The sequence below is a fragment of the Diadema setosum genome, chromosome 6 (assembly GCF_964275005.1).
Source record: "Diadema setosum chromosome 6, eeDiaSeto1, whole genome shotgun sequence".
Classification (NCBI taxonomy): domain Eukaryota; kingdom Metazoa; phylum Echinodermata; class Echinoidea; order Diadematoida; family Diadematidae; genus Diadema; species Diadema setosum.
The window spans coordinates 41,093,982-41,166,070 of record NC_092690.1 but is presented as its reverse complement, the minus strand read 5'-3'; the positions used below and the strand labels follow the sequence as shown (position 1 = coordinate 41,166,070).

The window sequence follows — 72,089 nt, the reverse complement described above, 5'->3', positions numbered from 1 at the left end:
TATCTCATGAACAATCAATGAAATCTGCAGCTACATGACATTTATTTAGAACTATTAAAAATATCGACTCTGGACACAGTGTCAAGTATTACCATGGTAACAAGAATCCAGCTTCCTAGTTGACTGTTACTATACTTGCGCATCCACCAGTTGTTATTCTGTTATATAGCGGTTAATGGATTATAATAAAGGGATGGTACAGTTTTCGTTGAGATGGGACTTCTGGTCTCCATTTTTTAACGACAATTCTTTGATATAATGAAACCCTGCTATGAGATATGAAAGGGTGTGTAATTCTAAGAGGAATTCAGAGTTTATTTTGATGAAAATTGGCTTTGAAACGGCTGAGATAGGTCTATCTAAAAGAAAACGATCCTAATAACAGATGGGACCCACCTTTCATTAGGACTGCTTTGTTTTTCTTTGTTTTGGACTTCTCAGCCATTTCAAAACCGACTTTCATCAAACAGACTTTGAATTCCTCTTAGAATTATATGTTCTTTCATATTTCATAACTGCATGGTTTCTAACTGATGTCATAAAATGGCTTCTGGGTATCTCGCAAAAAGTCGAAAGTTGAATCCTTGTCTCAAACAATGCCATTATTACGTCACAATCCCTTTCTGAAATGACGACACAAATCAACCAGATTGGTTGCTAAACATCAGAGTCATTGAAACAATACTGACTGATGCGTGATTTGACAGCAATTGTGAATAGATTATAGAATACCAGTACATTTCGTATTTACCATTTGAACGCCACTTAAAAAAAAAAATAATTATGTTCAACGATCCGTTTCAGACACAATAGACATTCTGACTATTAAGCACGTAGTAGTATTAGCCTATGTGCTCAGACCACTTTGGAAATCCCGTTCGAGAAAACAAAATACAGTTGCATACTGATTAATTGCATATCAGAACAGAACTGAACACAATACGTCACATGTAAATTTGACGATGGCATTTCAAGGATTGATAAGTCCGTCCTGATCATCTCTATTCTATACTGCATGGATGGTGAAATTAATGAAAACAAATATTTAGTGAATACGGATCCACCTTGATTAAAGACTACTACTGTCACCCAAACAGTGTTCTGTATATAAGCTATAGAATCACTCTACAAGCGCTGGCGTGGCAATGTGGATACTTTGTGTGTAACTCAGTTGGTAGAGTATTAGATTTTGAATCTAGCTGTCGTGGGTTCAACTCCCACCGCATTTACTTTCCTCATGCGCGATCCAGCTTTTTGCATTTCCCTCAAGAGGGATTAGCGTCATTCTCCCTACTCTGAAGATACAACGCTAATTAATTAATTAATTAATTAATTAATTAATTAATTAATTAATTAATTAATTAATTCATTCATTCATTCATTCATTCATTCATTCATTCATTCATTCATTCTTTAGTATTGTCGCTTGCACGATAAAAAAAAAAAAAAAATCAAAAGCCCAGGCGTTAGGTTCATCTTTACAAATATCGATTAGCTTGATCAACGATGTATCAAAGTACCACCAATGTTCAGGGGCGGATCTAGCAAATTTCGTAAAGGGGTGGGGGCAAAATGAATATGTTTGGAGCTACTTCCATGTTTCATCTAATTTTTTTTCTATTTCTTTTGTTTTAATGAAAAAAAAAATCAAGAGGGGCGCGCGCCCGGTGCGCCCCTTTCTGGATCCGCCACTGAATGTGTGATACCTTCCTCAAGTAAAGCTGCTTCTCATGTGTTTAATAATCTCTCAATAGGCGCAAGGAATAATGTAGACTGTACACTGAGGGATGAACCTCCCTGGATGAACAGTATGTAGGGTCTATATATACAGTGAACTATGGTACTGTAAGTTCTTTTACACACACCCCAATGATCCAGTGCTAACTCGTCATAATGCCATTGTGAACGAATAAACCAAGCAAACGAATTTCAGTTTCAATGTCAATTTCAACTTCGATTTATTTTCATACTTCTCAATGAAAAAAAAATCAGATATAATAAAGTATAAAGTTAGACACAATATCCGACTATAGAATGCACAACAAATCATTACACACATAGAACATGGCAGTCAATCTTTGTAAGTTTGGCTCTATGTATGAATGCTAAAGATGATGGAACCTACTTGAAGGACAAGTCCATCTTAAATTGACATGTGGATTGAGTGAATGCAGCAGTAATTTCAATTTCAATTTCAATTTTATTTATTTTTTGTTCAATTCCACCAAGGATAACAAATTACAAAATTGTAATATTTGGCGAAAAGACAAAAATCAATGAGTTGGCAATCATGACAGATAGCTGATAAGATATTTATACATCAGGTGGAAAAAAATAGGAGACTTGCTGAGAAGCAATGCTTGTAAATTGCAGAAACTCCTTTTTACAAACACAAACTGTTTGATAATAGGTTCTGGCGGCTTTTGAAGCAATTCCTCTTTTATTTCTGAAAAGGAAGAAAAAAAAAAAACAGAATCAGCATCAAGAGCCACCAGGTACACAAGACTGAAAATTTCAGCCTGAAAACTATGTATAATATATACATATATGCGGAGATGAAATGATAATTGGGGGGGGGGGGGATGCCGCACACTGACGGATGTTAAATGAATATTTAAAAAATGTATTTAAACAGAATAAGGGATTGAATAATGGGGAAAAATTGAACTTGGACTTTGACACACGGTGTCTGAGTTTAGAACACATCAGCGAGAGTTTGAGGAAAATCCCACCATCCGTTAAAAAGTTAGGGCCTATGTTTTTTTTTTTAAGTTTTGTTCAGTCACTGCTGGATGAGAAGACTACTACAGCTTGTGACGTCACAATAATCGAATTATGTGTGGAACGATATAAACGCAACTAAGAAAATTCAACATGTTTTCACTTTCTTGCATAATAAAAGAAGTTTGGCTTGTCTCTTCCAGAACAGCAGGAGGGGGGGGGGGGGGGGTGATAATATACGTCAGTGACAAGTCGAGGAAAAATGCACTTAAGAAAAATGTGAAATTCTCGTCATATTTTCCCTTTATCGTTCTGCGCATGTGACATCATGCACTGCAGTAGTCTTCTCATCCAGCAGTGACCGCTTTCAGGGCGTGTCAGTTTAGTACACTACGTACAACTTGTATTCCCAATCTGTATTGCGTAGATGCGACCGTGCGGAAAGAGCGTATGATTCATTTCCCCGTACGTGCTAACTGCTGTGGTGCAATACAAGTGCATGTATACTATAGTAGTCTACATGCTCAGACCACTTTCATGTTGGGTTGCTGATAAATCAGAAATGTACAGGTAAATATATTTTAGACAAGAAAAAAGATATACATTTCTTAGCAACATTGTTGCGAATAGAATCAAAGAAACTGCTAACTGATCCTAATAGTTACCAATTCAGCAAGTTGAAACGGTTATTGAATATCCACGCCTGCCCACAAGGATAGTAACGAAATGTGTACTGTGACTTAAGACTAAAATTATCACTACTTATAAATGGGAGAACGTTCAAGTGCATAGTGCTGGCTTGGCAATGGGGATACTTTGTGTAATTCAATAGGAAGAATAATTGAGTGTCGTCCAATACGTGTGGGTTCGAGTCCCACCACAAGCCTTTCCTCATGCGCTATCCAGCTTTTTGCCTTTCTGTGAAATAGATGGACACCGTTTTCTTTGAAACTATATGCCACAGACACAATAAATTAAATCCCCCTCCTCAGTCGCTGAGCTCACTTGCTTACTCATGTTCATTCCCCCAAATTAACAAGCATTTCGGAAGAAAAGGAACCAGTATAGGACTCGAACCTGTCATCATCTACTGAGGGAGACGAAGTGAAGAAACTCGCACTTGAACCTTCACCTCTCTGAATAATAATCTTTCATTCATTGAATATGCCTTGTCCACCTTGGACCACTTAACATAACAGTGTCGGAATTTCGGAGCCTGGGCATTTGTTCCATATTCATCGTGTCACTGCCGTGGATGACAGGTTCGAGTCCCACTGGTTCTTTTTTCCCGAAATGTTTGTTAATTAATTACAGATCAGCAGTTGCGATCTTAACAAATCTAATTTGTAGAGGGAGACAAAGTGAAGAAACTCGCACCTGAACCTTCACCTCTCTAAATGATAAAATTTCTTTCAGTATAATTAAAATGTTTTACAGGGATTGTTTCAAGTTTCAATTTTATTTTCCACATCTCATAAAAAAGAAAGAGAATGAAATCAATGAGATTTCATGTAAGCATAACAAAATATACATACAGAGAAAAAAATAATCATTAACAAAATACTGCAACATAAAAATCAAAATTTGTGACTCAGGATAAGTGACCAGAGTGGAGGGGAACAGCAACAGGCCATTGACCTTTCGAGGCTGAACCCCCAAAACAAGATGAAAATACTGAGTCATTTAAAACATCATAATTACCAGTTATCAATCAAGGCGTTACAAAATAGTTAACAACAAGCACAGAGTACAACAACAATTACTAAGTGCAATTACAGGGGACAAAGTAATTACAAAGCGAAACAGTCTACAAAAACGGGACATTATGAAGCACATAGCCATCTGGGACTACAAATTGATTTTATACAATAATTTGAAATAAGCTGTAACTTATATTTTCTTCTGAATGATGCAAGTGATGGACTTTGTTTTGAATCAATGTTTGAACTGTTCCGCAATTTTGGACCCAAAAATCTTATACTACTTCTTGATATCTTATATCGATAAAATGGAACATACATATTGCACGAATTTCGAGTTTCATAAAAAATTATCGATCTATTAAAAATAAAGTAACTGCTAAAAATTTGAGGCAAACAACCTTTAGAGTGCTTATACATAAAGCTGGCTGCTTGAAACAAAATTGAACATCATATACAAACTTTGAACATATTCAGCTTCTTAAAAAGAAAATCAGCAGATATTAAAGAAGATGAATTTGTTATAACACGGATTGAACGCTTTTGCAAAATATTATACCCTATTCGATAAATACAATGCACATTTCCCCCATGCAGAAATACAATATGAATATGTGGCAATATCATAGTATTATACAAATTCACTAAAATGCGCAATGGTAAAAAGCTGTTCATCCTATTTAAAACACCGATAACTTTAGATATTTTACAAGATATATCATTGATATGATATTTCCAATTCAACAATTCCAATTCCAACAAAGTTATAATTATGTAATGTCAACATAGTCAACATAGCAGGAGTATTATATTGTTTCATTTCATTCTTAAATTCACTTGGGAGGTAATATTGTGTCGATGTCTCATAATCATCTGATGTATTTTGCATATTTTGATTTAAGTGACTGGTTATACATAACAAATGCCATCACGAAGTATTTGGTTGTTACATAATGCACAGGTAATATTTACAGACATGTATCCTTAGATATAACAGATAAACACACAAAAGAGAGCACAAATGCACAAACACAATAGCGATAACTTAACTCAGTTGTAAAATGAGATTTAGAACAGACAAAGCAAAAACCAGAAAAAACAACAACAACAAATCAAATTTCTGATTATAACAGACTTTGGGGAACACGTCATTGCCTGATTTCTGGATGTACACGTATGATTACCTTCAGGGGGAATTCAGCAGTAATGATGCTATATTATAATGTATAGAAGCACAGGAAGCTATGAATACAGCACAGCATATGTGTACAAACAATATTCATATTCCACATCTGTTGGTGAATGAAATTTACTGTATTTATTAAGTTCTTTAAGTCACTTTCACATCTGATCAGTTTCTTTCCTGTCCTTCCGTTCGTAGCTGGTTTTTCAATAGTATAGTATAGTTTTGGTTGAGACCTAACTTCTAACATTTTAGGTGAGATAATGTGAAATCTCTTATGAAATGTAATTCTAAGAGCATGTAATTCCAAGAGGGATTCAACGTTTCGATGATAACTGGTTTTGAAATGGCTGAGATATCCAAAACAGAGCGACTCTAATAAAAGGCAGAATGCACCTTAAAAGTACACTTCCATAGTAGACGGTAGATGTCTTTATTATGGTGTATGTTTATGATATTATCCCTGATTTATTCTGTGCTATACTTTGTTGGAAAAAAAAAAGAAGAATGAAAATAAATGAATTGAATTGAGTTGAATTGAGTTGAATGCATAGGTTGTTTGGTCTATTTATAACATTATGCACAATAAGATGCCATATCCTGGCCTCCTTCCGTTTTTCTTTCGCATACAGACATCCCGATATGTTATGGCACAATATTTTGCAGTTTAGATCGCCCGCCGAATCTCTGGGCGAGCTCGACGTGACCGCGGTAGACTATCATGACCGGGCTCTCTTTTATGATTGTATTTGGTTTTTTATAATAATCTCGTCTTTTCTTTTTTTTAATCGTTTTATTCACATAACATGTTGTTGTGTGCACTCCGATAGAAGTTTTTAACCTGTGGAGAGCAAGCCATTTCGACTTAGAAATTATAGCCAAGGGTAATGAAAGGAATAAAGATAATGCAGGCCTACATAACGACGAAAGTTGAAACGTCACTACAGTGTTGCTGTAAGAAGGACTTCGTGCATGTGTCCGTGTGTGTACGTATACGTTAAGTTTATTTTTATTTCGGATTCATTGAACAGTGGAAGAAAGTTCTACTTATCGACGGAGTGGGGGCCTTGAGGTTACTTCCCCGAGTAGTTCACCATCCTATAAGGCATGTGCTCTCTTCATGTTAATTCAAACTCCTGCTAAATTCCCTCCCCCCCCCCCTGATATTTATAGGATCTTACTCGTCCCAGTTCACGATGAAAGAATTATCTATCAGCCTATCTATCTATCTATCTATCTATCTATCTATCCATCTATCTATCTATCTATCTATCTATCTATCTATCTATCTATTTATCTATCTATCTATCAACCTATCTCTTCATGTATTTATCTATCTCTGTAATCATAATTATATATTATCATCATACACATTATAGATTGACAAGTAATATCTACAGACTTGAATGCTTGTGGAAACAAAATGAAATGTAAGTAAAGAGGGCTGAGAAAGCTGCCCCCCATCCATGTCATAATATTATATAAGTAAGGTATTGTGTATTGTAGTGTGCATGGAGACGATTTGAATCTATCAATCTGGGGTATACAGTGAGCATACTCTTTATTATTTTCTATGCCTTTTCAGAACTATTCAAGAACACAATCTCGAACAGACAATAGGTACACATTCCAGACAATTGTTTTGTAGGATAGTAGTACTTAGTACTAGAAAAATGGGGGAGGGTGTAATATTAGACAATGCATGCGTGACAGCTGAGTTTACATTGCACCAACCACCCGGAAATACATCGCACCGGTCGAACCGTGTTATGCGGTGTGCATGTTAAATCACAAACGATAGTGTATACAAACCTTGCAGACTAAATCAATGCAGAAACACGTCAAACCGTCGAAGTGGCGTTTATTGTGATAAGATCGGACCAAACTCCTTTCTCATTCTCTCCTCATTCATCCCCTAACATTTCTTTGGGTACTGTTCGTTATTCCGAAGGTTCGCTAATCCGAAACACACAAATTCCCAATTCCTAGATGTTCGTTAATCCGAAAATGAAAAAGGGTTCGATAATCCGAAGATTTGTGGCGTTATTCCGAAGGTTCGTTATTCCGAAGATCTTTTATTCCGAAGATTCGTTATGATGAGGTTTGTTATTTCGTAGATTCATTAATCCGAAAATGAAACAATGCTCGTTTTGCCGAAGGTTAGTTACGAACCCTTTATCATTTCGGATCAACGAACCTTCGGAATAGCGAACCCTATTTCATTTTCGAGTTAACGAACCTTCGGAATAACGAATCCTCTTTCACTTTCGGATAAACAAGCCTTCGGAATAGGGAGCCCTACTAGTATTTCAATTTCGGATTGACGAACCTTCGGATTGACGAACCTTCGGAATAACGAACCTTTGGAATAACGAACCTTCGGACTAAAGAACTTTCGGAATAACGAACCTTCGGAATAACGAGCTGCAACCCATCTCCATCTGCATGTCCTCTTCCCCCCTTTTCCCCAGGCACCACCGCCATTTTTACGAGTTTTCGCATTCGCCTCGCTCTAGTGGATTAGCAAAAGAGGTGTTTTCACGGCATACATCTTAGTTTGACTGCGCAAATTGTTAACCCTGGTGTATAAACAAGAATAAGGAGTGATGTATTGTATACAAGAACAGTTCCAGGATAAAGGCTTTCAGAAGACAAAACATTGATGCCTGACGGAGTAACTGCAGAATACCGGTATGTTCTGTTTGCACGGAAATAGAATGCATTTTCTCTCTCCCCATTCATCTGTGTGTCTATATTCTGCATGATCTGTGCCTATACTTTTAGACATGGGCCCTACTGCGATTGCATGCAGGAGGAATTGAGCTCAGCAACCTGTGCTTTAAAATATGTCTTTGAGAGATAACATTTTATTTCATATTGTATTGATGAATTGCGCTTTCAATGGCAGGAGATAACACTTGTATTGGAGATCCTTCAAATCATCTTGACGTTTTCTCATAGGTCGGTCAAGATGACAAAAAAAGGTCGTTCTGCAGCAGTGCCGCAAAGAAGCCAGGACATACATACATCTTGTTGAACATTTTAAGCTGTAAGTGCAGTCCAAGTAGGTGTTTCATAAAGCTGTTCTTAAAGTTACGAATGACTTCAGAACGACTGGTGACAAGTTCTTGCTGAATTATTGAAATTATGATACTAGTAAGTAAAGCACATCAGAACTGATCACCAGTCGTTCTCAAGCAGTTTGTAATTGAACAGCTCAATGATAAAAAAAAAAACCCTGACAGCATAAACTATTCATAAAATTAGTCAACTCTGTGCATCCCAATCAAATTAGGATTTTTTTTTTTCAAGGGAAAAAGTATTGCTGTCCCCAGATTCATCATTTGTTTGTTTTATATAAGTTATCAATTTCTCATTAAAAGTTAAACAAAGCAATAGGTAAATCATATATGTATAAATGAAAGATGAGAGAGATTGTTTCGCTGCGTAGTAAAGATGTTGTAAAACAACTGAACAGCGTGCAGAACACTACTTTTTTCTTTTGGGGGGGGGGGGTTCAATCAATCATCGATTTCATAACCAGTGAAGCTATCCCTTAGACAGATCAAATCCTGAATAGTATGTAAATCAAGAATATGAAGCTGATACAAAATCTAAGTGAAATTTGCTTGAGAATATAAGCGTGAATTTTGTTAAATAATGAAGCGCAGCTTGAAGCTTTGGTGTGGCTGACAAGATGGAAAAGAATCATGTCGCTTCATTCTTGCAGACAAGAAATTCTCACGCACAATAGGTGTCAGTCTCACCAGGGAGGCGAGTCTCATCTCCCTGGTCGTTTTTCACGCTCACACCCCTGATGGGCTTTTTCTCATACCTCACGAAAAAGATTCCACATAAAACTTCAAATGCTCCGAAAGTTACATTATGGGACACTTTTTTTTTTTCAAAAAACGGAATAAGTCAATTATTTTTTCAGTGGAATTCATTGTTATCCCTTCCCTCCCTTGGTTGCAGAGCTCCATGACACGCCACAAATTGTACGCCTTGCTGGTCACCGACCATGGTATCTGTCTTCTAGTAGAATACTGACAGAACATAATAGTATTATTTTGATCTGAATTGTCTTTTTTTTTTTCAGGTCTGCAAGTTGTACCTTGTACCTTCCGAGACCTGGATGCTTGTCATATTGTAGAGTTCGCACACAGCCCAACTGTCATGCGTATAATATATATCATGTAGGTTCCTATACCATCAGCACGTCGGAAGTGTTCCGTTTTCTGTACGATTTTATCTTAAAATTCCATGGCCTTGATGTGAAATTCACCCACCTATTATCCAGAAAACTTGCCGGGGAGCCTTCCACCATCATAGAACGGGTACGTTCACGTGAAACAAAGCATTCGCAATGCATGCCGTATAGTAGACTTAGATTTTGTCATCTAGGGCCTAAGTTAGTGTTATTTTACGTGTATAGGTTTCAATATATACCGTGTACGTTGATTTACTCTCACAATACTTCGCACCTTTCCCAAGAAATGAGAAGGGCCCTAGGGGTGGATGAGGTGACAATAAGTATAAATGATACACATTGTGTGTAACATAGTCTTCGTTTTGTTCTGTTTATGTTTAACTTACATATTCATTTTTTTTTTTTAAATTCTGCCTAGCGTTTCCAATGTGATTGATACGGAAGTCTTGTCTGTGCTGCTATCCAAAGTGTCTAGGTTGAAAATCCATGAAATCAAACTATGTGAACTGAGTCAACGCAGTCATATATAAAGCAGAAACAAGGAGGTAGCTCACACATCAGTGAGCAGTAATGAACCAACAATACTGGGTAATTTAGATGACATTTCGTGAAGTTACGGGTAGACAACGATAAAAGAAAATACAAAGAAAAATCCACAAGATTTCATTTTCAACCACACATTCTTCCCCTTGATATACTGATACATTTTGTTGAGGGTAATATAATCCTCCCTGTTTTTTCTTTGTTTGTTTGTTTGTTTGTTTGCCGAAAGAGGTAAGTTATAAGTGGCTTTTCATTATGCTAGAAACACGTATGGACAACGATGCATGGACGACGATACTGGAAAACATGAGGAGAAATCCACAAAAATTCACTTTCAAGTTTAAAGTCTCTTCTCTTGATACTGATATATTATGTTGAGGGTAATATCATTCTTCCTGCTTTTGAAAGAGGTAAGTTTTAGTGTTTTTCATTATGTTAGAGACACGAAAATATATTTAATTCTCTTCATATTTTCTTTATATCTCTCTCCTTTTTTAACGTTACGAGATATTGCCTTATCAGCCAGCAATGGCTGCCATGAGACCTTAAAAACACATAAGAATTATATATCTTTGAATGGATTGTCCGTTTTTCTCAAACTTCAACGATTTGTTCTGCTAATATTGCCGCATTTCCTGAATTATAAATAAAGAAATATGCACATTATGTATGATTTTATGTATATACAGAGTACAAGTGTATATGCATATAAAAATACACTCAACAAAAAAAGTAAGTTCCCCCTAGCATTTTTGGATATATCTCAAAAAGTATTTAACCGATTATCATAATTCAAACGGAAATGAATAAGGAATTTTATTACTCATAACATGAGTGGCAAATCATTGCCACCAGATATCATTATTGGTGTAAAAAAAATGCATTTTAGGTCAAAATGCATGGAAACAAAAGTTGCACTTTAGTGATTTACAATGACTTTTACACAAATAATCAAACAATCACGTATGATTCTGAACATTTAGGCATGGCTTATTGCATATTTTTCTATCTCTTTCTTTTCATGATCATACAGTCACGTATTTTGATAATTGATATGTCCACCATCCGCTCAATGACCAGCCGGCATCTCTTCCTCATACTGTTGACGAAAGTTTGTACTTGGCACTGCTTCAAGATGCGCTGAAATTCTTGCAGTGAAATGTCATCTTTCACCTTCCTGCTCGCTTTCCGCTTAATGATATCCCAAAGATTCTCTACTGGATTACAGTTAGGGGATCTTGCAGGCCACTCCATACGTTCGATGCCATTTCCCTCAACAAACTGATCTACAACTTGAGCGCATGATGCAAAATGGCCATAAGCACATTCATGTGATCAACCCAAATTAGAATTACAAATCACATGGCTTCTACCAACATTTTCATATTGAAAAGGCTATTGTTTACAAAAGTATGCATAGCATCTGTTTAATAGGGAAGCACATTGTACCTGAAGAAATTCCTGAGAATTACACAATTTAAAAAGGTCATTTGCTAACTTACATAGGAAATGTATACAATATGCTTTATATAGCCTGAAGTGCATCTTTTTTCCCATACATTTTGACATGAAATGCGTTTTTTTTTTTACACCAATAATGATATCTGGTGGCAATGATATGCCATTCATGTTATGAGTAATGAAATTCCCCATCCATTCCCGTTTGAATTATGAAAATCTGTAAAATACTTTTTGAGATATAATCAGAAATGTTAGGGGGGAACTTACTTTTTTTTTTTTGCTGAGTGTATATAATTGTGTTGTTGAGGATAAAACTGCCTATTGCAACCACCAAAGGAAGACGGAAAAAAAAGTGGCCGCTATAGACACGGTCGTTTACATGACTTTTGTATTGTCGGTCACTAAGGCAGGTTTCAGTGTATTTGGGTTTCATTGTCCTTTAATGTGAATTCAATGGTCGACTATCTTTCGGATAGAAACGCTGTCCTATATATACACTGGAATAGGATTTGGATTGTTAACCATCTTCGTGGTGTTCGGTTAGTACATTCTCGGGAAAAAGAATGTCATCTTGATTTGGGGATGTAGAAGTGGAAAAACCAATCAGGATCCCTTAAACTTAGGATTAAAACAATACAAAACCCTCCTTGAAAATACAAGGGTTATCATTTATGTTCATGAGAGCCCGCCATACAGGTTGAATATACTGCCATAATTTCGATCATAAATACCTAGTAAATAATAGCAGACTGCAAATTTATCTCTAGAAGGCGAAATGTCTTGATAATCATGCCTGGTCCTCTTGTACTCATGCAAATTTAGGCAGAGTCGAAAGTCAAAGTGAATTCCTACGTAATCTGCACATAACATGTTCTTTGTATTAACTCTCTAACCCCATTAATATTAGGAGAGAATACCACTTAACCAACATGCCACGAATTCACTGGACATGGGTGTTTGTTGCCCTGCTAGTAGCAGTCTCCTTATCCTCAGGTAAGCGCACTATATGTACTTGTTTTATAGTTTACAAAATTCAGTTGAGAACCAGAAGGTCTTTATTACAACTTTGGGGGATATCATATTATTTGTGTCACATTGTAGTGCTTGATCTCTTCTACATTATGCTGTCAATTTAAAATTATTTTAAATTTCCAATAAAACGTGAAAAAGGGCATTATTTTTTCCAGATGTTTGGAGCAATGCTTACGAATCTGTCCACATTTGGATACATCAACGTTTTATTTCATGTGTTTCGTTTTTATTTACGCTCAAATCTTAGAAACTGATAGCGCCCATCTGATTCTCATAATCAACATATATATATTTTTTTTCAATATCTGCGGGCTGTTCACACAAAGCTGGCAGGCCACTTTTTGCATTGTTATTCAGGATATTATGTACGTTATACAGATAAATATATATATTTTTAATATGTCTCCTCATTTTTATAATATGCGCTTTCATTTCGTCTTCTCTGACATCATCTTCTTGTCAGAGAAAATGTGACTTTACTCAACTTCCGTCACCATGTGATAATCACAGTCACCAGAAAATTGCAACAAGTTTTTTTTTTTTTTTTTTTTTTTTCGCAGGAGGATATACGACAAAAAGTTTGTAATTTTGAGAACATTATCTTATTTACCCCCATAGCCTTCTTTCAAAGCAAAAATACACACGCACACACACACACACAAACGCACACGTACACACACCACACAAACAATCACACACAAAAGCAAACAAATCAAAGCAAACAAACAAAGCAAACAAAAGCAAAAAGAGAAAGAAAGAAAATCAAAATAAAATCAAATGACCCGAAAAAAAAATTGGAGAAGTGCAACACTGCCTTTAATGGGGAATTCCAACCTGTGAAGAAAAAGAAAAAAAAATCAACGAACAAAAAGCGGAATAGGACGTGAGCATAGTCGCACTTTGCCCCGTCTGTATACACCTTTCTGCCAAGAATTCATGAGATCATTTTTGTTTCTTTTCTTTTCTCCCCTCTAGTCTCCATACAGTATACCCATGGTACTGTCACATGACTGTAGGGGAAGGGAAGGGTGGCTGCAGCTGTACCCCATATTTAGGGTTGAAGAAAAACAAAACAAAAACAAGCACGAATGATTGAAAACTCCAACATCGACCAAAATGGGGGGGGGGGGGGGGGACACACACATGAATAAAGAAAGTTGAATAACATTATGACATTATGATCAGGTTTTAAGACTATTAAGTGATTTACCATGCCTCTGGTATAAAAAAAAAAACCATGTATATTACTTGATTTGAAACAACAAGAAACTACCCTTCATGTATGAACCCTTCAATGTATATGCAAGTAAAATATAAGGATTAACATTTTTTTTTTTTTTAGCACAATGCATAACGTCATACAAATAATTTGGAAATCAATATGAAACTGGGCACTTCCGTCCTACAAATCCCAAATTATTTGATTTGATACGATTTGATTTATTTCTGCATTTTCCACAAAGTTATACAACATAACAAAAAAATTTCCAGTACTATAACGTATTATATCTTACCCGGTCATAATGTATCAATAATGAAATATTGTATATAGGTGAATCATAATCATACATAAACAATTGGAAAGTCATTGATTTTCAATCAAACTAAAGGAGACCGTCATCTTAAGCAAGTAAGCTGAAGTTTGAGTTTGGTGGCTATGGCTTAGATTTCTTTACAAATCATTTAATACATATTGTCAAATTGTGTAACCGAATAGGGCAGCTACAAAATGTATCAGTGCAATGGTGAGTTAGGATGGAAGTTCATAATACTTGTGCAGATTTGTTATTTTATCATTGTTAATGCTATTTGAAAGAGATAAAAATCTGTGTAGATAAATTTTCATATGAAAAAGAAAAATGATATACTTATTCTTCATGGGTGCGTTTTTATGTATGAACACGAATCATGTAATATAATATTGTTGTGGAACGAATAAAGAATATCGTAGCAACTATAATTATGTCCGCACACTGTGTTTTATCTAACACAAGTAATAGTAATATAAATGATTTCAGCAGGATTCGTAGGAGTTCAAAAAAGAGACCGTTCTGGTGGTTCTGAGAAAAAAAAATCTGGGAAACGAACATAATCAGTGCTTGGGATTTTACTTGCTAATTTTGGACCATTATTACTGAAGAATGAGTTATCAATAACACAAAACACACAGACATTTTGGTCCACACATTTGGAATAATTTTCATTACAGCATAGAATCTTTATACTTTAAGCTTCCTATAAAAAACTACACTTAAGTAACAATGATTAATACCCCCCTCTTTTCATCAGGGTAACCCCCCCCCCCCCCCCCAAAGAAAAAAAAAAAGAAGGATGCTTTTACATTGCGAAAATGTACGGTCTGAAAATAAGTCCAATATGTGATCTTTATGATTGGGAAAGGGCAAATATGATACGAATATCTGATAAGCATAATATGCAGCTAGCAAGTCACAATTTAGAATGCGAACAGAATTAAATCATGAATGCCATATACTGGGGCACATTATTCCAGAATGGGTATTACGAATACCTGTATCGATCACCAAAAGATCATTTCATTGCAATCCAAAATCTGTCAGTATGCACAGTATGTATGACTTCATTGTTGGCCTTTGACCCATGACCTCATTTACATGGTAATTAAATTTAGGATCGCTTTGAACGTAAACCTATACAGTTTTAAGATTTTGTCTGGGTTTGATAGATGTTTATCATCTCTGAGAAAAGATAAAGAACACCGGAAAGAAGAAAAAATGATCTTCGCTGTCTAAAGGTTCACTTAGATCTATGCTTCTAAACTTTAAATCAAGATATAAAGGTTATTCCTTACAAACCAACAGATGAAAATACTTTTGCTGATCTGGTTGAATTGTACTTTCTCCCAATAAAATGATTCACAGCTCATCAGATTCTTGTTCGGAATCATTTTTCCCCGATTCCATACGACTGTGGAACTCGCTGCCAAGTTCAACCATTTGCACCTCCACAAACGAATTTAAAGAGGAGGTGCAAAAGATCCAGCTCCGTTAGAAGGATGCATGGTTTTTACTCCCACGTAGTTAGTTTTTATGAAGTAATTGCACAGCACACTGCACATCACTCTAAAGTACAACGATACACCTCATTGGTAGACTGTACTGGAAAGGAAGAAGAAGAAGAAGTCAATAATGGAAGGATAAATAATCATGCCACTTCTTAAAAATAACATCGTGTTTCATGTAAAAATGTGTGTTACGCGGTTTCTTTGCTTGACATGCAAAAACAACATATAAAATGTTATCTTATCATCGTAAATTATACCTTGATATTTTGCTTAATTTCAAGCTTGGTTCTTTTTAGTATTGTTTTGCAATGGTTTATGTCATTTGAATTACCAAATACATCTCCTTCCTTATCGAAGTGAAATATCCTAGTGACAGACATTAAATTGATAGAGTATAGTATCCATGAAACGCTGATATCAGCTTCTATAGAATCAATACAGCTCTGACACATAGTTTTAAAAAAAAATCATGAATATGTGTTTTTGTAAATAATATCTATGTTTATAATTCTTCTACAGATACGAAATATATATCCATAAATACATAAACATTTACATATACACGTACATTATGTTGCATGCATAGAAATTAAACTTGTTTAGGCTTCTTTGGGGAAATGCAATGACAAAATATCGTATGATTTATTGGGAGAGGAGTTGCTTACAATTCACAATCGTCTCAGTTGATCTTAGCATGAAAACACACACACACTAATAGCAATCATGCGTAAATCGGCAACCCTGTCTGGGTCTACACAGGATAGGAAAACTAAAAGAAAGGAAAAAGGATCGAACAGCCACAGAGAAACTACATTGTGTATGAGTTTATTTTTAGTCACAGAGTAAAAGACAATGTTTTGCTCACTGGAGTTTGGAATTTCAGATGTGCTAAAGAAAAGACTCAGAGTTCAGCCTCAAGGCGTGTAACACGCAAAAGGAAATCTGAACAATACTTCTATCATTGGTAGTCTTCATATTGTTTGCCCATAAGGCTTCTTCTCAAGTTTAAGGTTCTGACACTTGTAGTCAAATACCTTAAAGGAAATGCCCTTACCTATTTCAATGAACTCATCAAGCACATTTGCACGGGCGTAGATTATACTGTCAAAGTCAAAGAATCCCTTCTGTTGAAATCAGTGTGAAATCCAAGGTGTTATGTGATAGGGTTTGCGGACAAAAGACAGTACCATGATAGAACAGCTTCGCCCTAACCATTAAATGATGTTCAGATTCTGACAAGTTAAGATATGTGTTCAAACCTTATCTTTTTGGTGATTGTTGCTTTTGTTTGATAGTAAATGATGAATAGTGAAAATTTTGTAGGATTTCTGTTATTATGAATGCGCATATCGCATAGAATATATTCATGGTATTATGCGTTTCAAGTTAATTTTATTGTCATTACTAATTGAGTTTTTGTCTGATAATTTTTTTCTCGCTTGGTAAAAAGTTAAATGCAGCGTTTATTAAGTGCTACCTTGTGTTTTGTGTATATCCTGTGTGCTTGATTTCATCTACTTTATACATTACGGGACAATTCCAAAATTTTCTAGTGTCATTTCAGCTGGTGAACGGAGCTGTGGTTTCCACTGAGCCAGAGGTAAGACTACGACAAGGCTTTGGCGGATTGGTGCCATGTACGGTGATCCGGAAGATATCCACAGTCAACTGGAAGAAGGAAGACGCTATCGAAACCGCCGTCGATGTTGTGACACTGGATATCTCCAACGGACACATTAGCGGTCCAGGGTTTGAAGATGGGGAGTTCACAATTGCCTCAAATTATTCCCTCATCTTTAAGAACGCCCGGTCTACGGACTCTGGGAGATATTTTTGTGAGGTGACTGATTACGGAACAGGATCCAAGTATAGGAATCATTCAGATGTGACGGTATTCGGTAATTTCTCATCAGAACCAATGACTTGTAATTACGTGTGTGTGTGTGTGTGTGTGTGTGTGTGTGTGTGTGTGTGTGGTTCAAATGGAACTCTATTTTTTCAGCTACCCAACATATCATCATGATCATGCAATATGGAGTGTTAATGATAATCAGGCATGAAGTGTTTCTATATGATGTGGTCAAGAAAAGGAAAGACTACGATAACTATAACAGTTAGAAATGTTATGATAGCGTTACAATAATAGTGTTATTACAAGCAAATGCATTACAATAAAGAGATTTTAACCCTACAAAATCTCGTTGACATACACCAAGAATTCTGAGGCGCCATTTCGTTGATGTAATGGAAATTGAATTAGTACATTGTATTGAATGAATGTACATGTCTCATTATGTCAACAGTAAACTCGTAGAGCCAATTTTAGGATTTGCTTGATGTCACCAATACTACAAACCACAGATGTCAGAGGCTTAGTGTGTTGATCAAACATGTATCCACCACCTGGCAAACTGTTTTAAACATCATAATGTTTGTGCATTGAAACATCTTTAGGGGTTATGTTCGTTATTCCAAAGGTTCTCTATTCCAAAAATGAAGTTTCGTTTATCAGAAAAAGACAGATTTCGATGAAAATAAGATGTTATGGGGGCGGGGGGAGGGGAGCTTCAGGTGTGAGCTTCTTCAATTTGTCTCCCTCTGCAAATAAAGTTTGTTAAGATCGCAACTGCTGGTCTGTAAATTAATAAACATGTCGTAAAAAAGGAACCAGAGGGACTCGAACCTTTCATCTACTGCTTTCTAGGCGGCTGGTGCATGGTAGTGTCGCTGCCCGGAAAGCAGTAGATGACAGGTTCCAGTCCTGCTGCCTTTTCGAGACATGTTTGTTAATTTCAGATCAGCATTTTCGATCTTAACAAATTTTATTTGTAGAAGGAGGCAAATTAAATAAACTCTTACCTGAAAACAGATTTTCTTTATACCTAGACGGTCGTTTGAATGGGGTTCGTTAGTTTGTGGCGTCAGTAACAAAGGTTCTTTAATACTTGAATTAAAAAATGTAGGAATAGGGTTCGTTATTATGGAGATTCTTTGATTTTGAAGTGAAAAGACGGTGCGAACTTACGAACCTTCGGAATTACCAAGCCGTGCGTATTTTCACTGTCTGATTGGAAAACTTTGGAATAAAGAACATTACTTAATTTTGAGATTGACAAAGCTTCATAATGAAGAAGATCAACCATCTTGAGAAGGTTACTCACGTAGACAAAATGTGGCAAAATCTATAGGTTTGCATGATTTATAAACACATTTACTTCTCTGCGTCATTATGGCGAGAAGACTACGATGATATATGTACATATATACCATATTTGTGTAGACGTATATAAAGCATATGAAGAGTTTGTTCGCAAAAACCAATAAGTCCATATTTGCCAAATGGAGATATTTGCGATTAAAGGTCAAGAAAAATAAAGAGAAAAATAAGCACATTTTTGCTTCTTTTGACCATAACTTCAAAAATGTATCTTTTTAAATAGTGACCAATATATCATTTAAAAGTTATTATTTTGTACTTTATGACAGAGACCGTACTTCAAAATCTTCAGAAATGGACTTATCGGTTTTTGCGAACAAACTCTATTATATTATAACACATTTTGATTTTCGTGGAGGAAAAATCAAAGGTATGCATAGATCTATATATAGTACATATAAATGTTTACATATATATATATATATATATATATAATATATATATGTGTGTGTGGTATAAATGTTTATGTATATATATGTGTATATAATAATTATGATAATAATAATAATAACAATAATAATTATATATATATATATATATATATATATATATATATATATGAAGGGTTTGTTTGCAAAAACCGATAAGTCCATTTTTTAAGATTTTGAAGTACGATCTCTGTCATAAAGTACAAAATGATACCTTTTAAATGATATATTGGTCATTACATAATTATAAAGGTATATTTTTGAAGTTATGGTCAAAAGAAGCAAACATTTTCTTATTATTCTCTTTATTTTTCTTGACCTTTAATCGAAAGTATCTCCATTTGGCAAATATGGACTTATCGGTTTTTGCAAACAAACTCTTCATATATATATATATATATATATATATATATACATATATATATATATCAGGGCTCGACACTAACGGTGGCCCGGTGGCCCGGGGCCACCAAAAACGCGCGTCGGGCCACCAAAATTTCAGAAATGAAGATTTTGGGCCACCAAAAAGTCGGATAATTGCCTCTACTTTTGTAGATAGACAGCGGTAACAATCGGCTCCGTAAGATGCTGAAATAAATGTCAGATGTTTGCTTTTTATTTTGGAAATGAATAACGGTAATATTCGACTCCGTATGATACTAAAATAAGTGTCGGATGTTTGATTTTGCGTTCGGAAATGAATAAGGATAACATTCAACTCCAGAAGATGATGAAATAAATGTGGAATGTTAGCTTTGACGTTCGGAAATGAATATTAATAACGTTCAACTCCGTACGATGAGAAAATAAATGCCGGATGTTTGCTTTTTATTTTGGAAATGAATAACGGTAATATTCGGCTCCGTATGATACTAAAATAAGTGTCGGATGTTTGGTTTTGAGTTCGGAAACGAATAAGGATAACATTCGGCTCCAGAAGATGCTGAAATAATGTGGAATATTAGCTTTGACGTTCGGAAATGAATACTAATAATATTCGGTAATATTCTGCTCCGTACGATGCTAAAATGAATAACAGATTATTGCTTTTACATTTGGAAATGATTAACGGTATCAATCGGCTGAGTTAGATGCTAAAATAAATTGGGGATGTTTGCTTTCACGTTCAGAAATGAATAGGATAACATTAGCTCCGTAAGATGCTAAAATGAGTGTCAGTTCTTTGCTTTTACATTTGAAAAAAAAAAATTAATAGTAACATTCGGCTCCGTACGGTCTTAAATCACTAGTAAATGTAGGATAATTGCTTTTACAATCAGAAATGAATAACGGTAACTTCCAGCTCTTTATAACAATGCCAAAACAGATGTCGGATGTTCACAAATGTCTGCAAATGCTCCAACTCTATCGTTTCAAACGTAAGTTTTGACCACCTAAATAGGCATCAACTTTTATAATAATCTATAAGCCTATTTGCTAAATCTTAGAACTCAGAATAACGGTAAGATGATTGAATTTTCTCTTCATTTATTTTAGACATGGGTACATGTATCACTTCAGTAACACTTAATATTTCATTTTCTATGTTCAGTAGGACCGATTTAGTATTTCTTATGTTTTTCTTGAATCTTTTTTTCGGGCCACCAGATTTTGCTTTCGGGCCACCAAAAAATAAAAATTTATGATTTTGGTGGCCCCATCGGGCCATCAGAAATAAAAGTTAGTGTCGAGCCCTGTATATATATATATATATATATATATAGTCATATATATATCTAACCCTCTACTCTCCCGCCCCAGCTCACCGCCCTGGGCTGGGGCTACCAGCGGCAGGGGATGGCTGGGCTCGCGCCCGGTCTGTAAGGCGCGAGGGGATTTGGTTAGTGCACTCGGACTTATCGACACACCTGCCACGTCATCAGCAATATTAATTAAGTTAAATTAAGGACAAAAATTAAACAAAAATTACATCAAATTCATAAATTTACTTTGGTATTTATTTAAGGGGAAAATCTCCTCTTGTTAAATCACTTTAAACCCACAGTTGCTCGGCAATTCAACATTTTGATACAATATAACCAAGCATGCGCATAATTCAATCTCGGTTATTTTTTACTTACATGGCTTCGGGTGCAAGTGCAAAAAGGGGGGGGGGGGTTAATAGGGAGAGGGAAATTGTCCGCGGAATGCTGCAGTTGTTATGGAAGCCCTTCCTTCTCTCAGTCCCAGTCGCCGACGTTACCCGGAGCTCCGTCGGTGGCTGCCGTCGTCGCTCCGGCCCGAATCGCGTTCGTCGCACCTGCGGCTGGTCTCCGGCTGCGCCTCACTTCCTTCTGGTTCTCCTCAAAACATTAGTGGGCCTCGGGGGTGGGGTTTGTGCACAAGTTACAATCTTTTTTTTTTCCGCTTGTTACATGGCAACTCTTCGGACAGTGGCACGGACGGCGTTCCCCACGTCAGAAGTAAAGTTCGGCCCACGGCTCTCTCTCCATTAACAACGTTCAACGTTCACCAACGTTCAAAAATTTGATGCCAACGGGCTACATCTTCACTAAGATTCAATCTATCTGGCAAAGTTCTCTCCACATTGTGTCCGGAAATTTCTCTCTAAGTGTGTACCAAATTCTCCTGAAATCTCTCGATGAAAAATCTCTCGATAAAATCTGTCTTCTGAAATCTGTCTTCTGAAATCTGAAATCTCAAAATCTCAAAATCTGTAATCTGTCTTCTCCCTACAATACATGCCCTTTTAAACTAACCCTTAAATCCCTCCTACAATTTCATTATCCAATCATTTTAATTAATTTCCCACACCTGAATTATTGACAACCCTCTTTCGACCAATCCGCTTACCTGTCCCCGACTTGACCCTCTCCTCTCACCTGCGTAACCTACCTGCGTCTCGAACCCAACCTGACACTCTCCCTTCCTCCTAATATTTATAAAACAAAACCCAGCTTCGCTACGAGCCCTTTAACTTACTCCTCCAGCAGGATTCCCGATTTAACTCACACTACCACAATATTCTCGTTAAACACTTCAACTCCTTGTCAAACATATACTCCTAACATCCTGCCGGTCCTATCTATTTCTTTGTCCTTTAAAAATCACCTGATGTCTATCAAATGTCCTTCTTCTTTATTCCCTTTGTCTGATTCCCTACACTGTCCTACCATGCCCTAAGCCCGCTGTCTGAACCTTATTCCTTCCCTTTTATTCCCTTTATTCTTTCACCCTGTGCTTTGCCCTATCTACTTCATGACCCTCTAATTTCTTATCAGTCCCTTTATAATGCCCATCCTATTCGGGAGCCCCCCCCCCCCCCATTTTTCAGCTCGTTACATCTTCCCCCCTGTTCACAGAATGATGTCCTCATCATTCCGCATCAGCCCGGTTTGTTTTCCCTACCCTTTAACCAGGAATACTTGGGGTGAACCAACACTGTCATATCGCCAGCCACTGTCCGCGAAAATATTTACAACATATATGCATAACATCAAACCCTAATCACATTACCACATAAATTTCGAACGACACAATGACTGCTAAATTGAATACTCATGACATTATACACTATACAACCGGAGGCACAGCGTTCTGACTACAAAACCTCCCATAAAGAGGCAACCACATGATAAACCAAGCGTTTTCCGAATTTCTTACCGCTACGACTATACACATGCACTGGTTGATGCTCGTGAATACAATCAAATAAGCACATATCATTCGTAATATCACTCAAAAAAATCAAATAACGTCGACTGAAAATGATGACCTGGTGGGCTAAATTCTGACCATCCTTCCTACATAATAACATCACATTGACTTGCCAAAGCACATTTCATAAATCGTTGCTTCGTTACAAAAAAAAATACTATCCTCCTTCACTACACCGTCAACTTGATGACCAATCGATTATGTGATGTGGGACATCAGTGACCGCCCCTAAGGCACAAAACACGACACTATACAAACATTACATTATAAAACACAAAACATAAAGCAGCAGAGCCAGCAGGCTGAATTTTGGCCATTCGCCTATCCTGGACTTACTGGATTGACTTATGAAAATCACAAATCTTCCTCCAATTGGAGCATAACAAAACGTAACCACTTTGAAATATATCGCTTTGTAACTATTCTCGCATTATCATTACAAAGTAGCACTAAAACCAATACAACAATACTTTCTGTTACGGATAAGAAAGTAAAAATACACTTTACTAATAAAACTATATACAAAACCTGAACAATAGTGGACCTACTTAAGGTCTCCACAACTGGCTGTACAATAGCTCTCTGTACTTGGGAATACGCCAACCTCTCGGGAGCGCGGGAGCACCTTTTTGATCTCCTCAAAGGAGGATCTTCCTCTAACGAGGCGGCTTCTGGCTCATCCCGAGGGGCAGGTACGTCCCCTGGGGCTTCGACTTGTTCCTCAAATTCTTCGCCACACGGGTCGGTATCTATTACCTCTTCCGATTCAATACATTCTTCCTTATCATTACTATCTCCTTCCCTAGCCTCTGTTGTTGCATTATCAATGGATGGGTCCAATTCCCTAACATTATCCTGCGACTCATCGTCAATTATTCGATTAATTTCACCGGTGACATTCGGCCCTACACGCCAAGCGACGGCCTCACCCAGCCCTACATCCTGGGGTTCATCATCCACTACTTCAATATCACTTGGGGGAGGGGAGCTGACATTTTGCTTTCGCTTGGGGCCGACGGCCCGAGTCACCTTAGGAATAAAATTACAAGGCATTAATAAATTTCTATGGAGCATTTGCATCCTCTTTCCCTCCGTTTCTGATCTTACTTGATACACCGGTATACCTACGTTGGGCTGCCCCATTACAACATAAACATCCCTACCCCACCTATCGGCTATCTTCTGTTTTCCCTTTAACCCTACATTACGCACTAATACCCTATCCCCAACTTCAAGTTTATTCTCCCTAGTGTTGGCGTCGTACCTTTTCTTATTCTTATCTTGGGCTAACTGATCGGTTTCCGCCGCGAGTTTGTAGGCGTGTTCCAGCCTTTCTCGGAGGCACGCCACGTACTCATCTGAGGAGATAAACTCCTCTCCTTCCCTAGCTCCTAACAAAGCATCTACCGGTAGTCTTGGATGGCGTCCAAACATTAAAAAAAATGGGGGGTGTCCAGTGGACCCGTGCTTAGTAGAATTATATGCATGGACGAGAGTTGACACGTGCGCTTTCCAATTCCGTTTCTGCTCTTCAGGCAGAGTGCCGAGCATTCCCAACAGCGTTCTGTTCATGCGCTCGCAGGCGCCATTGCCCTGGGGGTGGTAGGGGGTTGTCCTAGTTTTCTTTACTCCGACCAAATTACATAATTCATTTATTGTCTGGGATTCAAAATTTCGACCTTGGTCAGAATGTAACCGCTCGGGGAAACCGTAAGGGAGAAAGAAATGCTCATACAATGCCTTTGCTGTAGTGATAGCTGTTTGGTTCTTAGTCGGGACGGCTACGGCATACCTTGTGAAATGATCGGTGATTACCAAAATATTTCCGCAGCCGCCCTGACCCTCTTCTACCGTGAGAAAATCTATACAAACTAATTCCATCGGGCGTGTGGTTCTAATGTTCACCAAAGGGGCTGTGTTTTGCGCTGCCGGCGCGCCCTTCCTACGCACGCACCGCTCACATGTTCCTACAAAGTGCTTCCCATCCTGTCCCATGTGAACCCAATAAAATCTACTTCGGACTAAATCGAGTGTTTTCTCAACACCGAAATGACCATGCTTGGTATGTAATAGTTCTAAAACAAACTCCCGTCGACTTGCAGGCAACACTAGCTGATATTGGGTCCTTCCATCTACCAATCTTCTCCTATAGAGTACTCCCTCCCGTAATTCTAATTTATCCCATTCTCTCAATAAACATTGTACCTCTGGACTTTCCCGCTTTAATTCTCTCCTTGGGGGTAAGTTATCACTCGATTTCAAATTAATTACCCTACTTATATGGGGGTCGGTCTGTTGTTCCTCGCACCAATCGAGGGGGCCACCTAAGGGGTCAGCGTCATTCGTATCTGGGGAGGGGGGTGGGACGTGTACCTGTCCGTCATGTCCTACTACTTCTACTAAGGGGGTACCTGTTTCTCGGGCTTCTTCTAGCCCCTGGGCCACGGCGTTGATTACCGAGTGAACTACTGGGGGTGCTACATCACCCTCTGTTTCCTCACTCTGGGACTCTGTCTGGGGGTGGGGGTTCCTTGACAAAATGTCAGCGTCGATGTTAGTCCTACCTGTCCTGTAAGTCAAGGTCAACTGATAATTTGCCAAAGCGGCCAACCATCGGTGTCCGGTTGCGTCCAACTTCGCAGTGGTCAACACATAGGTCAAGGGGTTGTTGTCGGTGTACACGTGGGTCTCATTACCATAGAGAAAATCGTGGAACTTCTCCGTAACGGCCCACTTAAGGGCTAAAAACTCTAGCTTATGGGCGGGGTAATTGCGCTCTCCCTTATTAACTGCGCGGCTACCGTACGCAATAACGCGCTCTCTCCCTTGATCGTCCTTCTGATATAGCGCGGCACCTAGGCCTGTCCTACTCGCGTCTGTGTGCAAAATAAAAGGCTGGGAAAAATCCGGGTACTGTAACACTGGGGCAGAAGTTAAATTGGCCTTTAATGTTTGAAACGCTTCCGCTTGCCGTGCTCCCCAAATCCATGGTGGGGGTGGTTTCATGCTCTTCTTTCCCTTTCTCCCCCCTGTCCCCCCTAATAACTCGTACAATGGGCGCGCTACGCGAGCAAAATTCGGCACGAACTTCCGGTAATAACCAGCCAAACCTAAAAAAGCCCGCAGCTCGCGTTCATTTGTGGGGGTAGGCCATTGATCAATGGCGGCCGTTTTCCCAGGGTCCGTTGCTATGCCCTCCTCCGATATCACGTGGCCCAAATAGCTGACCTTTGACTGTAGTAAGTGACACTTGGAGGGCTTCAGCTTGAACCCATGGGTGGCCAATCGGTCAATGACCTTCCCCAAGCGCTCAGTGTGTTCTTCTAAGGTGCTGCCAAAAACTATAATGTCGTCCAAATATACGACGCAACAAGTGTGATTTAATTCACCTAGACACCTCTCCATAGCCCTTTGGAAGGTGGACGGGGCATTGCAGAGTCCGAAGGGCATCCGGTTACACTCCCAATGACCAAAAGGGGGTGGCAGAACGAAGGCAGTCTTGGATTTATCCTCCTCCGCTATTTCGATCTGCCAATATCCCGCCTTCAGGTCAAGGGAACTAAACCACCGGGCACCCCCCATCATCTGCAGCACCTCGTCCACTCGCGGCAGGGCATAGGAGTCCCTAACTGTGCGTTGGTTAAGTTTCCTAAAATCTATGCAAAAGCGCATGGACCCGTCTCTCTTACGTACTAAGACTACTGGGCTTGCGTATGGGGAATAGGATTCGCGAATTACGCCTGCGTCCTGCATTTCTTGTAAATGTTTACGCACCTCCTCGTACTGACCGGGAGGAATTCGCCTATATCTCTCGTTTATGGGGGTGGGGTCTTCCAAAGGGATTTTGTGTTCCACGATTTTGCTATGGCCAATGTCAGTCTCTGAGGTGCTAAACGCACCACTATATTGCCCTACTAGCTCTTTGACGCGGTCGATAGCTGCCTTCGGGGCGCCAGACTCCGAAAAGTCTAGCTGGGAGGCAACTACCTCTGATTGGGATGGGGGAATCTCAATTACCTGCTCTTGTGACTGTACAGTAACGAGTTCTTCACACAAATATACCTCCCCCAATTTGGCGTGTCGGGGAATCCACAATGTGCCGTCTGTCGGATTTTGAACTACAACTGGGATACTCTGCTCCTTTTGCACCTCTTCACTAACCGTCACTAAGCCTGATTCGACAACTAACCCCGACGGGAGGTTGTGAAATTTTGGCTCAAATACAACGTCATACTGGACTGGGGATGGACGTAACTTAATCTTAGCGGACACGACAATGGCCTTTTGGGCCGGGACGGGGACCGCTTTCCGGCTGGCATTTCGAGCTACACCTAATTTGCCCTTAGCGTTCGGGGAGTTTGGGCCGCTGACGGCCGCGTAGACTAGCTTCCAGGCGGCAGTCACGCCCTCCATAGTCCCAGACTCTTCGAGAAAACGGGGTCCTACGGTCTCCCTCCCTAACCTAACACATTCGCGTATTACATTGACACCTACACACATGGGGACGGTTTTGTTGTACGGGGTCTCGGGTACAATTAAAATCAAACTACTTACTGGGGTTCTCCCTGCCTGGGGGAGGGCCCCGTCAAATGAAATGTCTACTTCAATATAGCCAAAATAAGGGACGGCATTCCCATTTGCCGCCTCAACCCTTATCAGGTTGCCTATCTCGTGTAGTGGGAACCTCGATAGATAACGTCTGTAAAACCCCTCTGACAAAGTACTGACCTGTGAGCCCGTATCTAGTAGGCATCGACACGCCTTTCCCCCTATTCTTGCAATGCCCTCATTCGCCCCTCCTACTAATCTATCAACAACCGTGGCTTCTTTGCTGCTACTACGAGGAATCTGGCTACTTATTTCCTGACCCACGGCCTGCCCCACGGACGCGGGTCCTGTCCGTTTAACGGCTGTGCATGGGGCGGGGGCATGGGTGGCGGGGCATGCTGAGGGGGCGGTGGGCGAAAAGGGGCAGGGGGATGTGCAGCCATATAGGGTGGGCCGCGAGGTACCGGAGGGAGGGTACACTCCCTTGCAAAATGACCTACCATGCCGCAGCGGTAACATGCCCCTCCCTGCCTAGGCCTAGCTTGATTATTAATATGATTCATCCCTCCCTGTTCTAACTTTTGTAATCTATCCCTAATTTCTTCTAGCCCTGCTACTAGCTCCTTGGGGGCAGCGCTCGCTTGCGCGCTAGCCGGCTGGTGTTGCGCGCGAGGCCGCGACGGCCCACTACCTCGGAACTCGCGAGCCTCCGCCGCCTCTTGTTCCATCGCGCGCGCTATTTTTACCAACTCATCGAAGCTTGTCACGGCCTCATAGCGATGCCGGATGGCCTGTTTCACGATTTCGTCCATAAGCCCCCTCCAAAACACTATTCGCAGGGTCTCATCTTTGGAGGAGGAGGGAATCCCTCCTCTCTTTTCCGCGCGGTCTATCAACAGCTGGAGACGCGCGCTGTAGGCCGCGAGCGCCTCCCCCTGGAGTTGTCTAGTGCAATGCAATTGGTGTAGGAGCATCGCCCCACTCTCCAGGGTCCCATAGAAACCCTCCAGCTTTGAAACAATGCCGGAGACCGTCGTCTCCGGAGGCAGGTTAAGGACCATTTGCCCCGCCTCCCCCCTCAACGACCGCCTGACCAACCTATTAAGGGCGTCAGGGGGGGCACGTTTCGTCCTGCTCGAGGCATTCCACCTCGTATTTCCATAATTCGAACGAAACTTCGCCCCCCTTCGGCTTTGGATCTCCGCTAAAAAAGGACAATTTGTAGGGGTTTTGCACCACAACATGTGGTTTTTGTTCAGGGACCCTGGGTTCCGAAATATTTAAAGAAAGGCAGGTGCGGGGCATGCATACTATTTCAATTTTCCTCCCCAAAAATGTCGTTTCGTTCAATTCTCTAGCCTTAGCCGCCTCCTCAGCTGTCTTGAAGCCACAGTAAGCTGTGCCAGTGGGCTCACCGGTAAGGGAGTCCCTCCCTAGTTTTATATATGTCAAAGGGCCCACACCCTCAAAAAACTTCCTCAATTCCTCGTCTTTCGTATCTGGTTTTAAATGTTTGACTAAAATCAAACAGTCTCCTGCCAATGAAGCCATGATATTAAAATTAAGTCCTAATGTAACAACAAAGCAGCAAAAAATCAATCCACAACCTCCAAATAATCTGAATACAACTGCGACTCAAATTACACAAATATCAAAATTAACCACATGAACAAAAACATAATATGATAGGCCTACTATGATACCATTTATCCACTACTGCATAATCCCATCTGCTTATACCAAGCACCAACAACGCCTACTCACCCTAGGCGTACAACAAAACAACTTGATCCGTTGTCTTACATAATTGTGACCCGGACTCAAGCAAAATAGAGCACTGGGGCAGGTGATCGGCGGGAAGAGGTGTGCGGTGCGATGGCGCGGGTAATTTTCTTGAAAAGCTGCCAGAACGCATTTCATGACACACTGTGCGTATTCGCGAGTCGCCGGCTGGGTAAGTAAAGGAATACAAATTGGGATCCCCAGCAAGGTCAAGTAAAATGAAACAAAGTCATAATATTCCAAAGTGGCGCAATAGTGCAGCGCATCGCTAAGCGCTTCCACGCTGCGGCTTGGTCTAATGTAAAATCGCGTGACTAGATGTCGGAGGATACCCTGCGGTACCTGCAAATACCCGCAAAGATAAATGAAATCTTCAATCGGTATGTTTGTCTGGGATCGAGTCAAGGGCAGGCGCAGAGAATACCTATAGAAAATCCTAAAAGCGTCTCGGGGCCTGCGAATCTCTTCCGGTAGTATCAATAAGTGGATCAGCTTGTTACCCCACCCTCGATCTCGGATAGAGGCGAAATACCCCGAATTTGCAGCTAGCTTTCGGATATCCCCCCAGGGTATTGAAATTCCCCTGCTGCTCTCGTCCATGCAAAGAAAATATTGACAAATCAATGCAAATTTTGTGCCAAAAAAAAAACTGGAACACGCACACAAATCACAAAATATAATGGACGGTATCCGCTAAAAACAATTTATACCACAAAATTAATGAATACTAAAACCCTATTACGTCATGTGAATCCCCGCGACAACAAGCAGGACGATTAACAACACCAACAAAGCCATAGCAGCCAACATCATTAGCCACCAATGTTTAACAAAAAAATCCCTGCAAACTTCAGCATCCATCTTTAAAAGCATCAACCAATCTCACTGTATGAAAAAATGCTTGATTAGAACCCTACCTGCTGTGCCTCCTAAATATTTGCTTTAGCTTTCCTAACCACTGTACAATACTTAATGATAATCAGCTTCTGTGTATAAGCTGACATTGAATAATCACTTCAACATCGCAATTCTCAACAACAACCAAATTGCCAGCGACTATTAAACAAAGAGGAGATTTTTGTTCTAATGCATCACTTTGCATTATTTATAATTAATTAAAATTTATCCAAAAACATCGTGCTGATAACGCTGCAAAAGGGAGTGAGTTCTATCTAACCCTCTACTCTCCCGCCCCAGTTCACCGCCCTGGGCTGGGGCTACCAGCGGCAGGGGATGGCTGGGCTCGCGCCCGGTCTGTAAGGCGCGAGGGGATTTGGTTAGTGCACTCGGACTTATCGACACACCTGCCACGTCATCAGCAATATTAATTAAGTTAAATTAAGGACAAAAATTAAACAAAAATTACATCAAATTCATAAATTTACTTTGGTATTTATTTAAGGGGAAAATCTCCTCTTGTTAAATCACTTTAAACCCACAGTTGCTCGGCAATTCAACATTTTGATACAATATAACCAAGCATGCGCATAATTCAATCTCGGTTATTTTTTACTTACATGGCTTCGGGTGCAAGTGCAAAAAGGGGGGGGGGGTTAATAGGGAGAGGGAAATTGTCCGCGGAATGCTGCAGTTGTTATGGAAGCCCTTCCTTCTCTCAGTCCCAGTCGCCGACGTTACCCGGAGCTCCGTCGGTGGCTGCCGTCGTCGCTCCGGCCCGAATCGCGTTCGTCGCACCTGCGGCTGGTCTCCGGCTGCGCCTCACTTCCTTCTGGTTCTCCTCAAAACATTAGTGGGCCTCGGGGGTGGGGTTTGTGCACAAGTTACAATCTTTTTTTTCCGCTTGTTACATGGCAACTCTTCGGACAGTGGCACGGACGGCGTTCCCCACGTCAGAAGTAAAGTTCGGCCCACGGCTCTCTCTCCATTAACAACGTTCAACGTTCACCAACGTTCAAAAATTTGATGCCAACGGGCTACATCTTCACTAAGATTCAATCTATCTGGCAAAGTTCTCTCCACATTGTGTCCGGAAATTTCTCTCTAAGTGTGTACCAAATTCTCCTGAAATCTCTCGATGAAAAATCTCTCGATAAAATCTGTCTTCTGAAATCTGTCTTCTGAAATCTGAAATCTCAAAATCTCAAAATCTGTAATCTGTCTTCTCCCTACAATACATGCCCTTTTAAACTAACCCTTAAATCCCTCCTACAATTTCATTATCCAATCATTTTAATTAATTTCCCACACCTGAATTATTGACAACCCTCTTTCGACCAATCCGCTTACCTGTCCCCGACTTGACCCTCTCCTCTCACCTGCGTAACCTACCTGCGTCTCGAACCCAACCTGACACTCTCCCTTCCTCCTAATATTTATAAAACAAAACCCAGCTTCGCTACGAGCCCTTTAACTTACTCCTCCAGCAGGATTCCCGATTTAACTCACACTACCACAATATTCTCGTTAAACACTTCAACTCCTTGTCAAACATATACTCCTAACATCCTGCCGGTCCTATCTATTTCTTTGTCCTTTAAAAATCACCTGATGTCTATCAAATGTCCTTCTTCTTTATTCCCTTTGTCTGATTCCCTACACTGTCCTACCATGCCCTAAGCCCGCTGTCTGAACCTTATTCCTTCCCTTTTATTCCCTTTATTCTTTCACCCTGTGCTTTGCCCTATCTACTTCATGACCCTCTAATTTCTTATCAGTCCCTTTATAATGCCCATCCTATTCGGGAGCCCCCCCATTTTTCAGCTCGTTACATCTATATATATATATATATATATATATATATATATATAGTCGAGACAATGAAATGATGACAAAAGACGTCGCAAGAAGCCGGCTGGTGGGAAGCTTTCGACCATGTCGACCTTGGTCTTCTTCAGCTTTATCATCTGCTATTCAAGCAGAGTAACTTGGGTGTCTTGTGGCTGTCATCATTACATCGTCTCGACTATAATTCTTCCTAAGATGACAGAGGCGTACGGTATGAGTATCAGCATCATCGCACAGTATATAATATATATATAATATTCATATTTGTTCTTGTTTTTATTAGAAGTATTTATTTACTTTAAAATCAAGACGTGTTGAGCTATAGGGATATACAGATCTATAGGTGTCGCGAATAAATAAAAGCGCACAGCAAACAGTAACTTACGTCTTACCGGCACACATTAATATTTTACGTGCTCAGATCCCCCTGTCATCACCGATGCAAGACGTGTTCTTCAGTATGGTGACCAGGCGATCCTGAGGTGTCAATATGAAGAGGCGATTTATATAGTTCAGTGGAAGAAGGGGAGGACCAAAGACGATTCAGAGGTGCTGGTTCAAATTGTATTGGACCGGGACAGTAACCGGACTCAGCGAGAGTTTCCTCCGCGCTACCAGGGTTGGTACAACATGACCGATAACTTCTCTCTTGTCATCAACTCAACAAGGATACAGGATGGAGGAAGGTACTTTTGTCTTGTGTCAGATCTGGCAACCGGTATACCTGTCTCAAACTCGACGTATGTTGACGTTGTTGGTAAGTACATTCTTGCATTTTGTGATGACGATTGAGAATAATTAATATGATAATGATACATTTATAAAGATGACACAATCAATGTCCCAGAATGTATTTGTTCTACACTGTGGCTAAAGGCGATATTATAGTGAACCAACAGAGTTAAACGATGGGCGTAATTTGGACCCGACGTTTCCTCTCAAGGTAACTTTTCCACATGAGTATACATTCGTCAATGATTCAAAATGTCTCATAATAGGATCGTTTTGGTGTTAAGTGTGGGAATTAGGCATGGATATAATAGGAAAAGCCGTCCTCAGACTAATTTTACAAACATTTGACTACTAGGACTCTCTCACAACGCTTTGATCCTACGACAAGACTTTAGCACATCGTGCCAGATTTCTATCTCCATAGGTGTTTTCATATGGATTCCTACCTCTGCATGCTTTAGGCTGAATCAGTGCCGGATGAAAAATTAAGCAAAAACAAGCCCAGCAAAATTGCCACTACATTCAGCCTCTAAGTAGGTAGAGAATACAGTAAATTGCACTTCCTAGCCCCTGGATAATAGTTTGTCAATACAATTTTAGCTTAATGTGATAATTTCGTGTAGCTTTAAATCTTTCCCGTGATAAAAACATTAGAAAATCGAATAGTCATATCGCTCCCGTTCTGAATTCTGCAATTTTCAATCGACGACTTTACGGTATAGGCCCTACGTAATCATTCTTACACATATCTTTTCTTTTGAATAATCAAAAACTTGGCAAAATATTTACTTACAATGCAATATTGTTTTTGCTTGATTTGGACCTGAGCTTTAGTGAAAGAATGCGGATAAACAAAAGTGGAAAATGGAAAACCCTGACTGAACGTTTCAAGGAAAGTGACATGACCTGTATTTATTAACTATAGGTGTGCCTATATATCTCTATGTTATTGTGTGTTTGAGTGCGATGACCTCACGAGAAAAGAAAACAAGACATAACTTTCTTTTTCTTACCTTTCTTATCACATCGTTTGAATACCCTTACCCTAGCTCGCGTGTAGTGAACGAAACCGTGACACCATGTATATGATGCATTTCTATTTATTTGAATTATGTATATATTCACGGTATATGGCTCTGAAGTGATATCATTTCTTTTCGTGGAGACGAGATGTTTACATGGTATTACTACCATTACATTTTGCTATTATTTGAAATGTTATAACCGCAACATTGACGGAGGTGTTAACTTTTGTGTCCTACGTGCAGCCACACCCAAAGAAGCATTTCCGGAAATCAATACCTGCATGCCGATCAGTACAAATGGATCAGTGCAAACTTGCGAAATCTGTGAGGACAGAAACACGACAATAACTCTCACATGCACTGTGACGGGGTACTATCCCGACATCAGCTTGTCATTCAGCGATGCCTCAAACATGACAAGCATGACTAAAAGAAATACCTCTAACGATTCGGAAGGACTACTCACCCAGGTTGTTACAATAGAACTGTTTGTAGGAACCGAGGAGATGTGTGGTACCTCGTTGGTGAGAGCCAACCCGGTTACATGCACAGCTAGCGGGCTACCTTTCGGAACCACGAGAACAACGCAGGGTGTGTTTACGCCTACAGAGACTAAAGGAAACCAGACGGATAGAAATGACCCTGTAGCCATATGTGTTCAAGACAGCAGCACATGTAGACGTGAGTATAGAAATATATGTTTTTTGGTGTCGTTCATATGGATTTGAAGCATTTGTGCCATCACTTTGGCTGAGAAAATCACGTCCAGCTATATCTCTTATCTTTGACCAAAGAAGAACGACCTACGACATTGCGTTCCGTTATTTTAGTGAACTTCAAAATTTAATAATAACAACTAATAGACTCCTGCGTTTGCAGAACATCAAACGTGTCAAAAGCATAGACTATAATCCTGTCTCATGGTGCGTTTATCAACTCACTTCCGACGCAGAATATAGGTGAAGAAACAACATTCAGGGAGGTTTTGGCAATTAGGCGCCGTCTAATATATCAAAAAGGTGAATGACGTAAGCACGCATAGTTTGATACTCATAATCTCGCTCCGCCTTTCTTATACAATACCTTAATCACGACCAAGCAGCCTATAACATGATTTACTTTTAAATTTAGTTTTGTTGTTGTTGTTTCCATGAAAATCAAGATGTGATAAAATATAGGGATAGAATTACGTAAAGAAGTCAGGAATGATCAAAGAGCACAAGGACCGCACCTTCCATATTATGTCTTAAAGACAAACGGGAATATTTTACGTACTCAGATCCACCAGTCATCACCGATGATAGACGTGTTCTTCAGTATGGTAAAAGGGAGAACCTGACGTGTCAATATGAGAAGCCGGCTTGTGCAATCTACTGGATGAAAGGAGATACCTGTGCAGATGCAGAGCAGCTGATCGAACTTAACCTCCACCATGAGACAAGTCAGAGGAAAGGTCCTGGGTACGACCAGGGTTGGTACAACATATCCGAAGACTACTCCCTCGTCATCAACTCAACAAGGAAACAGGATAGAGGGAGGTACTTTTGTGTTGTTTCAGATCGAGCAACTGGTAGACGTCTCGTCAACTCGACGTATGTTGACGTTGTAGGTAAGTCCGTTCTTTTGTGTTTATTATTATGATGACCTTTGAAAACGACTGATATGAAAACGATGTATTTACAGCGAGGATACCATCATTGCCCCGGATTAACATGATACCACTTCCACGCAATGACGAATGAGACGTGGCGAGTCAACGGATTCAACAGACGCCATTTGGAGCCCATGTTTCCTATTAAAGGGATGGTACAGTATTGGTGGAGATGAGAAATGGGCTTTTAACTTTTTGCAAGATATCAAGACAACACTTATGATATAGTACAGAGCATACCATTTTAAGAGGAATTCAAAGTTTATTTGATAAAAATTGGGTTTGGAATGACTGAAACATCCAAAAACAAAGTAAAACAAAGCGATCGTAATAAAGTGTGGGTCCAACACTTTATTAGAATCACTCTTTTTTGGATATCTCAGCCATTTCAAAACAAATGTTCATCAAATAAACGTTGAATTCCTCATAGAATTACATGCTCTTTCATATTTCATAAGAGGTTTCTCACTATCTCACCAAAAAATGTTAGAAACCTGAAATTAGGTCTCAACCAAAACTGTACAATCCCTTTAAGGAAACTTATCTACACCATTATTCGTCCGTTCATGATTTTAATTTTTTTTTAATAGGACTGTTTTGGGTGCCAGGCGAAGGACTTAGGTATGAAATTGATGAACCTCAGACTAATTTTCCACAGCTTTTGACTACTAAAACCCATTAACAACACTTTGATCATACAAAGTGACTTAAAGGGACTGTACAGTAGGCCTACTGGGTGAGGAGGGGAGGATTCAGGTCTATAACATTCCTAAGTGAGATAATGAGAAACCTCTTATGAAATATGAAAGAGCATGTTATTTTAAGAAGGATTCAATGTTTATTTGATGAAAATTGGTTTTCAAATGGCTGAGATATAAAAAAAAAGCGATAATAATGAAAGGCGACAGGCCACACTTTTTATTAGGATCTCTTTGTTTCACCTTGTTTTTGGAGATCTCAGTCATTTCAAAACCGATTTTCATCAAATAAACTTTCAATTCCTTTTAGAATTGTATGCTCTTTGACATCTCATAGAGTGGTTTCTGAATATCTCGCAAGAACATTAAAACGTAAATCCCTACCTCAACCAGAACTGTACAGTCCCTTTAACACATTTAATTCTCGTACGTGTTGTGAACTGAACCGTGCTGTCATTGTATTTGGTTTCTTTCCATTTAAGGCTATATAAAGTATATTATACTGAAGGATGGATCCCACTCAGGTACTATCATCAGTTGTTATAACCTTACCGTTGACTAAGGTGTCTATGTATGTGTTCTATTGATTTTGCAGTGTTCATACCCACGACTTCAGGAAACCAGACGAATGCAAACAACATCGTTACAACACCTGCCCCGGACGCGGACAGACGTGAGTATTAATAATCATCATACTGAGGAGTTGTTCACAACACGTACTGGAAGTGATAGAGCCAGGGCTTTGGCTGAGAGAGTTAGTACGTCCTTTTATCTTTGTGACCTTATAGCGAATGTAAAACAACCTACGGCAATTGGTATCGCTATCGGTAGCAGAGTGGTAGGGACTTTTAAAGCTCGAGATTCCGTTTATATAATACTTATTGATAGGGAGATGGTGGATCTATCACCGTCGCTCTCTTTGCTGTGTCATTCGGTTGTTTGTTTTTTTTTTCAACTATTTGTTTCAAGTGCAAATTCCCATCTGTCACGGTATTAAAACTTTATTTTGTTGACATGCTATGTTAAGTTATAATACTTGCAGCAAATCAAAAGAACAGATATTTCATATTGAAATAGGAAATGTCTAGATAAAACGGTCATTTCTCCAAACTGTGATATCTGCTAAAATAGTTAAGCACATGTAAATAACATAAGATGTTCCATAAAATGCATCATATCGTAGTGATTATACACTAACGACTTTCTGCGTAGGAATGCTCATACTTTAACGCATTTTTATCAACAAATATTACAAATCTGTTGGAATTCAGTTGAAAGTTATTGCATCATCGTAGTAATGGCCAATATGGATGCATAGAAATGTGATTGCATATTGCACCTTATTTCTGAATGCATTTTTGTCAACATACAATGAACATTCATTGTCCCCTTAGTTATCAGGACCCCGTTTCATAAAACTTGCTATCAGTGACAAGTTGTCACAGTTGTTATAAACATATATTATGTATTATTATGTACATATTTTCAGCAGCAGCAGAGTAGTAAGAGGCCGTATTGCTAATAATTATATTCCACAGTTGCTACGGTTTACGTCATCGTGATACCAGTCGTGCTATTCGCAATCGTTATCATCATCATGGCAATTGTAGGAATTCTTTACAAGAGAAATAAGAAGAAAAAGAAAGAAGGTGAGGGAGAAAGATTTGCGGTGACACCATGTGTATGTAGTCCTTAACCGGATCGTTGTTTGGCAGAAGAGCCTAGAAAGAGGAGAAATGAAGAGGGAAGCGACATATGGGGGTTGTGAGGAGGGCAAAAAGTGAAGAGTGGGGGACAGTAATGGGCTAGCAGTTGAAGTTGCACTAGTGGAGACGGTAGAGAAAGGAACAGAGAGAGTGGTAAGGAAGGATAGTGTGAGAATCAAGTAAGATGTTCGTACATCGTTAGAAGGGGAAAGATGAAATAGAAGGAAAGAGGAAGAGGAAGGAGTTGAATGTTGGAGAATCATGGAGATAGGGGAGAGAAGTGAAGATTTATGAAACCAAGAGGAGAACGAAGTCGGTGAACAGTGTGGCTGTAGAATGCGGAGTCAATGGAGAAAGAACGAATAATCTCTCGAAGGAAGGGTAAGTAGAGGAGAGATGAGAATATGTTGAGAGAAGGGAGAGAGAGAGAGGGGAACAAAGAAAAAAAGAAGGAGAAAAAGAACGATTTGATATTCAAGACGTATATAAGAGGGAGCTAGTGTGGATCCTAGAAATAAATGCTGCGGAGGAGAAAAGATATAAAATGGAGAGGAAAATTGATGACAGTTAAATCCTGAAAAGGTTCCTGTGGGAGTAATGCAAAAATGAGAAATTAAAATAAGGTTAAAGTGTAGACCTGAAGAGAGAATAACCTGTAAGAAATGTGTATGTAGTCCTTAACCGGATCGTTGTTTGGCAGAAGAGCCGAGAAAGAGGAGAAATGAAGAGGGAAGTTGGGGTTGTGAGGAGGACAACACAACGTGTTATCCCTTGGGCTTAATTTATTTCAGACTCCGTGCCTCTTCCAGCAGATGTCCCATCCTCTTCGGGCAACCCAAAATTCACAGAAGGTAAGTCCACCATATATTTTTCTTCACATTTTACTTCATTGTGTGTGTTGTTGCAAAATCGTAACACGTGATTTTACCGACAAAAAGATCTCTGATGACGTGGACAGTTTTCTGTCAATTTTAAAACGCCATATATGGAAAATCTGTTAATCCCAACTGTTCGCTCAACATAAGCACAAAACCCAGATAATATTCACTTCGGAGATGTGTGTCTTTCTCTTAAGTCTACGGAAACATTCCTGAAAACAAAACTTTACAAATAAGATCAAATTATGTCTACTCTTTCTCAAGAGACTGGATGTAGTTCATACTTGATTTTTGTTTTGGTTTATTTTGTTTGTTTTTTACTGACGATACGAGTAGAAGGGTTAACCCTATAAAGCCCAAGGGGGGCACATTGTGCCCCCCCCCCTTCCAGATTTTCATTTGCCACTCCTTCGCCCTTTATCCGATTTCAACCAAATTTGGTGACTTTTCGTAAGATCTTATTGCGAACATTTTGATATATAATTTAGCTATATTTGATGTTGCTGGTTGCCATGGTAACCATAAACTGACAACCATGTCAGTCAGATTGTGCATCTTTTTTCTGTTCCCATTTTATTTAACAGCATTACAGTGGATGAAATGGGTGTTTCTTAGCTGAAATTTGTTGAAGGAGCAAAATTTGAAGTAATTATGGTCCTGGAAAGTTTTTCTTATTATTTTCTTTGTTTTTATGAGACAAAGGCATAAAACAATAGATATAATAGAGATAATTGAAAAAGAAACCAATATTTTCTAAAGATTGCCCTTCTATTTTGTGTTATTTTGATTCCCTCACCCAAGTTATGCCTCTAATATCATTAGTTTATCATATTATCAATTTGCAATATTGAAATTCCACTATTATGCAAATATGAAGTGTCATAACTATACATGTACCCATCCGAAACATTTCATCTCAGGTCTCATAATGTATTATTATGTTGACATGAATAGCGCCCCCATGTGGTGACCTTGAGAAATTTCAACTGTAACAAATCATAAGATTCCACTTGCTTATTATTTGTGACAAATATGAAAATGATTGGTCTATAATAAGACATATATAATGGGGATAAAGAAATTATACAGAAAAATCATGTTTTTAGCATATTTCCTATGTATTTCTATGCGCATGGACGTTAAGGCTCTGTGATCGCATGGAGCACGATCCGCCATTACTACACTGCAAAAAGTCCGGTGTTAAATATGAAACACCGAGCTGGTGTTAAATTTCCGGTGCTCATTCATGGTGTTAGATTAACACCTCCGGGTGTCATTTCAAAATTTGAAATTGTTTTTTGAATAGTTTCTTAGTTACTGCACTTCTTGTTAATTTTGAACTTCAACAAGGCGATAAAGAATTTTGCGATAATGTACTTGATTTTTGAAAAAAAAAATGTGTAAACACATTTACACCACTGTAACACCAGTTGGTGTGGTCCCCTATTGAAGCTGGACGGGTGTTATACCATTGAAATTAACACCACCAATATCAAATCAACACCATGCGGTGTCATTATTGAGTTAACTCTAGCGCAGTGTCAAAAATATCACCAGCCACAGTGTCGAATTAACACCACGAAGTGCCAGGTGAACACTTTTTATCACTGTCACAATACATTTTATACACCTGTGGGTGTGGTCCTCTATTGAATTTTGATCGGTGTTAGATTTAACACCCATGGTGTTAACTCTAACACCGATGTTTTTACACTGTGAGAGTGGTAAAACTTCAGTACAGTGCGAATCGCTTGTGTATTAGCAATGTACCGTTGCGTTGACAACCGCGATGAAAATCCACAATTTGAGTGATAATTTGATAATCTCATTCACAAAACCACGCGTAACGCAATATAATTGCTATTTTTAATATAAACTAAAGCTGAATAATTATCTCCTCAGTAGTCATGGTAGTGTATCAATCTTTCATACGCTGAGCGCTGATTGTTCATCGCGGACATTCAAGTGCAGCTACGCAGCTAATTAGCTCTGATTGATCGAGTGGTGAACGCGACTTGGAGATAATTTGTAACCCCGGGGGCGGGAATCAGTGGCATAGCTAGGATTTTTCCAGTAGAGGGCACTGGGGGCCTCGCAATTTTGTAGGGGCACCCTGAACTGCTACTGTGATTATTTTTTTATTCAGCATATATATTTTTTTTTACAGGGGGTCATGGTGGCATACAATTGTTATTATTATTATTATTATTTATTTTATTTTATTTATTTATTTATTTATTTTTTATTTATTATCATTTTTCTGGGGGGGGGGGGGGGCAGGTCCCCCATACCTACAGCCCTGCATGGGGACACTGCCATTACATTTACAAGTCCTGTATAAACAATGCGTGTAAAAGGGGTTGTTTTTCACGGAAGGGCGATGTACGCGCGTATAGTGGAAAGGGTAGCAAATCGCTGAAATCAGAGGAAAAGGCCATACTTTTACAGAAGTAGCTAGGCTACTTGAAAAAAGGTAGCTTCAGAGTGAATTTGGTGTATTCGGAGATCAAAGGATCATTACTTGTACACACACACACGCGCGCGCGCGCGCGCACGGGTGACACAAACATAATGGATACCTAACAAACAAACATAAATACACACACATACACATCTATAACACATCCATAACAAACACAAATAGGCCTACACGCACACACATACACATCCATAACAAACACAAATACACACACACACACACACTTACTGAAGGCCCCCACCTCAATAATTTGAATGGGACATAGTAAATATGCCTGCACACACAAACACACACACACACACACACACACACACACACACAAAGTCCTGAACATATCACACAAATGAATACATGTACTACAGAGCATATATTCTATGCGTTTAATCTTGTCATGGGATATTAATTCTCAAATTATTCGACATACATCATAAATGGCTGTTAGAAAATCTGTAATACAAAATACAGAATTATTTAAAGCCCAAGTACGCACTGGCAATATCGTCTGCATGCACAATAAGTTACTTTGGCAGATGCACTGCGCGTGCATAATGCACTTGCCACTCTCACTTGCCACTCTAGTAATGGCGGCGAGCTCTCCATGCGATCACAGCGATTTAAATGAGTACGCCCTCTAGCGATATGTAAATACAGCTCTATGATATATATATATATATCACTAAATATTCAATATTCGATGGGGTGGTTAAAGAGATGGTATAGTTTTGATTCAGATGGGGCTTCAGGTTAACAACGTTTCTTGATGCTTTTTTTTTTAGATTATGAGAAACCTCTTATGTAATATGAAAGAGCATATAATATAAAAGGTTATGGAAAGGGACCACAAGGGGACGGTACGGGAAGAGGTGTCATCCTCCCACACGACTAGGCATTGGCATATATAGAATTGAAGTTCAACTACCTAAAGCACTTTTTATGATAATCATTATTTTTACATATTGATGAAAGTAAGTCAAAGTACCTCACCACTAACTTATCTTTTACAAAACCACTGCGATTTCCATGCATAATGTGATATAGGTTGTAAACCTAGAGCAACGCCGGATACGGACAGAACTATACCTAACGCAGAGTCTTCCAAAAATTTTAGCCTTTAGTTTGAGCACCTTTCACTATGTGTTTTTTTTTTCAAGAAAAGGAAAACCAAAATCTAAAAGCAGGAAAAAATGAGGAAAGGATATAAGCTTTCTTATCCACTAATCCCCGGTAATATTTTCGTATATCTCAAACTTATGCTATCTTACTTTGGAATAAAAAAAAGTCGAAAGGCGGCAGCTTTACATGCAAACACGCCACTTAATTTTCCTGTTTTGTTTTGTTTTGCTGCCTTCCCAATCATTTTTTTTTTTTTTTTTAATGAGGGGGGATATGACTGCCCATCCCTCCCCCACCCCTCATCTACCCTCCGGATGTACTGCTTCAATCTCGCTTAATGGTGTTTGCATAAATTTACGTCATGATCATTCTCTAATTCACACTTTCTACAGGACTAGATACGTCAGTCTCTCAGAGGCAGCCGCTACTCCAGGACAATGGTAACATTGCTGTGTTCCTCGATGAACTATATCTTTTTGTACATTTGACATTTCCTTTCACCACGCATATCTTTCAAACGTTGTCAGAGAGACGGTCTCCCACTGCATAATTTGTTAACGACTGCACGCGAAAATCATCAGATTTTGCGAAAGCCTTCGCAGCAAAAAATATATTAGGGAGTTTTCGCTACACGACGGGAAGACCGAGAATACGCGGAAGCAATCAGCTGTGACTGGCTGGCTGGCTGGCTGGCTCACTCGCTGCCCAGCATCGGGACCGAACGCTATTTTGGCCGAGTACCGTACTCGTTTTCCCCAGGACGGGACGTTGCTCGGCATTGATCATGCGCAGAAGCAAATTTTGCACACGGCACGCTCAACTCACGGCCGCGTCGTGCTTGCGAAAACTCCCTATTATATGGTGACAACGGATGAACACTGTTATTCCATACACGTACTAATAGAAAGCACGTTGTATGCCGTGACAGATGTATCAACATATGAAGAGTTTGTTCGCAAAAAACGATAAGTCCATTTTTGAAGATTTTGAAGTACGGTCTCTTTCATAAAGTACAAAACAATACCTTTTAAATGATATATCAGTCACTACATATGAAGGTACATTTTTAAAGTTATGGTCAAAAGAAGCAAAATTTTTCGTATTGTTCTCTTTATTTTTCTTGACCATTAATCGCAAATATCTCCATTTGGCAAATATTGTTTTTGCAAACAAACTCTTCATATGCATATTTATATGTATCTTCATATCTAAGAAAATAGTTTTATGCGTGTACGTATGTATGTATGTGTATGTTTACTGAAATGTCATCGAAGAACAGAGAACGATCTGTTGTTCGATGAAAATCCGTTTTCTTCGTCACTTACCGAACACAATATCTTGCATAGGCTGATTTTTTTTTTAATCTTGAAATATTGTAAATGTAACTTGGTTATGAATACCTCTTTAATTTACAGTTCGACCTCGATTATCCGGCCATGTCGGGACCCCCCAGCTCATCCGGATAAGCGAATTGGCCGGATATTGGAGACACAATATTAATGTATATAGCTCCCGTCTAAGTTGCCGTCCCAGTGCACTGGCAGCTAGGCAAGTAGCGTACCCCGCAACGGTGGTGTAATCTATGCTAGCCTGCGCAAAATTGTAGTCCCTTACTTTTACGATGAATGTGGTGTGAATTTATGTTAGTTCTGTCGGGAATATTTTAGGTAAATCGTGTGAGTTTTGTAGAAATTTTAATTGAGTTTAAAGTCACTGTTTTGTGTTTTTTTTTCTCAATTTTTGGATGAAAAAAAGTCCTTCACTGCGTGAACGCGTCCGGATAATAGAGATTTCCAGATAAAAGGAAGCCGGATAATCGAGGTCGAACTGTAAATGGAAGTTATGAGTATTAGTCGTAAGTATCTTCTTCCTCTGATTTTGAGCTGAAGTAAACAATTATGTTAGTTTATTTTCTTTTACTAACATTTCAAATTTGTGATGCACGTAAGCATATTATATGAATCTAAACAAACGCGATAAAAAACATAATCCTAAGAGAAACTCCATTTTCATTCTGTGAAATATTCGTGTTGCGTTACAGTAAAACTCAGAGCAAACAATAATTCATTTTTCAGGACCTCTGTATGCACACACTTCAATCAATTTGTTTTTCTTCATAAAAGAACAAGAACAGGAGATTGACTGTATTGCACTTCTTTGTCAATCTGCAGGTCACGTGGTTTCGTTCGTAGAACTCTGGCACCTGGTATCAGGAATAAAACCAGATAAAACTGATTCCCTTGCGAATGCAATAAAGGAACTCAGCAATCTCCCTAGAAGTGCTAAAGTGATGCATGGAATGAGTACTTCAGAATCGCTGTATTATCTGTTGTGTAAGTGGAAGGATGGATACAAAGGACAGAATCAGCTTGAAGACCTCTTCCAGTGTCTGAGGGATCACGGTCTTGAGGATGAGGTTGAAAGATTAGAAGGTGAAAAAACGATACCTGGCGATAGGATCCTATTTATTCAACAATATTTGGGGAGCTTCTTTTTATTGCTGTAAGGTTATCACATATGCCATGTACACAACCAAAATGAATAATGCTGATTATATTATCTTATTTTCAATAGAAAACGTTGAAATATCCTGATTAAATCATGGTTTTTATTTTGATTGTATTTCATACGTACAGTAATTTTATGATGATTGATTATAAGTACAGCCAGTATTTACAGTAACCATTGGTAACCTAGATAATTTCTTGCATATTTTTGTGTCTCATGCTTTACTACATATTAAATAGCGTGTATATACACAAAAGAATATAAGGTTTGATAAGAAATTCTGCCTCACATTGCTTCAGTGTATTTTAAGCATGTGTTTGGCTAGTGATGCTATTTTTCTTTTTTTTTATCAAGGCTTCAAGAATGATGCTGAGCTGAGGATACCCACCAATACGATTAAAAAGTTGATTCGGAAGATTGGCAACAAAGAAAAAATGAGGAGAATTCTGGAAAATCTTAACACGTTATCTCAACAAACTGATGATTACTTGAAATCGAGATTGAAAAGGACAAGCGTTCGCGTTGCTGTAGCAAGGGATCTTGAAAGTCGGCAAAATACAGCCAATGTGAATCCTTTGGTCCTACTAAACTTGGCAATGGAGAATGCGAAGTGTACCCCTACTGACCGGAAATTTTTCAAAGGTAACGCTGGAAATAAGAGAGCAGCCGATCTTGTTTTCATGCCTCCGCCACGAAGAGGAGCCGAAAGCATTATGTTTTCGGGTTGTTCGTCCGTCCTCCTTCCGTCCGTCCTAGGCTTCCGTCCGTAATCAATTTTGTGAACAGCGTTACTAAAAATCCGTTGGAGGTATCCTAATGAAACAAAGCAAGTATATGTCTGAGTGGGCGAAGTTGTGTCTAGTAACTTTAGGGTGCACATGCTCAAGGTCAAAGGTCAAAAGATCGAGGTCAAATGCTCAATATTTCACTTTCCCCAATATCTATGCAATATCTGATGGTATTTTCCTGAAACTAAGTGTATACATCTACTACCAAATAAAGATTCTGCAGAGAGAGTTTTGGGTCATGAAGTCAAAGGGCAAAGGTCAAGTGAAAATAATAACATTTAACTTTTTCTTCATATCTTACAAATGGCTCAAGGTATCTTCAGGTAACTGAATATATGTGTATGTATTGACTGGCAGTGATTATCTAGGGATTTTTTAGGTCATGAATCAACGGTCAGTGGTCAAAGTCAAGGTCAACTCCTCGAAATTTCACTTTTTCCCTAATATTTATGGAATGCCTGCAGGATTTTTCTTGAAATTTTGTGTATACATTTATTACCCAATAGAGATTCTCTGGGAAGTTTCTTGCCTAAAGATCAAAGGTCAAGTAAAAGTTCTAAATTTCAGTTCTTCCTCCATATCTCGAAAGTGACTCAAGGTATCATCGTGAAACTTACTTCATTTTTATGCATTTTCTACCTGACAGTGATTATCTAGGGAATTTTAGGGGGTCAAAGGCTAGGTTAAAATCTTATTGTTTTAGGATATAATACTGAAAGTAAACTTTTTTCCATACCTTGAAAATTTCTCAATCCTCAAATCCCTAAATACCTGCATTGACTATAATGACAATATAGCCATTCATCCAATTCAACCTATTTCGAGGAAAATGAACATTCAATACATTTGTAACAAACCTGTTATCTTAATATTTCGCATCACACATTGTCCAGACATTGTACTATAGACCGATTAGAAGAACCATGCATTATGGCGGAGGCATACCAGTCGCCATAGCGACATATCTCGTTGTTAATTTGTGTTTTTTTTTGTTGTTTTTTTTTCTTTGTTTCGATAAATTGCCGAAAAAGTAATTTCACAACTGATCATTTTGACATATTGTCATGTATAGCGTCATATTGCCCTTCCATGAGAATAACATTCCTCACCGATTCTCCAGAAGCGGACATTCAGCCGATTACGCTATTTGTGCATGATTGACAAAATAATGAAAATATTCCCTGAAATAGAACACGTCATACAGGGATATACAACGACTTTACGGGCAAACTAGACTTCTCAGTCTCATGCGTCTCAAAGACTAAACGTTGCATAAACTGAATACTGTTCTTCAATATCTCTTTCAGTTCTAGATTGTTCTCTATGCAAAGGAATGGCTTTTTAAAGTCTGCTCAACTTCTGAATTGCTTAATGTGCCAATACAACCATCAAATCTTTACATTGTAACGTTTGTAGGAATCCCGTCTAATTGTTTGAATCAAGAAAGTCTAGAATTATATAAAAACAATACACGTATTCTAGAACAAAAACATGCTATGAGAATAAAATTGAATTTCATTGATTTCTTTTCCTAAAGCTTTAAGGTTTTACGAGAGTACCCAAGCAGAAAAGGGGCAAACTAGGTTAGCATATATATATATATATATATATATATATATATATATATATATATAACATTTTTGTGGTAGAATTTTTTTGTTTAACATTATAATAATCCGTAAGTTAGGGGCGAGAAATGTCACTTCGACTAAATTCAAAGGGAAATAAAATATGGAGACTTCTTCAATACATTTATTGTTGCAAAACTAAATGGAAATGGTGTTGCTGTTCACACTCAGGTATGAAAAATAATGTGAAATTCAAAAGAATAACAATAGATGATATCATATTTCCCAGATTTTGACTTTGAACATTGGAAGCCCGACCAATCTCTGCTGGATGAGGTTGCATCAGGCAAGACGGATATGGAGAGCCAACGGCAGGAACCTGGAACGGCTCATTTTGCCGGTGGAAGCGAGACAGTCACTATTCGCTAAAAAGGCCTTGTTGATGTCAGCATTGACAGCTTATGAATTATCTTCTGCTCTTTCAAAGTTGTCACAATATTTACATATATATATATATATATATATATATATATTTTTTTTAGCGAATTTTTTTTAGCGAATAGTGACTTGAGGGGTGTCAGCGGTTGTATTGAGAATAACCAAGTCCTCCATGAACTTCTCAGTCATGCAAAGGCTAAGAACAAAACTCTTCATGTAACATTCTTCGATCTCCAGGATGCGTTCGGGTCAATAGAGCATGATCTCATTCATTATGTTCTTGAATTCTACTCCTTCCCTATCGAACTCAGAACCTATGTCAAAAACCTGTACTCTAGACTTGACGGGGAGGTACGAGGACCCCAGTGGTCGACCTCTAAGTTTGAGTTTCACAGAGGTGTGTTCCAAGGTGATCCCCTGTCCCCCATTATATTCCTGCTGGTATTTAATCCTATTCTAAATTATCTTCAGTCAGTAGAAGATAAGTTTGGTTACAACATGAACGGAACACGGTATATCAGTGTGCCATTCGCAGATGATTTCAATCTAATCACAGGTCATAAACGTACGCATCAACGTGTGATGAATGAAATTGCTTCTTTAACTGGTAGTATGAATTTAACTCTGAAGCAATCCAAATGCTGTTGTTTTTCGATCTGTTGTGGATCGCCAAGCGATGTTGAGTTTTTGATTAATGGCACTCCAATTCATAACGTGAAAGAAAAATCTGAAAAGTTCTTGGGCTCATTGTTAACATTTTGGATGAAGACTAGCGACGCTTTCATGTTTATCAAAGAGAAACTGTCACATATCTTGAACAATGTTGATGAAAGTCATGTCCGAAATGAATACAAAGTAGCCGTGCTGACCAGATACTCTTTGCCTTCTTTGCGTTATGTCCTTACTGTACACGATATGACAAACACCCAATTATCTATCCTTGACGGAATGGTAACTAAGCAACTAAAACTATGGCTGAAGATACCAACACACGGCGCTACCCCGGCTATTCTCCACAGCCGAGATGGTCTCCAATTCAAAACCATATCTGAGTTGTACAAAGAGTGTCATGTGCTAGCACATGCATCCTCCCGTTTGGGAGCTGACAATAAGGTTCAAAATGCTCTGGATAACAAAGTATCACGGGAGTCAGAATGGTCAAAGAAAATGTCATTATGTAATGCTGCAGTCTGTGAAAGTTATGTACATCAAACACAAGGTGTAACCATTGGAAAGACAAAGACTAAGATCAAAGGGATACTCAAAGAGGAACAGAAAGATTATTGGAGATCTAAAGTCGCTCCTTTGGTCTTTCAGGGTGACTTTCTGAAGTTGGTGGAGTTAGAAAAGGATGACCTTACATGGAGATCACTCATATTTAACCTCCCTAAAGGCGTGTTGAGCTTTATAACTCGTGCGGCCATCAATGCCCTTCCAACGGCAGACAACCTCAGCAGATGGGGCAAAAGGCTAAACACCCGCTGCACTTTATGCGGAAACCACGAAACCCTGTTGCACATTCTCAATAATTGCAAAAGTGCACTGGAACAGGGTAGGTACAATTATCGACATGATAGCATCTTGCAATACTTGGTCTCTTTCATAGGCAAAGTGAAGCCCGACAAAGTTATCTGTCATGCAGACCTCCCGGGACATGACATCAATGGAGGTACGGTTCCGTCTGATCTCACACCCACCTCAGAAAGACCAGACATAGTCTTAGTCAATCAAAGTAGCAAATCAGTAGTAATTGGCGAGCTCACCGTCCCTTTTGAATCAAACATTGACTCCGCTCACAACAGAAAATCTGAAAAATACGCCTCATTGGTGCTTGACATTGAAAACCAAGGATACTCATGTGAGTTAATCTGTTTCGAGGTAGGATCCAGGGGACTGGTGACCAAGGAAAACAAACGTCAAGTCACTAAGCTGTTCAAGTTTGTAAGTGACACCCGAAGAATTCGGGAACATATAAGAACCATATCGAAAATTGCTATTCTTACCTCGTTTGCCATTTATAATGCCCGCAACGAACCCTCTTGGACAAAACCGGCATATCTCCAGCCTGCAATGGAAGATTCTTGGTGTATCTAAATAGTTCTATGTACACACACATACATAAACACCCATATGAATACACACACCCATACCCACATATAAACACACACACACATCCACACACACATGCACATACACCACACACACTAATTATTCACACTCACACATGATTATAAACTTACAAAACGCATGCACATACACACAAGAGCGGGCCCATATGCGGACCTATGCATGCCTTATATTCACATGTTTATTTTTGGCGAGTACAGTATAGTAGATTGATCATTATTGGTCAATGATATTGATTATCATCAATAATATGTACCCCTTATTTGTATTGGACATTCTGCGCTCCATATCAGTATATTATTCTGTTATACATGTGTCTTATATCTGCAATGACGACGAATGGATTTTGTATTGTATAGGTACTATGAAAAGATTACATATCTTAAATTCTGATGAATTGTTTTTGGCACAAATTGTCAGAGATAATTAGTTGAGTGTTGTTTTGCTTTATGTATTGTATTTGGTTAAGTTTTCATACCTGGATTTTTTCTTTGATTTTTTGTATTTTGTATTAAGCATTTGCAGTACATTTTTTTTTCCTCAGGCATCTTTACAGTACATGACCCAGCTCCTTCAGAAGGCTTAAAGAATTACATGTTTTTTTCCTGTAAAATTGAACATATTTATTTATAATGATATTCTTTTGTTAAATATGCCAAATAGAAACAATAAAACAGAGGCAAAAGTTTAAGAGGGTTGAAATGAGATGAACCTAAAGATTGCAAAGGTTAAGATTTGGTGGTTTGCTGGCATCTTAGACTCATCCTCTTCCTCATCGCCACTATCATAATCATCATCAACATCAACATTGTCATCATCATTTTCATCAATATTGTCATCATCATCATAATCACCATCATCATAACCATCGTTATCATCATCGTCATCACTATGAATTATACCACAGAGGTGAGAGGAATACTATATGTATATCATATGTTTATTTAAAGTAATTATTTGTGGGCCGGCTATGTCCATTTTGATCTTCCCCCTTTGTATTGTTAATTATGTATATTCATAGGATCTATATTTCTGCATTATGTATTTATCATTGTGTATATTTTCCCGTTTTTTTCTATAATATTGGATGTGAAATAATTATGATTATGTTGGGTGGATTTAATGCAATTCATCGGTAGTGAATTTCGGTAGATTCGTATAATTGAACGAATGATTAGAGTTATTTGTGTGTGTGTGTGTGTGTGTGTGTGTCTCTTAGATTAAATTTATGCTGATATAAGTTCATTTTGGCGGTTTTTTTTTTCTTTTCGTCCTGAAACAGCTGTTCATGTATCATGTTTGTCTGTAAATGTACTTGTATACATGTATATATTTGTGTAACTGTCAATTGTGGTGTGATGGACCGGGTCTACTGTATTTCTTTCCTTGTACTTACCTGCCTGTTGGCAGGTAGTATCCTAGGAATATTCATCACATGCTTTAATTTGCATTTGAAATAAAGTATGTTATATAAAAAAAAGTATATATAATATATATATATATCCTGATAATTTTAATTTTCATCGATATGATGTGGTAGACACATTATAACAATCTCAAATAAAAACAATTTATATAAGTGTATTCCAAGCATTATATTGCTTAAGTAAGAAATTAAAGTATTGTAATTACTAGAATATTGATTTATTATGTACTTCTTTAAGTCGTTTTCTTACTTATGGGTGAATTATACTTGAAAAGCTGGGCTTCTTTGTTTCCCTTTATAATGATTAATTTTGTCGTTTTGCCACTTTAAGAAGACCTTAAATGTATATATTGCTTTCAAATTCTTAATGTGTTGTATTTGTTGATATATGTATTGAAATCATTAATATTTTTATTCAAATGAACACTTGATATCAAGTATTACGATAACTATTTGCACTCTAAGGATTTGGCTTGTCATTCGTATTTGATGTCTCTTTATCTTAATAGTGGAAAATTGAGCAAAGAAAATGGGATTCCATCGGCATTCGAACCCGAGACCTCCGGATTGCTAGCCCGGTCTCTACCATCTGAGCTAAAGAAAGCGCTAGTTCAGTGTCTCTATATCTTGAATGATTATGTGCGTCCTTATATTGATATTAATAGTTGTTGTCAAGCTGATGTAATAACTTTTCGTATTTCTGTAGCTTGTGGTCACATAATATGCATGTTCAATTCTAAGCACGAATTAACCTCATTATAGAGCATAGCCTCTTGACGTATGTCAAAACAATAATCGCACCCATTCTTTTTTTTTTTTTTTTTTGGCCAGTCACTACAGTCTTTCATCTCCAACTGAATGTCGTTACCAATGTTCATTATGAGTAGAGGAATATTATAAGTTATCCACAATTCTATACCTTTGCCATTCAAGTTCCTATTCCGAGCATTCGATTTCTCTCCACGCTCGCAGCATTAAATCAGCAATTAAAGTCAAAATCCTGTCATTCGAATTCACCATTAGAGCATTCAAATTCACTATGGGAGCATTCAAATTTACGAGGAGCACTCATTTCAGCAATGAGCATTCAAATTCATGTCAAGCTGGCGACGGAATCTGGTCGGTCATTCAAATCCGTGAATAGGCAACCATGTTCCAGTTAACTGCATATAATTTGAAAATAGTCCTGAATTCAGTTAGTTTTGGGCAGTGTATGTGTGTCTTTTTCATCTAGATTCGAATATATTGGTTCGGAGTAGAGGTCTCCCTGTTCATGGAAAAATTAATTTGAACTCGGGCTACACGAAAAGAAATACACAGGCACATGTCCCTCGGATAGGACATAAAATGGAGGTCCTGTGTGTGAGAGAGTCACAACTCATTCACGCAATAGATCCCACTTCATTTACTCATCGCAAAAGCATGGTGTTTAAACCAGGGAAGTGGTCCCATCTCACATCCAACTGAACCCCATGGAAGACCAGCTTTTGCATCTGAATATGGGCTTTCTAGCCATCTTCTAAAATGGAAAATGAAACAAATAAACAAACAAACAAACAAACAAACAAACAAACGGCACTTTATAGGCCTACAAACGAGAATGTAGAAGACTGGTTGACACCTTCTGGGGAAAAAGCAATTGCGACCGCATTGAAGCTGATATCAGGAATTTGTATACATCGTTTGCTGTTTATTGCTGTCTTATTGGTTTACTTTTGCTTGACTATGTGAGATAATTGTGTGTCAGTTTCGATGCATTGTGTGGTTAGTGTTGGGGCGTTGTCAGCATGCAGTATCATCAAGAAATATGATTAGATTTTCGTTGTGTTGTTTGGATGCAGTGCTGATTGGACCTTACAATTTGAAATTTATTGAGATGAAAATAAAGAATACATGAACAGAGAACACTGCATAACCTTTAAACAATCGAAATTACACTATATGCAAGCCTTCATTGGTCGTGTATGCCCTTTTCCCTTTCTTAAAAAAAGTCTACTCCATTTTCTTCGTTTAATTGTTTGCAGGAAGAAGGAACTTGATCGCTTGAAAATGAAATTTTCACATCGGGACTATCACAAAAATGTGTCATAATGATAATAGTAATATTAATATTATACTTATCATTATCATTATTATTAATGATAATAGTAATAATAATGAAATTATTGAACGCCCAAGCATGAATTAGATTTAACGAAAAACGAAATAAAGATGAATTAAAATTTCGGATTCTGAATTATAATGCCCGAATATTTTCGCTCGTGTGAGTTGTGTGAATTTGAATGTACATTATTGAACTGGAATGACAAAAATATAAAATTGAAAGGGAAAACTAATGATTGCCATATTGTTATTTGCACAGGAGTACACACTTCGAATTTCGATACAGACCTTAGCTAAGAGGTATGTCAATTTATGCTCAAATCTATAGGCCTATTCTTTCATTGATACCGCTTCGATATTCCGTAGCTAAGTTGTAAACCTTGTTATTCCAAACATTCATCGTATGCTCTATGTACCGATGCCTATACTGTCTGTAATCGCATGTAAACGTTGTGTTAACTCCTCATTTTGTTGAATGAGGGTTGAATAATGTAATTTTATAGATCCTACATTTGAATCATTTATCAATACATTATACACAATACAATTAGTTTTGCTGTATTTATCGGAACTCATCCTCACCCTGCTTGCAAACTCGATGTGAATATAAGGACGTACGTCACATCTTTTTTGTTTGTACATGTGCGATGGACTTGCAATTGTATGAGTTCTGAATCTGCGTGTTTTATTATTGTCTTGGTTTGAAGTGGCATACGAAGATTTAATAACATCAAGCGTCATGATGGTGAGGATGAGTTGGAGTTAAGATTTTGATTAATACAGTACTTTGTTAAGTTGGGAGGTATTCATAAACAAGTGAAATTCTTCATGTATGTAAACTCTCTGTAATTTTTGTCTGTTTACTTCCTTTCCTGATACTTGTGAATTAATATATTGAAATAATGTTTTCATTTCTATGTTTTTGTAGAGATAAAACGTCACGTATTCTGTGTGATAAGTGCTAGTAATAAACCGGCAGACCTATCATGTACAATACTGAATTATACTTTAATACTCTGACTTCTATACATACCTTTTTTTCAAAAAACAAAAACAAAATTAAAAACAATAACAGAAGTTCATGAAGACCATTTGCCAGAGGTTTGTTCGACACAGAAACAAATGATGTGTGGAGGGCTAGATTCCTCCCAATCGGGTATCTGAGATATATCATGGGATATGATCACAGTTTGATATCGTTTTGATTATCTGAAATTTCGGAAGACACTATCTTTAGTTTGACTGTACTGATAAACCAGTCTAATGCAGCACAAACACTTGTTTGATTTGATTCGTATGATGTTACTTTCTTCAACACAGTTTGGAAGAGTGGTTTTTTATGTCATAAGTTTCACTGATAATTTTATTTAGCCAAATGTAGAAAGTTTACAAAATTGCTTGACGATGAGAACCGTATACGTCATTTCAACTGGAGTGAATAGTGTGGATTGCTGCAGTAAGTGCCGAAACTTGTCTGGTATCTATGTATGAATCTCGTCTCATATTTTCATTCTTCGCATATTCTGATTACGTCATTTCATGGCTGCATGCGTGACCATTATCACTTGATTCCTTCATCATTCAGCATAATTATAATATTCGTGCAGGAGTACTGGAATCTCAACTGTTACATTATGTTATCGGGGTTTGGGGTTTTGTTTATGTTTTGTTTCCCTGTATGTGTTTGTATTTGTTTGTTTGTTTGTTTGTTTGTTTTAAGGTGCGTTACCCGTATTTTTGCCATCCACTCTTTACATATTCTTTGTATATATATATATATATAATATATAATGAAGTATTAAGATATACAACTCGTGCATGTCTTTGACAATGTCTTCAAGACCACCAACACAAACCAGTAAACCAATTTTGAATATTCATGGCTTAAGACCGGTATTCCTCTGTAATCTCGGTGATTCTCTCTTTATCACTATCACATAATGGTTGAGAGGGGCATGTATTCTCTACTGATTGCTAGTGTTTAAAACTACTGGCACATTGATATCTTAATCTTCAAGATAATTACTTCTGGAGCTGGTTTTACAGTAAGTTCCAACTGGGATTGAAGAACTGAGCTGAGTTGAGTTTGATTTAGGTTTTTCGATTTTTAAGAGACGAAAACATGAAATCATTAGGCACAAAGTATGTCATAGTGCCAGGAAGGGATAATGGCTGTAAAGTTTTTACTGACTTGCAGGATACTTGTGAGCAAACAGTATGGACTATTGTGCATAAGGAAGAACCTCACGTGTGAAAGAAGAAAATCTGATATAGTGGCAAGGCAAGTCCAGAATACGCGACAAAACCCTAAATGTACCTGCCTGCCTGCTCAATGCTTATAAGCGTTATGAATGACATGAATATCATCTGCATAAGACTTTAGCTTTGAGGATGGGACGATGCTTAATCGTATGGGCGAAGGAGAAGCTTGATCGGAACAAAATGAACCACAAAGGAGACTGATTTTGGTGGTTTGCCAATTCAGTGAAATTCACCTCTTATTTTAGCAATCTCCGCATGAGAGTGAACTTTGTCAAGTTCTTGTATAACATGTATAAGGAAGAATGGATCTCTCTCATATTTTAGATAGTTCTATGAAGCAAAAAAAAAAGAACTCACTAGAATTTCTACTCGGCGGAATATTCCAAATTTAAAGAATAGTGGTCATACTAACAATCATTGTTAATAACTTTTGAGAACGTAAGAACGTAAGAAGGGTTTTATAAAAAATAAAGATCTGTTGCTCAATCGTCAGTAATTACTTTCTGAAAAAAAAACAACAAACAAGTCACAATAATGTCAAACAGGGTAAGTACGCAATCACATCTTTTGGGGCCAAATTGGTTTCCATTTCAAGTCACCTTTTACCATCTTTTTCAGCATAATATATCATTAGAAATTATATATCTCTGTTCATAATTGTGAGGCTTTTACTTCTTCTAGAGGGGATGTCAATAGTTACCTTTTCAGTATGTGTTAAAGTATTCCTTGAGGCATGCACTTTTTGGGTTCAATGTTTGGTGTACATTAAAACAATGGTCTGGAATGTACTTGCAGTATAAATGAAGTTTTTATTCCTCATTCGTAACCATCATTATTGTGTCGTCGCTTGTTTGCAAGGGTGTATGTGCACTTTTAATGTACTGTGTAATTGGAAGTTTTACACTGTATAGTTTTATTCGAATTGTCTTGATTTTACAGTGCCGTATAAATATAAAGACTTTACTAATCAATTAATGTAGGGGACCGGTAGGGTGGTTGTGAGATTGTGAGAGTGGATGCGGTGTGTTGTGTGTGTGTGTGGGGGGGGGGGGGAGGGGGATAGTTAGGGCATGTTGTTGGTTCGGTAAGGAATCCTGTGCAGAAAAAAAATGGAGGGGTTGGAGATTTACAATGAAACAATACATGCGTGACAGTTGAGTTTACACTGCACCAACGTAATGAAAAGCAGTGCAGAGTTGTAAAGAGCAAATGAGCTTATAGTATAATGAGATATGTGACGATGCCGAGCATAGCGTCCTGGTGATTCCCTGGTTTGACGACACATTCTGCTCATCGCTTCTCTCTAGCCCGAAGAATTCAGTTGACTCTCAGTCATATGTTATATGCATGTCATGCTTGCAACAAGTTCAAGATTCAAGATAATATTAAACCCACTTTTAGTTCAATTAAAAAAACTCATCTTATCACAATATATGCAGAAGTCTATTCTAGTGTTAATTGGTCTACAGGAGCGCAGGCTTTTCCTATCTCTCTGTCCCTCCATATCTCTCTCTCTCTCTCTCTCTCTCATTCTCTATGGGGATTTATTCTGTACGAACTCACAATTACGAATACCTAATGCTGTTTGAAATGAAAACATTCAGAGAAAATGCAATGAAAACTGAAATAGAAACAAAGTCAACTCTCTCAATTGGTATTAAAAGGTATTAGGTATAAAAGAATAGTATGGACAGTGTATGGATACTGGTACGTGTATAGTTTACAAAATTTGAAACTGCAAAAACAAAAGTGAAATCTACTTTTGAATTTGTATTAAAATGCGACGGAGGCTTGGTGTAGTTGTCACAAATTAAGGAAAATAATTGTCCCATTTCATTCTTGCAGACCCATACTCACGCCTATACGTGTCAGTCTCCGCCTCAGGAGTCTTTTTTTTTATCATGCTCAGACTCCTGGCAAGCTTTTTCTTATTCCTCAAGAAAAAGATTCCCTAAAGATCACAAACTTCGAACCTTAATTTTTGAGAGACTTTTTGATTTTTGGCCGAATAAGCCACAATATTCAATAAGAATTTAACCCCCCCCCCCGCCGTCCTTTGGTCGTTTTGCTCAATGACGCGCTACAAAACTTTACGCCTAGCTGCTCAATGGGCTTGACATCTGTCGTCTTCCTGCAAAAATACTGACAGAACATTATGTTCTGGCTTGTCATTTTTTCTGCTTGTTTAAGTTGTACCTTGTACCGAACGATCGTTCGGAGCTGGATGCCTCTTATGTATACAGATGCCAGAAATTACCCAACTGCACCGCCTACCAACACATGACCAGTTAGTGTTTCGTTTCCTGTTCGGATTTGTCTTGAAACTTGGTACCTTGATCTGAAATTCACCGACAAATTATCCAGAAACTTGCCAGGGAAGCCTTCAGGAACATAGAACAGGTATGTTTGATTTATACGCAATGCATGCCGTATGTTAGCTCTCAATTACTCTGCTGGCATCCCTGAACAGATAGTTTGTCTTATGTCACTTGTGTAAGGTTAAGTATGTGTTTTACTCTCGCATTAGTTCGCGCCTTTCCCCGACAAACAGGCCAGGGTGCTTGGGGTGACAAGATGTATTACACATTGTATATATCAAAGTCTCTGTTTTGTTCGGTATATATCCAAATTACATTTTCATATGCGTTTTTCCTGCCTATAGCGTTTGTAATGCAAACTACACCATGTACACGGAAGTTACTTCTGTGCTGTTATCCAACGATTTTAAGTTGTTAATCCTTGAAAATGAAACTATATGAACTGACTGAATGCAGGAATGTAAGTGGAACCAGGGAGGTACCTCACACATCAACTGCGTTCGAGGAAAATCGGACAATCCGTTATGAATTTTGGTAGAGCCATTGCTGGATGACAAGATAACACTTCATGGCATAACGCATGGACAATTATACAAGAAAATATAAAGAGAATTCCACAAAATTTCATTTCGAAGTACAACAGTCCTTCCTCTTGTGACTGACATAATTATGTTAAAGGTAATAAATCCCCCTGTTTTCTGAAAGAGGTAAGTCAAGTGCTTCTTTTTCATTATGCTAGAAAACGAAAATATTCAAATTTTCTTTATATCTTTCTCAGCCAGTATGGCCGCACTGAAACCTTAAAAATTCATAACTTTCAATGGATTCTCCGATTATTATAACTATTCGTTCGGCTAATATTGCCGCATTTCCTTATACAGACATTTTATATACATACATACATACACACACACACACACACACATATATATATATATATATATATATAGTGTTAGGGATAGTTCCCTTCCAAAACATACGCGATGCCTCATTGTGGGTAGCATATATACTGAAAGATATTAGACTGAGGCGGACGTTTCTTTCGATCTTGTTCTCCCTTTTAATCAGTCGAGAGCAACGTCCGCCTCAAGCTTAATTTCTTTCAGATTATATATATATATATATATGTATATATATATATATGTATATATATGTATATATATATATATATATATATATATATATATATATAAAATAAGGGGAAGAGTCATAAAAAATATGCAGCCTCTCTTGTACTAATATTATATAAATGTGCAAATTTAAGCAGAGTCGAAGATCGAATTGAGAATACAGGTGAATTCCTATGTTACCTGCACATAAAATGTTCTTTGTATGAACCTTCTCACCCCTTTGATATTAGGAGAGAATACCACTCTAACCAACATGCCACGAATTCACTGGACATGGGTGTTTGTTGTCCTGCTAGTAGCAGTATCCCTATCCTCAGGTAAGCGCATTATACTAGTATACAATGTACGTTCAGTACGTCGATCGGCTAAGAACCAGAAGGTCGTTATTGCAACTTTGGGGATATATCTCATTATTGGTATCACATTGTAGAGCTCGATCTCCTGTACATTATGGTGTCAAATTTAAATCATTTCCATTTTTAGCAAAATCTTAAACATCGAAACCGAAAGGGCGCAATTTTACCCGATATTTGGAACAGTGCTTATAAATCTACCTACCTTTTAATTGAATACACTTTTTATTTCATGAAAATTGATTGTTGCGTTTTTGTTTGAGCTTAAATCTTAGAAGCCGATAACGCCCTTTTTTTATTAGTTTTTTTTCCCCAATATCAGCGGGCTGTTCACAAAAAAGATGGCACGCCATTTTTGTAATTCCCATTCTGGTTATGATATACGTACAGATGAAATTATATTTTTTTCTAAAAACTTCACCTCACGTTTTGCATAATGTGCTTACATTTCGTTTCCGCTTAAGTTTCTTCTTCTTGTTAGTTAAAATGTGACTTTATTCAACTTTCGTCAACATGTGATAATAAAAGTCACAAGAAAATTGCAGCAAGCAAATTTTTGGTCAGTTTGCACGTAAGCATACGACAAGAAGTTTGTAATTTTGGGAAGATTATAAAATTTATTTACCCAATAGTGTTCTTATAGAGTCAAAACACGCCAAACACACACAAAAAGCACACATACATACACATTCACATACACAAAAGCAAACAAGGAGGGAAACAAAATAAAATAAAACAAATGACCCAAAGACACAATAATGCGATTATTGTTATTTGGAGAAGTGTAACATTGCCTTTAATGGGATTTCCAACGTATTAAGAATTTAAAGAAAAGATAACAAAAAAAGAACCTTAACAATCAGAGAAAGAGCAATGTTAGCACAGTCGAACCTTGCCTCGCCTGCACACACCACACCGTCCGCAAATAGTTCAGCTACTTTTTTTCACTATTCTCCATATAGGACCCGTAGCTGTGGTCGCTAAATTTGAAGAGGAGGGAAGAATGGCTGCAGCTTCCCAATACTCAGGGCTTAAGGAAAACAAAGCAAACACAAGCACGAACAAAACTCCAAAATCGAACCCAAAAAGGCACCCCCACACACAAGAAAACTGAATAGCATGATGATATTATGATCACCGATTAAAGACTATTTAGTGATTAAACTTGCCTCTAGTATCAAAGGATACCATGTAAAATTATCCCCTTGATTTGAAAAAAACTAAAAAAAAAAACCCTATATAATTTTTTTTGCGTTTACTCACATATGCAAGTGTAAGTGTAAAGCTTTGGCAATTATTTTTAGCATGCTGAATATCGTCATATAAACAATGTTGTCACGGTTGTATGAGACTTTGCTATGACATTTGATCCGGAAATCAATGTGAAACTGGAAACTTCCGTCCTACAAAACCCAAATTATCAATTAACACGCAGACAGTTTGACACATATTTGGCATAATCTTCCCGACAGCATAGAACCTTTATTATCTAAACTCCTTATGAAATGATACACTTAATCAACAATGAATCAACATTTCTATGTGATTTATTATGATTTATGATTACAGAGGAGATCTTGACGGTTCACAGTTTTCCGAGATGATCCCTGTATGAAAACACATTAATGGCATATGTAAATCGACAACCCTGTATTGGTCTATAATCTATGCAGGATTGAAAAAAAGTAAAGAATATAATCGAACAACTAAAGAGAACCTGCATTGGTTTTTATAGTCCCTTAGATAACGATAATGGTTTGCTCGTTGTCGTGATTGTAGTTTTGACTCTCAGCTCAGCTCAACGAACAGATGCAAAGTTCAGCCACAATAGCTTGTAAACCTCGAGATAAAATTTGAACAAATGACCTTTATGATTATGTATTGCTTGATTGCTTGATAAGGCTTAGTTTCAAGTTCAAGGTTCTGACTCCTGTATTCAAAATGTCTTTATGGAAATGTCTGCCTTTGTCTGCCTCTTCTTGCCTGTCTCGGTGAACTCATCAAGAATATCACCCCTGTTGTAGATCAACTATAAATGTCAAAGAATTTTCTCTCTAAAATAAATGTGAAAGCCAAAGCATTTGGTAATAAGTTTTTGTTGTTGTTTTTTTTTTTCAAAATGGCACCATTACTATGGGACAATTTCTTCCTAACCACTAAATGTATTACAGATTTTGAGAGATCAGAATCTGTCATAAAAAAATAAACTTTTTGTTTGTTGATGATTGTTGACTACGTTAGTAATAGAATTATGTACGTATTATTAAAATTTTGTATGATTTTTGCCTCCACATATGCATAGAGAATTTATTCTAAGAGTATTATGCTTTTCTAATCACGGAATGTTATAATCACTACCAATCAAATTTTTGTCTGCTTTTTTCTAATGCTTTTCTTTTGCTCCTGTTGTTCTTTTGCTCAAAAGTGAATATAAAGCGTTAATCAAGTGTGGCTTTGTCTTGTGTGTTTATCTGATGTGTAAGATTTCATCGATCTGACATTGAATTAAGTGGCAATCGCCATATTTTCTAGTGTCATTTCCGGTCAACGGAGCTGTGGTTACCACTGAACCAGAGGTAAGACTACGACAAGGCTTACCCGGATCGGTGCCATGCATGGTGACGCGGAAGCTATCCGCAGTCTACTGGAAGAAAGGAGAAACAATCGAAAGCGCCACCACTGTTGTTAAACTTCATATCTCTGACAACAACGGCGACATCAGCGGTCCAGGGTTTGAAGATGGGGAGTTCACAGTTGCCTCAAATTATTCCCTCATCTTTAATAAAGCCCGGTCTACGGACTCTGGGAGATACTTCTGTGAGGTGTCTGATTACGAAACAGGAGTCCTGTACAGGAACTATTCAGATGTGACGATATCGGGTAATTTCTCAACAAAACTAGTAACTTATGACATCGTATTATCATGTATGTGTTTTGCTTTTAACAAGGCTAGTGGTTAAAAATGGAACTCTCGTTTTTCAGTTCGGATTATAGTGTTGCGTCAATAACACATGATAATAGAGTATAAAGAGGATTAATACACAACGCTTATATAGCGCATATATCATACAATGTACATTTTCACGGTCCAGAAGAGGAAAACAGTGACAGTTGATATTCAATTTCAACAGTGCAGTAAAAATAAAAGTGCTAATACAGGCACATGCACAAAGCACCAAGAATACCAATTTTCGGCGATTTTCCGCGTTTATTTTTTTTTTTTTGTAATATCTAATTTGTATGTCTTATGATTTCAAAAAGTCCCTTCATTATATTTTGGAGGTTAACTACCCACATATCCTGATTGCTTTTGTTATCCAGCACTTATCCTCACACCAGTACCTTCTGGGAATGTGCTCCTTGAAAATTGTCTGAAGCGTCATTATGTTCGTTCATTGAAATAACTTCAGAGGTGATGTTCGTAAATCCTTGAGTTCGTTAATCCTGATAGGAAGTGAAGTCCATTATTCCGAAGGATTAGTTAAAACCCTTTTTGTGCAAATGAGTCAAGTGAACACAAATTTCACACACAAACCTAAGGGCATGAAATTAATGTGACATGCTGAGGTTTAATCCGAAAATTAATTAAGCTTTATTTTTCCGAAGTTTCGATAATTGAAAAAAAAAAAAAACACATAAAAGCTCGTTATTCCGAACGTTTGTTATGTGAAAGTGAAATGAAGTTTGCTTACTAATGAACCTTATTTTGTTTTCGGCTTAACAAACTTTGGAATAACGAACCAAGTTTCATTTTCGGATTGACGAAACTTCGAAATAACGAAGGTCACCCCATTTTTAAAAGGCGATGACGTAAACAGCGTGTAGCTAGGTAATATCCGTTTAATTATAGTCCAAAGGTTCGTTAATGAGAAAATGAATTTAGCTTTCTAATTCCGAAGGTTCGTGAATTGAAAGAGAAAGGAAAATGCGTACTAACGAACCTTACTTTGTTTTCGGATAAACAATTACGCAATAACGAACCAGACTTCATTCCCAGAACCTTCGAACCTTCGAAATTACGAAAAAAATAAATAGAAGGAAGTAACAAAACAATGGGTGATTTCAAGTTCGGTGCTGGTGCTGTTGCTGAGATAGCACTAGCACCGGCGATAAAACTGAACTTGAAATCAATCGGTGTTGGGAGGTTGACCTCAAAATTATGACGTATTTCAAGGAATGAGTGTTGGGCCCGATGTTGAATGCTGTCTGCTGCACAGAGCTCTACCGTTTGTGTTGGCGATTTACGTGCTTTTTCTCCATTGGCTAGCACTAGCAATTAGGGATTATTATCTTCGTTTGTTTCAACTTCGGTGCTAGTGTTAGCGTTGCTGCAGGAGACCCACATTTACGTCCATCGTGATGCACGTTGTACGAACAAAGTCTATGCCGATGCAATTAGTCGCCCACGTAACTTACATGAGCACTCTAGACATGGCTACATAAATCTGAGCCTGGGCAGCTGGGAGCAAAATCAAAATCATTGTGTGGAGCATGGGCGTAAATCCCGGGGGGATGGGGGGGATATATCCCCCCCCCCTGAAATGGAGGAGGGGGGGATGGCCTGTACAATCATCCCCCCCTGAATTTTGAGGGGAAAAATGGAGGAAGCAGAAATGTGATTGTTTCAATTTTGGCATATTGCATGACGTTTGTACGCCGGCCTTCAGACAGGTAACAGAGCTGAACAGTATTCTATCTTGTAGGAAAATGTATAATTTTCTCAAGCGCTCGCTCGCTTCGCTCGCTCGCGAAGAAAGTAACATCGACATACACTGTAAGGTATGGCTCAGGCGTTGACAACGTCAAATAGTATAGGTCTACATGTAAACATGCTATGACGCGAGTAACTGGGGACCATCTGCAAAATATGTACGAAAACATACAAGCAAACAATAACAACAACTTTATCGCCATAATTGAATCCCCTCCATTTCCTGAATCATTCCTGAGAAACGACAGTGACTGATGACTCAGTCAGGATACATCTATGGGCATACCAAGGGAAGATCAGGGACGTCGAATCTATGGGGGGCAAAGGGGCATTTGCCCCGCCCCAAAGGAAGTGTTTAGACAGACAAATCATTTATCCCCCAAGCAATTCCCGAGATTAGGACAAATCTCGAACTTTCTTAATGAAAAATTGTCCAAATATCGCCAGAACTATGCACCAGATCGTTGTATTGCAATCATGAACATGCAAAAGGTCCGCTATACAGGATAAGGGATAAACTTTGTACACTTTTGACATAGACGTATATTCCCTAATTTATCAAAGAGTGTGCAGCAGATCTTTCACTTAACAAAAGCAACCTAATATGTATAGAGGCGTCGATGGGGGGGGGGGGATGGTTCTCAAATAAAAGTGGGACAAACAAAAGCGAAAAATATAGCTACAAACGGCAGTTTTTAGAACTGGAAAATGTCAAAATTTTCAAGCTCACTCGCTTCGCTCGCTAGCATTTAATCAGTATGCCATTCTCCTGATGTTGCTGCCAGTAATTGCCGGCAGTTGCGCCCGGTGTGCCCCCTTAATTTCCAAAGCGAAAAAATACAGCCACAAACGGCAGTCTTTGGACTGTAAAATGTCAAAATTTTTAAGCTCGGTCGCTCCGCTCGCTCGCATTTAACCGCTATGCCATTCTCCTGATGTTGCTGCCAGTAATTGCCGGCAGTTGCATTCGGTGTGCCCCCTAAATTTCCAAAACGAGAAAGTATAGCTACAAACGGCAGTTTTTAGACTGTAAAATGTCAAAATTTTCAAGCTCGCTCGCTCCGCTCGCTCGCATTTAATCGCTATGCCATTCTCCTGATGTTGCTGCCAGTGATTGTGAGCAGGTGCGCCCCCCTTAATTTCCAAAGCGAAAAATATAGCTACAAACGGCAGTTTGGGGACTGTAAAATGTCAAATTTTTGAAGCTCGCTCGCTTCGCTCGCTCGCATTTAATTATTATTCCATTCTCCTGATGTTGCTGCCAGTAATTGCCAGCAGTTTTCGCCCGGTGCGTCCCCTTAATTTCCAAAGCGAAAAATATAGCTACAAACGGCAGTTTTTGGACTGTCAAATGACAAAATTTTGAAGCTCGCTCGCTTCACTCGCTCGCATTTAATCATTATGCCATTCTCCTGATGTTGCTACCAGTAATTGCCAACAGTTTTTGCCCGGTGCGCCCCCTTAATTTCCAAAGCGAAAAAATACAGCCACAAACGACAGTTTTTGGGACTGGAAAATGTCAAAATTTTCAAGCTCATTCGCTTCGCTCGCTCGCATTTAATCATTATGCCATTCTCCTGATGTTGCTGCCAGTAATTGCCAGCAGTTTTCGCCCGGTGCGCCCCCCCCCCCCTTAATTTCCAAAGCGAAAAAATACTAGTACAGCCACAAAGGACATGTGGGACTGTAAAATATCAAAATTTTCAAGCTCACTCGCTTCGCTCGCTCGCATTTAATCGTTATGCCATTCTGATGTTGCTGCCCGATTGCCGGCAGTTGCGCCCGGTGTGCCCCCTAAATTTCCAAAGCGAAAAAATACAGCCACAAACGGCAGTCTTTGGAATGTAAAATGTCAAAATTTTCAAGCTCGCTCGCCCCGCTCGCTCGCATTTAACTGCTATGCCATTCTCCTGATGTTGCTGCCAGTAATTGCCAGCAGTTGCGCCTGATGCGGCCCCCCTTAATTTCCAAAGCGAAAAAGTATAGCTACAAACGGCAGTTTTTAGACTGTAAAATGTTAAAATTTTCATGCTCGCTCGCTCCGCTCGCTCGCATTTAATCGCTATGCCATTCTCCTGATGTTGCTGCCAGTGATTGACAGCAGTTGCGCCTGGTGTGCCCCCCTTAATTTCCAAAGCGAAGAATATAGCTACAAACGGAAGTTTTTTGACTGAAAAATATCAAAATTTTCAACGGAAAGAGATTTCACCGTAGTAGGGGGAAACCCCCCTACCATACCCTCCCCCCTCGCTTGATTCGTTCCCTCACATGTAACCGCTCCTCCTAAGATCAAATCCTGTCTACACCGATGATAGGCCCCATTATTTAGTAGGCCTTCACAATGATGTCGCACAGCAAGTGCTGAAATACCACGATTCATTATTCATTCAATAATATATTGTGAATATTTCATTTTCTTATTGTTTTTTTAAAGAAAAGAAAACAAAATTTTCACCACAAGTGAGCACCAGATCGCTGAATTTCAGGTCTGAAAATGCAAAATCTTCCTCGTGTGGGAGAGGGATACCCCCCCCCCCCCCATACACACCCTTCCCCCGTTCGGTCGTTCCGCTCCCTCTCACAGATATTAAAAAAAAAAAAAAATGTTTTCATACTTTTAAGGTCTGACAAGCAAAAAAAAAAGAAAGCAACAAGAACAAAAAGTCTTTATGTTGTTGCTGCCACTTTTCTCCCACTTTATATTTCATGCAAAAGAGCGGGGCATCCGATCCCTGTAAAGTGTGTGTGGGGGGGGGGGAGGGGGGCACAAAGCTTCTCCCCCCCCCCCAAAAAAAAAAAAAAAAAAAAAAAAAAGGCTGCGCCGGTCCGGTTATGGGCTTGTAATCGTGGTGATGGTGACCATCCCCCCCACTCCTCAGTATGGATTTACGCCGCTAGTGTGGAGGAGGGATGAAGTTTGTGAATCTTTAATCCATCTTTCCCGTTATGTGTCAAAGTTAAGCAGGCTTGAATTCATCTTTGGATGTTTTGACTTTAACTATCCACTTTTTCGTCTCGCAATTTTCGCGGACTTCGCGGTGATGTGATGCCAACACCTAGTGCTGGGGGATCGACAATAGTATATGGTGATGCATTGATCGTTGCATTAATCTGATGGTCGGTGCTGGAGCACAATGTAGGGCAAATGTTTGGGAGAAAGCACTAGCATCCATCTAAATCTGCATTCATGTCTTTTCCTTTTAAATTTCTTTTATACAATACTTTTATTGTAAATGAGGGGAATACGATATATAATAATGGATGATTATGCATACTGTTGTCTTTAGTCCCACGAAAATCAAAAGTGTTAAGATATAGGGATGATATATGCATGTATATGTGTCACAAAGGTGTCACAAAAGCAAACTCACGAGGACAAACCACTAAATGATATGTCTTACCTACTCAGATCCGCCAGTCATCACCGATGCTAGACGTTTTCTTCAGTATGGCGACAGGGCGACCCTGAGGTGTCAGTATGAAAAGGCGGTTTATGCCGTGTCCTGGCGGAAGGGCGATGAATACGCTAATGCAGAACCAGTGGTTGCGCTAGACACGCGCTATGAGGTAAACCAGCGAAAATTTGGTGATGGGTACGACCAGGGTTGGTACAACATATCCGATGACTTCTCTCTTGTCATCAAATCAGCAAGGATACAAGACAGAGGAAGGTACTATTGTGTTGTGTCAGATCTGGCAACAGGCAGACTCCTCGTCAACTCAACTTATGTCGATATTGTTGGTAATTCCTTTTTTGTGTGTTCATCATGACGATTGGAAATTATAAATAAGACAATGATACATTTACAATGATGATACAACCATAAGATATCATTGCCCCGGAATTACATGATAGCACTTCTATGAACTGGGAAAGACACATTAGGATCAACAGATCCGCCAAAGACACGATTCGGACGGACATTTTTATTTTTTAAGAACCTTATCCACACCATTATACTTCTGCCCATGTTTTCAATTTTCTTATATTAGGACTGTTCTGGGTGCGGGATTTATATAGGAAAAAAATTCGATAGACCAGGAAAAACCGTTTTCAGACTAATTTTCCACAGTTTTTGAATACTAAGGCTCTCACAACACTTTAACCCTATAACATGACTTTAGTGGTTACAGCTCGTTATTCCGAAGGTTCGTTATTCCGACGGCTCTTTAGTCCGAAGATTCTTTATTCCGAAGGTTCGTTTTTTTCCGAATTTCATTTTCGGATTAACGAATCGCTAGAACTACGAACCTTCGGGATAACGCCACAAATTTTCGGATTAATCAACCTCTAGGTATAGGGAATTTGTGTGTTTCTGATTAACGACCATGTTTCGGATTAACGACCCTTCGGAATAGCGAACCTTCGGAATAACGAACAGCACCCGACTTTTGATAGTATACAGGGCTTACATCATGTTCTTCCAACGTATAGTTGTCTCATGTAGATACTTTCCTCGAGGCTGAAAGACAGCTAAAATTAAAGCTGATTAAAATCATACCGTTGAAATCGTAATATTTTACTCTTTCTTATCAGACGAATTTATACATGTGTATTTTGCGTGGATTCCCTCTTTAAATAGCCATTCCCGTTGTTTGAGATTAACAATACTCTATCGAGGACTTTGTCTTCTATGTACTGATTATTAGTGCTCATATTTTTTTCGCATTTTTTAATCAAAGTTTTGCTTCAACATGCATTGGTTCAAATTTAGGTAATTAATTTTTCAACCCCGTTTCCTTATCAATTCTACTATAATGTTCATGGGGGGAAATATCATTATTATCAGGATTTTCTAATAGTGACACAAGTTTTCTCTTGATAGTGTATTTGGATAAGGTTTGCATGCTTTGGCAAAATGGCAAACCTGACAATACGCTTTCCGCGAAAGAAGAGGATAGGAACTTGAAAGGAATCTGTTGAAAACGCACATGCATTTAGATATGATATGATATGATATGATATGATATGATATATATATATATATATATATATATATATATAGAGAGAGAGAGAGAGAGAGAGAGAGAGAGACTTTGCTTTGTTTATAGGTGTGTGTGTGGGGTTGTTCTGGTGTGTAATAATGAGACCTTGCCAAAAAGAAGAAGAAAAAAAAACAACAGCATATCCCTCCTTATACCTTATCATTTCTACATTTTCTTTTGCTTCTTGTATGTAAAATGATATAGTTCTGAAGGATGTATGTTTACATAACCTTACCACTGACTGAGGTGTCCATGCATGTGTTCTATTGATTTTGCAGCCACACCCCAAGAACGATTTCCGGAAATTGATACCTGTGTGCCGATCAGCTCAAATGTATCGATGCAAACTTGCAACATCAGTGCGGACAGCAATACAACAATAATAGTGCACTGTGACAGGATACTATCCCAACATCAGCTTGTCATTCAGCGATGCCTCAGACCAGGCTAATATCATTCAGAGAGTCATTTCTACTGATACAGAAGGGCTACTGACCCAGATGGTTACGATAGAGCTGTTGGCAGGATCCGATCCAGTTAAATGCACAGCTAGCGGACTACCTTTCGAAACCACGAGAACAACACAGGGTGTCATCACACCTACAACGACAACAGGAAACCACACGGATGCAAACAACACCGTTACAGCGCCTGCTCCTGTCAAAGGTGCCTGTGAGTATAGATTTATGTTGATAAATTGGTCACAACACGTAGGGGAGATGCAGTAGAGATGAGCCAAGCATTCTATTTTAGAAATGTTTCATTATGAATTATTGTTTATAACAAGTTTATGTTTATAACAAGTGTTTGTTACCATGTTGAAGAACAATGATAGAACTGCCTTTTACCTACGAAAATCCATTGTAGATCATTACCCAATTTAAAGAATTTCTCTGAAAAAAAAAAGTGTCATGTGGCTCAGCACTCCTACATTGTAAGGAGTGAGCGATGTCTTGGGGAGACTTGTACCACTTGTTACTGAGTTGAACCATCATGTAAACAGACGCAGATCTTATTGTAAACAAAAAAAAAAAAAAAAAAACTTAGAGTAAATAGAAATAGCTCTTGGAAATAACCGGTGTAATTCGGTTTAAAGTAATTGCATCATCGCCATGGCCAATATGGATAAGGTAATGTGACGCGCATATGTTGCAACTAATTCTTGAATACATTTTGGTGAACAAAAAACAAAAAACAAAAACAAGGAACATTCATTGTCCCCTTAGTTATCAGGTTTAATATTTTTATTAGCAATAGTAGTAAGGAGCCGTATTGCTAATAATTATATTACACAGCTGCTGCGGTGCCTGTGATCGTGGTCTTGCTGGTCCTTATCATCATGGTAATTGCAGGAATTCTTCTTTACCGGAAATATAAGAAGAAACAGAAAAAAAGTAAGTGCACCATATATCAAGGCCAAACATGAAAAATCAGTTAATCCCACCTAATAGTTTGCATACGTTCATTTGCACGAGAGATCCTAAAATAGCAACAAAATAATTGTACAGTAGCTCAAAAGGGCAATTCATAATAAGGCCTATGTACACAGTACACAATATTCAAGACGCCCATGTGCTTGTAGCATTCACTTCAGAAATACGTACTTGTATCTTTCCCCTATCGACGTTTACGGAAACTTGTCTTGAAAACAAAACTTCACTAACAAGTTTAAAGGACAAGTTCACCTTCATTAACATAAGGATTGAGAGAATGCAGCAATATTAGTAGAACACATCAGTGAAAGTTTAAGGAAAATTGGACAATCCGTTCAAAAGTTATGAATTTTTAAAATTTTTGTGTTGGAACCGCTGGATGAGGAGACTACTAAGGCTCGTGATGTCATATGAGTACAACAGTATAAAGAAAATGTAAAGAAAATTCATCATATTTTCACTTTTTTCGCATAATAAAAGAGCACTTGATTTGCCTCTTTCTGAAGACAATGGGAATAATATTACCCATAACATATGTCAGTAACGAGTCAAGGGAATGTGTATTTTTTTCAAAAGATGAAATTGTGCGAAATTCTCTTTATATTTTCCTTATATTGTTGTACGCATGTGACATCATACACTGCAGTAGTCTTCTCATCCAGCGGTGACTGCACAAAAACTTCAAAAATTCATAACTTTTGAACGGATTGTCCGATTTTCCTAAACTTTCAATGATGTGTTCTACTAATATTGCTACATTCTCTCAATCCTTATGTTAATGAAGGTGAACTTGTCCTTTAATTTGTCCACGCCTTGGTAAGAAAGTGCATGGATACAGTTGTGGCATAAAGGGGCTGTACAGTACTGGTTGAGGTGGGGATTCATGTTTTTTACATTCCGAAGTGAGATAATGAGAAACCTCTTATTAAATATGAAAGAGCATGTAATTCTAAGAAGGATTCAACGTTTATTTGATGAAAATGGGTTTTCAAATGGCTGAGATATCCAAAAAAGTGATAATAATAAAAGACTACATGCCACAACTTTATTAGGATCTCTTCGTTTCACCTTGTTTTTGGATATCTCGGCCACTTCAAAACCGATTTTCATCAAATAAACTTTTGATACCCTGTAGAATTGCATGCTCTTTGACATCTCATACTGTGGTTTCTGAATATCTCGTAAAATGTTATAAGCTAAATCCTCACCTCGACCAGAACTGTACACACCCTTTAATGCTTATAGCCTGATACTATGTCTATGGTCTGTTTGTTTTGTTTTAATTGTGTGTGTGTGTGTGTGTTTAGTATGGGTTTAGTTGGTCTTGTGATGAAGATTTACTCGAAGAGAATTTAAACTTGTCAA

At 38.4% G+C, this 72,089-nt stretch overlaps 1 protein-coding gene and 1 pseudogene across 1 annotated transcript; both read left to right on the top strand.

Annotated features, from left to right (window-relative positions):
• The first annotated feature begins 12,747 nt into the window (after positions 1–12,747).
• LOC140229807 (uncharacterized) lies at positions 12,748–47,866 on the top strand. Its single transcript, XM_072310040.1, has 9 exons — positions 12,748–12,811; positions 17,447–17,791; positions 32,713–33,048; positions 34,292–34,729; positions 35,328–35,657; positions 36,993–37,070; positions 38,895–38,954; positions 44,745–45,005; positions 47,727–47,866. The coding sequence occupies exons 1-9, from the start codon at positions 12,748–12,750 to the stop codon at positions 47,864–47,866; spliced, it is 2,052 nt and encodes a 683-aa protein (XP_072166141.1).
• Positions 47,867–59,494: 11,628 nt separating this feature from the next.
• On the top strand, positions 59,495–70,019 carry LOC140229806 (uncharacterized; annotated as a pseudogene).
• Positions 70,020–72,089: the final 2,070 nt, after the last annotated feature.

Bases quoted from the DNA above. Each gene is read 5' to 3' on its own strand.
- LOC140229807 (XM_072310040.1), top strand. From the start codon at position 12,748: ATGCCACGAATTCACTGGACATGGGTGTTTGTTGCCCTGCTAGTAGCA. The intron at 33,049-34,291 runs GTAAGTACATTC...TCCTACGTGCAG, and splicing joins GACGTATGTTGACGTTGTTG to CCACACCCAAAGAAGCATTT. The intron at 34,730-35,327 runs GTGAGTATAGAA...TTACGTACTCAG, and splicing joins AGACAGCAGCACATGTAGAC to ATCCACCAGTCATCACCGAT.